The following is a 72,089-nucleotide window of genomic DNA, read 5'->3' on the forward strand; positions in this document are numbered from 1 at the left end:
ATTGAAGAAAAATGCATTTTAATTTTAATTGTGAGGTAAATATTGATGCATAAATGGAAAATCAGATTACATTGTTTATATTGCATTTTAATTTTCAAATTTGAACAACATTTGAATATTGTCCACAGTCCAGCAAGTACGACTTTGAAAAATTAAATGTCAAACAACTTTTCCATTTTAGTACAGTTTCAGAGGGAAATATTGTACTTTCTACTCCACTCCATTTATTTGACAGCTTTAGTTACTTTTCAGATGAAGATTTGACACAATGGATAATATAACAAGCTTTTAAAATACAACACATTGTTAAAGATGAAACCAATGGTTTCCAACCTTTTTGGCTTTTGACGTCTTACAAAAAGCAGTGTGTAGTCGGGGTCACATTTCACATGTCTGAGTTGTTAATAGCTCCACCAAATAGTGATTTTTCCCTCTAAACTTCTCACATGCTTTCATTTCAATAAATGTTCAAATGATCCAATATTTCAGCAAAAATCAAAGATTAGAGAAAAAGTCCAAAAACTGAAAACAGATTTGTGTATCAGAACTTTGTTTTTTCTTCTTTCCTCTCCCATTAATCATCTCACCACCCCTCAGATTTATCTGCTGACCCTTTGGAGGGGCCCCACCCCTAGGTTGGGAACCACTGGACAGATTTACACATGTGTGTGTGTGTGTGTGTGTGTGAGAGTGTGTGTGTGTGGGAGTGTGTGTGTGGGAGTGTGTGTGTGTGGGAGTGTGTGTGTGTGGGAGTGTGTGTGTGTGGATGGAAGCAGATCTCAGCTATCGTGAGGAAAAGTGCTGCTTGCTTTTATTTCCAGAGAGACGTGGGGTGCATCTTTATTCGCATAAATACAACCCACTGTCTCACACGTGACGTTGAGCGAACACAAAGTGCTCCAAGCAGCTGGATGAACACTGATGAGTTTAGCGTGGTAAACACAACCAAACAAAGCAGTAAACAACAGTAACTACAACAACAACTCATCTCTGCGCAGCCTCTCGTGTGGCTTTAGGAAGCCAGCAGGGTGTGTTTCAGTCTGTCTTTCGGGTCCGGCTCGGTCCCTCTGGTCCCTCTGGTCCCTCTGGTTCCTCTCACTCTGTCGGCGGGTTCATGGCAGCTGATCCTCGGTGGAGTTGCAGGAAAACAGTGGAGTCGATTCACTTAAGGGCAAGTGAGGCATATAGGTTATCCTTCATCCTTCTTCTGCGTTGGGTTGCACAGCGGTTTTCTTCAGATCTGGTAATGTGCTCTACTCGTCCAGCAAGGTTGAGATTGTGCCGCCTGGTTGCAGTTAAGTACGTACGGGAGTTACTTCCTTTCATTAGCTGTGCGAACAACTGGAAGCACAGTTTGGGAGTGTCGCCAGTGTTTATACTCTGTGACATCACGGCTGAGAGGGAAATCCCCATGTGTTTCCCGCTGGTCTCGTCCAACTGGAGCCGAGAATTTGACTCTGCCTGGTTTCACACTTATGTGTGAGTTGAGCAAAGAATGATGGGAGTTGGAGTCCATTTGGACTCCTTTTATTTGACTTGGTGCCTTTCTTTGTTATCAGACTTTGTGACTGTGTGCAGGCCTCCTTTGTCTTGCACATGAAGTATGAGGCCCAACATTTACCTTCATTTCCTGGAGAATTAACTTAACCCCCTAACCCTAATCCCCTTAACCCCCTAACTCCCTAACCCCCAACCCCAACCCCAACCCTCCTGTCAACTTCCAGTCAAAACTGGTTTGCTACTGAAAGAAATCTGACATAATATCTACATTCAATATATTTCAATGATGAAATGGTCATGTAGTGTAATGATGATAGTGAGGTTTTAAAACTTACCTGGTTAATGTTGTCTGAGCAATATTCAAGCATCACAAGTGTCTTGTCTGGACAGGACATGACAGGAGATTCTCTCTCACCCAAAAGCTATATGAACACATACAATAGTGAAATTAAAATAGATTTTTACACACATAAGTGTTAAGTTAATTGTTCAGTTATACTTTGTACTATGGCTAAAATTTGTGGAAAGAGATCATTTCAGTGTCTCTACAGCAAAATCCATGTCCTTACTCTTGTAATTTTATTTTCATGGCATTCCATATGAATTGCTATTTTGTTGGTGGCACTGTCAATTAAATACAATAAACCACTTCCATAGCAATGATGAAAAACTGCTATGCATCTAATGTTACATAGAAATACTGACTCTACTAAATACTTAACAGTGCACATAGAGACCTCAGAGTGTCTATACCTGAACAGAACATACACACTGAGGACTGTGTATCTGTAACACTTAGCTCTTAAAATACATTTCTCAATAATGTCACTGACAGTGTCCAAATACACGGTCCTCAGAGTGTCTATACCTGACCATTGTAGACACACTGAGGACTGTGTATCTGTAACACTTAGACCTTAAAACATATCTCTCAATCATCAATACCCTCCTGTCAACTTCCAGTCAAAACTGTTTTGCTACTGAAAAAAAAAAATCTGATGTCATTATCAACATTCAATGGAAATGACGTCACCTGTTTAACATCTTTGGTGCAGTCAGATGCCCAGGCTGCATGGTGAGGATGTGCTTCAGTTGAAACCTTGTGTACAGGAAGGGAAAAATATCAATAAATAACCAGTAAGACACAATAAGACTGTACCTGTTGATACGTAGTGAGTTAACACCACAATTATCTATACAGGAGAATGATAGGAGTAAACTATTCTGGTTTCACACTTATGTGTGAGTTGAGCAAAGAATGATGGGAGTTGGAGTCCATTTGGACTCCTTTTATTCGACTCGGTGCCTTTCTTTGTTATCAGACTTTGTGACTGTGTGCAGGCCTGCTTTGTCTCATGCACATGAAGTATGAGGCCCAACATTTACCTTCATTTCCTGGAGAATTAACTTAACCCCCTAACTCTCTAACCCTAACCCACTAAGTCCCCAATTACTAGGGAAATTCAAGTTCATGTAAAAATACTTGGTGACTGACCAAAGCTCTATTCATTATTACTCTACACGGTGCACCTGTTTTGTTTAGTTTGTGAAAATACTGTGAAATTACAGTAGACTCAAACAGCAACTTGTTAGCTCTTTGTAAAAATGAAGTTCTGTCTGTACCTTTAATCTCCATGGCCAGTCCGAATTCTCCATAGTTGTAGGTTATCTCTTCCCCTGGCCTGATGTCCTTGATTGCAAATAAACAGAGATGAGGCTTTCTATCCACAGTGATGATCCTCATTCTGCTGTTTGGGCTTACATGATCATCGTTGACGAGTCTCCCTAGGGAGTCGTCCTCTCTGGCTGCATCAATACTGAAATTACAAAAAATTCTGATTACAAAATGTAAAAGTATAATGACAGAAGCACACTATACTGAATGAATAAATAAATCAGCACCACCTCTACTACTACTACTACTATTACTACTGCTGCTACTACTACTGCCACTACTAACATCAAGTTAGTACAAAATGGCAGAGTTTGTTTTTCTGGGTGAAATTAAACTTACAAAAAATACTGTAAATTAAGTATGACAACACATGTACCATAGTTTTCTCCCCATTGTAGAGAAATTCAAACATGAAAACCTTCAGGGCATCGTGGTACAGTCTTAGCCTGTTTTCATGTTCCTGTTTGATTTCCAATCGATATTCAATAAGAAAGTCTCCCTTCTGAAAGTGGCGGCAACTGAACACTCAACCTAACGAAGAACAGAAGATGTGTCAGAAATATGCAGAGATTAAAGCAATAATTAAAAGTATACCTGTGCTAAAGATTTTTTAACAAATGGCAACTCACCTTTAAATGAATTAATATATTTTATATTGAATCCATCCTCGTCCTTGCCCAAGGATGAAAAATATGCTGCCTCTTCTTTAGGTTTAATCTTCACTCTCTGTGGCCTTATTGCTGACATCTCATGCTAAAGATGATGATGACTTCAGTAAAGATATAGAAAAAAAATCTGATCAGTTTACCTATCATAGTTTGTTAACAACTTACTGCAGACCTATTTTACAGTTGACTTTCAGTCTTAAGTGTCTGTGTAGGAAATGTGCCAAACAAATAGATATGCTATACAAATAAATTTGCCTTGCCTTACTAGTAAGCCATATGTCAGACTCGGGGAAGCAGGAGTGGACCCAAACACAGAGGCCGGAATGCAGATCAGAACAGAACTAGCAGATGCAACAACACAAAACGATCCAACAAGGACTGAACAGAAAACCAGAACTTAAAAAGAAACTGAACTAACAAGGAGATGAGGTGCAGGTGGGGAGATGGGTGGAGAACTCAAGAGAGGGGAGTGAACATACAGGGAGCTGATTGGCTGAGGACACACAGGGAGCAGGGCAGGGCTGACGAGGCTAACACAGGGCAGGTGTGGGGAAAACAGAGCAGGGCAGGACTAACGAGTCCAAATGCAGGGCAGGTGTGGAGGAGCACATGAACACACAAGGGAAACAGAACAAAAACCCAGAAAACAAACTCAACGCCATCTACACTAACCCATCCAAAACCAACCACAAACACAAACCCAAGCACACAACCCAACAAACCAATGAGGCAGTCCTCCAAAACCCACCACCCAAACCATACAAGAAAACCCCCATGAACCGAAGGACCAAACAGAAGTGCAAAACCAGGAGACCCCAAAGAACACAACACAAGACCAAAAAAACACCCAAAGTCCAGGCAAGATGTGACACCATACTGGTGAACAAGCACATAGTTTTGAACCTAGACTAAATTAAGTCAAGGGTCAAAGTGTAAATGCCCTGAAAAGGCAGTATATGTGTCAAAGATGTGTGGACACAAACTTTCCTCTGGTCATGTATTATAATGACTGAGCACTACACAACTACATAACATTACAATCAATACTGTACATACATAGTATACTTGTTCTGTACATACTAGTACAGGTGTCACAAGACAGCTCTCCTAAATGTTTGCAGTATTGTGTAACATACACTAATAAACTTTACTGAAATGCTTATATTAAACAGGATAATATATATATACATATATATTTGTGTGTGTGTGTATTCATGGATTATTGTTATGGATTATTATTACCATAGATTCATAGTTCACAAACTAAAGTGTGATAACTTCGCTCATGTCTAGTACTGATAGCACTACCTCATAATGTACAATCTACAACACTACCAGTACACTGAATTAATAACAAAGACATTTCAGCAAACATACAACATACATTAATTTACAGGATAGTCTGCAAACTACATCGCCAGTCGAGTGATTTTCCCCACATCACTTACTTAGTCCAAAGACGACACTGCGATTAGCATAACATGACGTTAGCATTGTTAGCTTATTCGCCGTCAGTTAGCATAACATTAGGTTAGCATGGTTTGCTTATTGGTTGTCTTGTAATTAACGTCATTACTCCACAATGCACTGACATACCGTAATACCAATACTTTCCCGAGAACATATACGCATTCATCTAACACACTACTGAACATGAACTGTTCATATATATGGAATCATACCTGAAAAGGGAGTTTCTCACAAAAGCAGAAGCATCACATTTTCACTTATAATTTCTCTCACTCTATCAACCACATCCAAGCAAAGCCAACATTAGCTAAACTAAGCTAAACTAAACTGTCCTCAAACTAAGCTAGCGTTGGCATTAATTTCCCAGAAATTTATATGATCAATTGCTGGATGAAATGGCACTTTCAACTAGCTACCGATATCAAAAAAGTTGCTTTGACTAGTTTCTGGATGCGAAATGTAGTGCTGGGTTTTGAGTCTTACCTCTTCTCCACAGGTGCAGGTGAAAATGTGCTGGTTCAGCTGGATATAACGTAATGTTAACCAGGAAATGATTTGGTGGCTGGCTGAAGAGAGGTCACCTCGTTTAGGGTAACACAGCAGTTTTGACAAAAACCATAATTATGAGGACAGGCGACTGTCAGCCAATCAAAAGCTGTGAACTTTACACGTGTGAATGATTCATTAGTGGGTGCAGTTACATCGACCCACCTACAGAGGCCGCTGTGTCATACACAGATTTTACACAAATTCACGTAAATCTGAATTGTGGAGACATTTGCTGAAACTTTGGATTCTGGGTCTCTACACCTATAGAAACATGTCTACGCTGTCCGAATTATGAGGACCCTGTCCCTGTCCTCACAATTCAAAATGTCCTCACAGTGTGGCGTGTATCCATGCAAAATGTCTCCATAAACCACAAATGCGCACACACACTCACACACACACACTCACACACACTCACACACACACACACACACACACGCACACACACACAAACACACATTGACACACACACACAAAAACACACACACACATACACACACTCACACACAAACACACACACACACACACATTCACACACACTCACGCACACACACTCACACACACACAAACACACACTCACACACAAACACACACTCACACACACTCACGCACACACACACTCACACACACACTCACACACACACAAACACACACTCACACAAACACACACACAAACACACACTCACACACACAGACACACACACACAAACACAAGCCAGACCAAAGAGTCCACAACTTACCTTTAAAATACTTACCTACCTCTTACACCTTAATACCTAAATCATCTCTCATGGGTGTCAAGATTTTTCGAAAAGTCACTCCATGGGTGGTACGAATAGACTCCAAATGACCTGAAACGTGCTCCTAAATACTTTCTGTGTGGTCGATTTTGGCCTCCACACAGTAAAATTTTCATCCCATTCATTTCCAATGGGGAGGACATTTTGCTCTATAACTCGGGAACCAAAAGTCGTAGAGACTCGGGAGTGGGTGGCATCAAACCTAATTTGGGGGCTCTGAACGCGCCAGTCTTGGACCCATGTCTCTACGACCTTCCATTGCTGAGATACAGCCATTTCAAAAACCGGAAGTGACGTATCTCAGGACCGGAAGCTCGCACATGCTCATGGGTGGTACTGTTGGAAAGGCCGTTCCTGAATTAGTGGGGATGGAGCTTGGTTCTCAGCTTCTGCTGTGAGCAGCTGGACTCCATCTGGTTGGCCTCGGCACGGCCATGTTTGGACCCAGGAAAAGACTTGTTGGCCATGTCTCCTTCCTCTGAGACTTGACAGAGGCCTTCCTGAAAAACACACTCAGTGGTCAGCCTGAGGTGCAGATCTGGTCTGATAGAGACTCTGTGACTGTATGGAGATAGACAGACTAGATTATTTAAAAGGCATTAATGAGAAAACAAACATGCAACTCAGGGGAAACCATTGACTGTGTATAAATATGGCCGTCATGACAGCCCCCCAAAAGTGAAGCCAATACATCTTGATCACCCCCTGGTGGTTGGCTGCAGTACAGGTCATAATGATACTGTTTCTGGGAATATGGGGGTTTACACTCTATAATTACACCAGTTACATATTATGATGGTCTTTTTAAAGATGGATTCTGATATTTTTAATGACTCGAGAAATGTAACAAATCAGGTTTTATCTAACATTTTTGTCAAAAATGAGTTGTTTACATGAAACTGTTCTTTGAGTTATTGACATTTTGTGTAGGTTTATGTTTTGATTTCTGCATCATTGGCCCAAAAATTTGAGAAAAGGTTCGATTTCAAAACTCAAGCTCTAATTTTGTGCTATAAGGTTCCATTTGCAAAGCACCAATCAGTGCTCAGAATGCAGCCACGATGACCAATCAGGTTCCGCCTCTTCACCATGTGATCTCACTGCTCTTAAGTTTTGAAACCTCCAAATTGATTATTTTATCAGAATCAACATGAATGATTCTGATGCAAACAACTTCTGAGTGAAAGTCAAAGTTTTATCTTGTTTGGACTCAGTGAGAAGCAGATTTTAAGCTTTAGCTACCATGCTAATCAGATAGCATTCTAAGTTTAATTACACAGTTAGCACAGTTGTTAGCAATAATTATGGTTTTTATTAGTGACATAACTTACTCTGAATACTTAAAAAATGACAACAAAGAAAACAAAAATATTAATAACTGTGTTCACACGCCAGTAGCTGCCTAGTACCCACCGTCTGTTTAATTTGTGACGACTTGTTGGGGTCAAGGTTGGGTGCAGTTTAAGGTAAAGGGAAACACATATCTATGGGGGAACAGACTGACAAATTTGTTTGAAGAGATTCATTTCATAAAAATAAGTGACTTCTTTGTGCAACATGTATTAAAATGTTGACACATTAATGCAGTTTGAAGTTTTACAAAGTGTATGGACAGTAACGTAACGACCTGCAACATTAAACATTAAAGTTTAAAGTGTTACTGCCGGTTAACTTCTACAGAAATAGTGTCGAATTCCTCATAAGACACTAACGTTAGCTGCTCTGCTAATCTGTGTTTCCCCACTGACTGTACACACATATTTATATAATTATAAATAAATCTTTTATACATTCAATGGTTTTCCCACACAAGGAGTAACTTTAAGAAAGGTGAACGCTTCTTGTTGGCGACACCATTTAATTTACATAATGCAAAATAAGGAGCACCAGATGAATATATACTGAACATTCAATTTAAGAGAATTCAAGGCTTTTACAGGACAGCTAATGTTATGTGTTCTGTTCCTGTTTTCAACAGCTGCAACCACAGACTCATTCGGCTGAAAGTCTCCAGTTAAAAACGTCACTCTTTAAACCGAAACACCGGTTAAACCAATCCTTTTTCTGGAATATTCCCCTGCTTGGATAACAGTCTGTCTCTCTCATAAATGGGACAACACGGCTGTTTCACTGATAACGTTATAGGTGTTGTAAGGAGGCCATGTTTCCCCGTATCTAAATGTTAATGAGGTTACTTCAGAGTGTCCCTGCTAACTGGTTTATGAGCCAAGAGTGGAATAAAATAAAACTCTGAATATTAGAAATAATGGCCGTTGACACCAACGGTCAGACCGTTAGCTAATTTACATAGGTTAACGTTACTCTCTCTGTTATCCGAAACATTAAATTAATCATTTTTACATTTCAGACTATTGCACCAGGGATTGTTATTCAATATAAGCCAAGATTTCATCGAACAGACAGCCAACAGACCATTTAATGAACTAACGTCATGCTGCTGCGTTTTTTAACCTAATGCCAGTTATCTTAATTCTGTGCATTCTCTGTGCCGTTAGCATTAGCGGAGGAGAAATCTGTCTTCTGTTAAAATATACTCAGCACTGGGGGAAATAAGTTACTTTTCCTCGGCCTAATATCGACGTAACTAGTAATTTAAGTTTGGTGACATTTATGACTGTCATTTAACTTCTCTGCTCGGCAACAGTTATAAATGGTAGCTAACATTACATGAACGTTAGCCTGCTAGCTCTCACTGACGGCGGGTAGCGCCGTTGAATGAACAGGCTGTTTGACTCAAAACTACACTAATTATTTATTAAATTCATCTGATTAACCTATATTTATTTGATGCTATGTTTTTATTTAATCAAAATAAGCATACTCCTTTCACGGCAGATTAGAAAGACATGCTGGTGCTCATCGATTGAAAATGTAAAAAAAAAAAACGTCAGAGCCATTAGCCCTCCAAGCCAGGCCCACACAGACCAGTAACGGTTGGTGACGCTTTGATGATGTAATCAAGCAAAAGGGCGCCACTTTCTTTCTTTTTAAAAAATGTTTTCTTTTTAAAAAGTATGCTTTATCGAATAATATATTTACAGACCGTAAGGCAAGTCAAACACACACACATACAAAAAGACAAAACAAAACCATTCAATTATACTATTAAAAGTAAGAAAATAAAATCTATAAATTCTCAATAATACAACATAAATAATACAATAAATAAAGTTAAAAAGAGTCTGTTAATTTGTGAAATTGTGCACATATCAGCAGTTCTTGCAGACTTTAAATTCATACACTTCACGTATTGGAATCATACAATACAGTCAAAACTCATTATAAAAAGCATTGGAAATTGGTGGGGTTTTCATAAATTTGGCTTTGTGTATATAATATTTTGCCATTATGAGAATTTTGTTAATCAGCAGATTTTCTCGCTTCTCTTTCGTAATCAGCATAGACAGCATAAAACCAACAGCAAACTGGCCAAAAGTAGTTACAAATATGACCAGCAGGTGTCGCACTGTGTGAACCTCCTCTTCAATAGGTTTGTACACTCATTGTCTCAAAAATAAGTAGAAATGTGGATATGTTGACAGCTAGACAAAAAAGGCATCTATAGATAGGTTTATGCAGTGAATGATCTACAGAGAGAGTGAGCATCATATTAAGCCTAAATTATTGTGCAATAAATCTGTTTCTCATCCAGGTAGTATCAGTTAGACTCAAACTCTCACTGGACTGTCGCCTCCATCAGCTGTGATCACATGGAGGCAAAAACACACTCAGTGTATTTCTGCAGACTGGTTAGAGATCCATCCTACCTGATATGGTAAAGTAAAAAGAACCACCTAGTTTTCATGTCTACTCAAACGGACTGATCACATTTGTACTTGACAGATTTACATATTTGAGACCATAATGACTCATTGAAAAATGTAATGACTTTCATAACAGAAGTTGTCACTTTTTGAATGGGAGTCTATTGGAACCAGAGATTTTTTGTCAGTGGTACGGCACTTTAAGGGACTTCTGCACTGGCTTTAATTTTTTCTTTAATATAATATTTGAGAGGCAGAAAATGATTTAAAGTTATATGTTATATTACAAATCTATACAAATAAAAAGAGGCAATGTACAAGTATATTTTATTAATGTCTATAAATATTTACATTTTCAAAAATGCAGATAGCTATTGAGACAGGTCATTATTTGATCGTTTACTTACATGTTTGTAAGTACAGAAAATTTTGAGAGACAGTATACACAAATTTAAAATTGGCAAGATTTGGGATTCTACCTGATTCAGAGTGGGAACACAATGATATTCAAAGTTAATTTTGGAAAACCTTTAAAGAGATCCAGGTGTGCATCTATGTTTCATTGTAATAAAACAAAATATGGTTTTGGCCCACAAACTGTAGGATTTGCAAAACATGATGAAAACACGTTGAAACATCTTTTCATGTTTACTTGTTTCGACATGATAACAACAAACCCACATTCTGTTTATTGCAGTCACATGGCAGGCTGTAAAGTCTGCATGTCAAACACAGGCACACCTTATCTCCATAGTAACTGCAAACTGTTTTGTGACTATCATACAACACATTTAAACTTGTCTGGCTGTGCTGATTGATTGCTTAAATAGAAACGGTTATACAGCACCTCCATATAGTATATGGATTTTTATGTCATTTTCCACTCCTCACTTTAAATATTAATCAAAATCCCTATTAAATTTCATATATGATGAATTATATATGATTACATGTAGACTGCACTGTCTTAATGGGTTTAAATGATCTGAAGGGAAGCAGGATCACTGGTAAACATATAATAATCTCAAGAGACCACCTGCACCTCTTTCTGTAAACATGCCCTATTAAAGGACAGGTTCACAATTTTTCAAGTCTGTCTTAAAACTACAGTCAGGTGTTCATATGAACAGTGAACAAGGTTTTTCTCACTGTTATCATTCCTCCTGTTCATACTAACTATTAAAAGATCCCCTTCAGCAGTCTGAGTTAGTCATATCAAGTGGATAAAAAGACTGTAACGTTGAAAGATATGTAATTGATTTGACTCATTTGGACGCTGAAGCTTCATATTAGCTTCAGATAAACTTTAAATACATTTTTTCACAAAAGGAGGACTGTGGATTTTGTCCCCCATCGCTTACATTGTACGTACATTATGAAGAGATATTTTAATGGTCAGTATGAACAGGAGGAATAATTACTGCAAGAAAAATTATGAACCCATCCTTTAAGTATCCCTGCTTGATATAGAAGACATGCATATTCTACAGGAAACTCTAGAGGAAAGTTTGCATTACAGATTCAGATTAATTTCATCAGGTCATTTAGACCATGGACAATAAACATAATGTTTGGTTCATTATAGTTCATATTTTACTCAAGTATAACCATCAGCCACCAGGAGTCACTATCAGTCATACTGACAGTCCTCACTGAAACAGTACATGGTCTCTGCTTGCAATTAAAAAGAAATGTAATACTGTTTCAAGACAAACTCTTAAACTATGCCTCTTCAGGATGATTTCAGATGTTTACACCCAAAGTACTGATTCCATGTGTATTACATAGAACAGTTAAACCCGAAGTTTGTGCAATATGTTCCCTGTGCAGTGTGATTTGTAATTTGACAAAAACAACACAAAATATGAGCCGTTCTATGCACATCTTATACTTATGTACACTACACCCCAAAACAAGCTCTGCAATCAGGAAATTGATTTTTGAAATATAGTCTGTGTTTTGGGAGTAATATGAACCACACACACACAAAAACAACAACAACGTCAGTAAAACTAATATGACAACTCAAAAATAAACTGATTAGTCTTTTGCATCTTTAAAAACACATATTTTAATGATACAGACAACATTGGTGACATTTAATTTTTGATAGCTGAAATTTTATGTTACAATACATCGGTTCATTCTCTCCAATTTATCTTTTTACCACATTTGGTATCTGTACAGTTTTCTCTCCTGTCTTCTTGCACTGATGCTTGACTCTCCCCAAATTGAGGTTGACCCCAGAATGTGAAGGACTATGTACAAGCAAATTGTGCAACAGTTGCAGCCAAATAAATTCATGGTTAATTATATTAGTAATTCATAGCTTTTCTAAAAGTGGTGAGGTGGTGCTTGAGCACTTTTTATTTAGATCCAGATTGAAAAAGTCTCAACATAGTATTGTGTTTCAGCAGGGAGGACAGTGCACTGGTTTTACTCTGTGGATGTCCATCAAGGACTTTTAAGACTTTGAACCATTGTTTCCATCAGTTCAACATTATGTGGCTCTATGAACTGGTGTGTCGAGCAGAGACATGACCTTTGAGAAATGATAGAAAAAGACAAGAAGCAGCTGAGCTATCAATGGTACCATATCAACTGAAGACTTACACTAATGAAGATAGGGAGTGACACTCCCATAAATATCTCTAACACAGAACACCACAGACTGAGCAGTTCAGGCGAGTCCAACAGTTTACACGCCTCCTTTCCTGGACTTTTTATCTTTGTACACTTCATGTCTTTCAGTCCAAAAATTTTACTTAACTTTCATCAGTGAAGGAGCACACTATCCAACACTGAGATAGATCGAAACTATGAGAATGATGAGTATCACAACCGCTACAAAGATGGCAATAAACACTTTCATCCTCTTGTTCTCCCATCTTTTCTTTTGCTTCACTTGGTTGGCTGTCTTTTCAAAGGCTTTACTCTGGGGAAACACACAAACACAAATAGAAGATGTTACATTATGTCATTTCATTATATCATTTCATATTAAGTACTTCATGCTCACGCCAACAACTTTGCCTCTTTCACAATGAGTGCACTCGCAGCTGAATTTGAAAACCCAGCATTAACTGAGCCAGTTGATAACCAGCTACTTGCTACCGGTTATCCAGCATCACCAATGAGATAGAGCCAGACTAAGTTGGACCTGCTTTGTGATACAGGACTCTGGCCAAAGTAAGTATGCCTGTCTTTCGTTTGGTGCTGGGCAGGTGGCAAACAGAAGGTTGATCAGAGCTTGACTGAACAAAAACAGCAAAGTTGCTGAAGTCCTGAAACCAAGACAATGATCTTAAAGAAGCTAAAATGCTCCACAGCGTTGAGTGGAACTGCAGAGTCGGGTAATAATTCTACGTGGGTTTGTCACTTTCCAATCACACAAAGTCATTTGATCCATTATTATAAAAATAAAAATATTGAAAAATATTGATTAGTGCAGCTTTAACCGTGGTGTTATCCCTGAGAGCTGCTTTCCTAGTTTGGCTGTTTCTAATCTATGATATCCCAGAGTGTCTCCCTAAGGGGCCCTTAAACTAAAATCTCAGTTGTCTGCTTGTTTGCTTCTTTGAGAATTGCTCAACAGTGTGATGTAACTCGAGCCAACGGGGCAATGTGGGAATGATGTGACCCACTTGTCGACCCCCGGACGGACATTCGCCTCGTGGCATGTCCTGGACTCACTCTGTCATACCCAGGGAGACCAGCTCACTTCATTCATCTTAGGAAACAATAGGAAATACCTTTCTAAAAATAGCACCATAAAACACAATCAGGATGTAAATTGTACATTTGTTTTCCTCTCCAGCTCCACCTAAGGTGTATTTATAAACATCAATATGACATTTCCTAGTTTTAATCCCTGGACGCCCGTGGAAAGGGAGTGTGTTATTCAATCAACCCAAAGACTTCCACAGACCACAGTAAGTAAAAATAGCTAAGTAATGATGTCTTCTTTCCAACATCTTATCTGAACTCCTCCTGCTTACCTTTGCCAGCAGCTCATCAGCCCTGTCCTCCAGTTCACCCAGTTTAGTAGATCTCTCATCAGCCTTGTTCAGGTTGTCCAGCATAATGACCTTCACCTCCTCCACATCCTCCTGGGCCTGCTGCAGGCGGCTCTTCCCATTCTCCTGTCCATTCAACACACACAACGCGGTTACAGGGTGAGACATGATGCAGATTAGTCCGCTCACTTGGAACTGTTTTGCAGGAATTAATGTGCTTAAATTGTTTGGACTTTCCAATTGAGAAAGAAAGATGGATAAAAGTAATTTTGCAAACACCCAGCACCAGCTATGTCCTTCCTCAGATGAGAAGTGATGGATTTTATGTTTTGGGATAAACAGAGGGCAGTTGACATGAGCACATATTGCTGAGGAAGACAACAAAACTCAGCCTTCATCTTCTGAAAACCCAAGGAAAAGACATCACAGTAGTGAACACGCTTATTGATTCACAAGTGATCTCTGTGAAGTGCAGTTCAGAAACACCTAGGAATGTCGATCCAGCTATTGAAATGGAGACTAGATTTAAAGTATGAGGAACTTGTGGATGGCCACACATCATCAGGGGTTTTTTTTCTCAGACTTGACAAAAGTTTCTCAAGAGCCACAGAAGACATTACATAACTGTTGTCACAGGCTGAGTAGCACTCCCAGTGACTGCTAAACAGACCTTCATGCTTAAAATTCCCCTTTAAGCACCAAAAGATGTGATTCAAGAATCAACAACAGTTGGACTCACAGTCATTATTAGATGAACCTTGACCTTTTGACCTTTTTTGTTTAATGACAATTCTTTTCTGTTTTTTTTTTACACTTAAATATTTTATGAGAGCTGCTCCTTTGGGGAAAATATTAATTGCCTCAGCACAAAAAGAGTTGATGCATATAAAAGCTGAGGAGGACTAGCATTCACCACATCCTTTTATTTTGGGTTTTGTACGCAGGTGTCAGGAGCCAAACTTTTGCATTTTGCTACTGAGAACATGTGTTCAGTATTTTTTTGTGCTAATTATTGCATAATCATTCACTTCCTGTAAGCAGTGTTTATTATTAGCTACTTTCTAAAATCATCTAATTTTATGATGATCACACCTGCATTTTCTTCATGTTTGTTTTGTCAGCACACGTTTTCAAAATAGGGAGTAAAATGAAAATCGTACAGCTTTTTGTACAAACATCAGCCCACCAACTGAAAAAAATCAACCTGTATCTGTGTGATATAAATCAAACTGGCTTACTGTTTAGTAAACAGAGCAACAGTCTTGCAGTGAGCAAGTCATCCTGCAGCATCTATTTCAAATGGATTAAAGCAAGAGCACATTCATTTGTAGCTTTATACCTAAAAAAAAAAGGTTTTTTTTTTAAAGCAAACAAAGGGACAAATGTATTATTAAAAGTAATATTCCCTAGTGCTGAGAGAAACCTGAAACTTAAATGAAAAGAGGAACAAGACATGAAACTAATAAAAATGAGGTAGGATGGATTTTTTTCAGAGCATGAAGGTTACTGTATGTCTGCTCTGAGGACAAGGCAGCACCCGAAGGCCCGGACAGTAAATGAACAGAACAACAGCAGCCTGGGTGACTACAGGTTCATAAAACCCTGGAGCAGGATATTTAGAGAGTAGCTTCACCTCACAGCAATTAGTATCCTGACAGTTTTCCTTTGACCTTTGCCTCTTGTGAGCCCTGAGAGGAAGCCAGCATCTCAGAAGTTGACAGGGACAGGAAACAGACAGATAGAACAAAACAAGTACGCACTCAGCATCTTGATTCAGCTCACAATTCACTGTCATTTCCTGTTAAAGCACAGTAGGATAAGAGGAGTAAACCTGCTACTTATAGACGACTGGTAGAGCTGATTAATGGATGCCCAGTCATCTCATTTTTGGCCAACCAAATAGTAGTGATAGAAGAACAATAGTCTGTGTTTAAAATTCAGCTGGCGACGTCTTAACACAGGAACTGCTGCCCATTCCAGTTTCCCTCCTTGCTTCCTTCCTTCCCTCACTCCCTCCCTCCTGCCTGCATTAACGTACCTGGCATAATATCCAGGGAAACCACACCCACATCATGTAATAGCATGTTCATTGTAGTGTAGTATGGCATTCCATCCTAAAACACGTGCTCTGCTGTTACCTAATAATAATCTAATCATTTTTTTTGTGAAATAGAGTTCATTCAGTTTATGAGGTCTTATTATTTTAATGAGAACATCCGGGATCAAATGATGTGACCCATGCTGTTGTTGACTGCCCATACTGCAAAAAATGCTTTCTTAATTCATGACTTTATGAACTGGCTTCATTTTAGAAAAACAAGAGAGGACATGGCAGAGAAATTGAATATGTTTATTTTATTAATTCTAATTTTCACTTCTCTCCCAATGCTGCTCTTAAATCTAGACCTCCGTCTAGTTAGAGTCATCATAACACTAAATTTCTCCATATTAAAGGACAGGTTCACAATTTGTCATGTCTGTCTTAAGACAACAGTCAGAAACCCAAATATACATTGAAACATGTGTTTCTTGCTGTAATCATTCCTCCTGTTCATACTGACCATTAGAAGATCCTTCATAATGACCTTACAATGGAAGTGATGGGGGACAAAATCCACAGTCCTCCTTCTGTGCTGAAATGTATTTTAAAGTTTATCTGAAGCTAATATGAAGCTTCAGCGTCCAAATGAGTCAAATCAAGTAGATATCTTTCAACGTTACAGTCTTTTTAGTGCCAAAGTTCCTCTTTTTGTTACTTTACTTCCACCTGCAGCTCAACAGGGAAACACTGTCCGAGGAAACACAAAGAGGGAATTTGATGCTAAAAAGACTGTAAATGTGTCAGATATCCACTTGATATGACTAACACAGACTGATGAAGACTCATATCAGCTTCAGATAAAATGACTGTGTGGACACACTGTGGATTTTGGCCTCCATCACTCACATTGAAAGCACATTTGAAGGGGATCTTTTATTAGTCAGTATGAACAGGAGGAATGATTACAGCAAGAAAAACCTCTTTCACTGTTACTATGAACACCTGACTGTTGTTTTAAGACACACTTGAAAAATTGTGAACTTATCCTTTAACACTGTACTGACATCGTCCTGATTTGTTTCTATTGAATTTTTTTTTTTGTTTTTGTATGAATTGAAGTTTATTCATGTAAAGATTCTCTCGTGTATCTAGGTATTAGATATGTCTCGTGTGTATCTCCTGAATAAACATTTAAAATGGAAGACGCTGCAGGTCACAGCAGTACTACAACTTCCCTGTTGCCCACTTGTGGGACTTTGCCCACAGATAATGATTAGAACAAACCCTTCTCATTTCGCTCTCTTTCCCCAGCCTGTTAACTATTAATACACACCGATTTACCCTGTCAGAGACTGATATTCACTCACCATTGCTGTCCCGTGTCTTGCTGTGCTTGCGCCGAGGCTGTCACCGGATCCAGTGCATTTAAAGTGCGACTGAAGTTAACTTCAGAAACAGGAAGCACAGCTCACCAGCTCTACGGTTTGAACCTGCTTGAATGTTCCCCTCTGTGCCCCAAAACAAGCTCTGCAACGTTTTTGCGGCTTTCTTTGTTCTCTAGAAGTGACTGTGCCTCTATCACTTTCACTTCTCCCCGGCAGACTCGTCCCTCTGCGGCTGTTGCTGCACTTCGTCCTCTGACTGTGAGACGTTCACGGTATTCCCGGAAAGGTTACAATTCCCGAAAAGTGATCACGTGACTAATACTGAGTCGATAAAGTCCGGATTTCCCGTTGTCTGGACTTGTTGGTAAAGGGGTTTTTTGTTGGCTGCAAGTGGAGAAGATGCTGCTTTATCATGCATAGAAAGGCTCATTCACTGTGATGCAAAGTACTTTATTATTTTCAATTTTGCTATTTTATATTTCCACTCAACGACATTTTAGAGGTAAACACTGACTATTTTTACTAACTACATTTATTTCATAATTATAGTCACTGGTTACAAGTATGATGCATAGTTGAAGTATTGAACTAACATTAAAGTGCAGCTTACCATGTTAATGCATCAATAATAATAATAACAATAATACAATCATATATAAAGATATGTAACACTGGAAATTCTGTACAATGGTTACTTTTACCTCTAATATTGTAAATATATTTTACTGATAATACTCTTGTGCTTTTATAAAATTCTGCTGCAGGACTTAAAGTATTTATAGTTTTATTTTGCTGCTTTTACTTAAGTAGCTATTGGAGCTCAGTACATCTTCCACCTCTGCTTATTTAACAATGCAGAACAAATTCAGCAACAAAAATGTATACAAAACAAAATGGGAAGTTATAATTTTCTATGCTTTAGAAAATTATGACTTCCCCATTATGACTTTCGTTTACAAAGCTTTTTTTTCTCCATTATTAAAATATTTTATTGTTACAAGAAGTGACACCAGCCGTCAAGTGTTGTCTATGTTTTCTGGTTGTGGTGCAGTCATTACAAAATTATGTAAAATAATCCATGGTTCATTCCACACACTACAAAACCTATATATTTTTTTATTGTTTACTGTTTACTTTTGATAGGCTATATTACTGTAATTGTCTTCACCACCTGAGATGATTTCATTTACTACTGGGGACTAAAACATGATATCTTACTTTATATTAAATATGGGTTGAAAATATTTTGTCAAAGGCAAAGTCACCCGGAGAACATGAAAGCTGTTTGAGCATCTGAGGTTAATTATTATATCATGTGATGTTCTTCTTTTCTCTGAGATGATCTTTAAATTACCAGGGGCACCTGAATGCAGCAGTACAGGGACTCCACACTGACTTCTCCTTATCTGCTTCATGCAGCAGGGAAACTAACGAAAGCTCCACAAAAAAAATGCATCATAAACACACTCATTTGCCTTTATGCTGAGCAAGTATGGGCATACAAGCATATCACATTTTCAGTATCCAGCTTCCACTCTTTACCTCTCAAACATGTCATGAATGTTCTACTACTGTCCATTTCCAGCAGGCCTTTGCAGATTTACTGTAGAACATTGTGTGCTGTGTGGCCACTGATGGGTGTTGCCTACTTAAAGGTCGTGCAAGACTTTAAGAAAATGACTGCTGGTCCACCCTTGTGAGAAGTATTTATAATATTCATATAATATTCCCACAGGGACTTACCGTGTGTCCATGGTACTCAAACTGCCATTACAAAAGAAGTCTGGCATGTAACTTTTGTGCTATAGTTCTGATATCTGTATCCTTTGTTATAACTGTGGTTCTTTTTCCTGTGAAATAAAAACAATGGTGTTCTTGTCAGACATAAGTCTCTGCTATGACGTGTGTTGGGTGGCACTGAGACCACAGCGTCTCTGTGTGTCCTCTGACGAGGGACTGATATACAGAACAACTGTGCTCCCCACCACACATATGATAAGGAGCTGACAGGTAGACAACACAACTCCATTGTAGCTCAACTGCGTCACTCATGCGGGCAATTAAAATTCTTTCCGACAGTCTTCGATTCATTCAGTATGAGTTATATGCCAAACAAAACACACCAAAAGAGAGACCCTATTACCGCCTCTGTTTATGGAAAAGGTCCAAACATAATTGACAGATCCAAAAAAAAAAGAAAAAAAAAACTTAGATCATCAAAAGTTGCGGCACAATTAATTTATAACAACAGTTGGCACACTGCTGTATTTCCCGTCATCTGTGTCAAAGGGTGCAAAGAGGAATAGAGGATCTGAAGCTAAAAGAGGTCACTGAAATATCAAAAACAGGAAGAAGGGTAATTCATAGACCTCTAACTGAAACCTAAAAGGGCTAAATCACCTGTCTCATGAGAGCTTTTCAAAAGATAAAAATCCCCTAAGTTCATTTACAGTAATTGGCTGAATGAAAACATAAACCTACACCTACTGCTGTGAGTGTGAATTATTGAGTTGAATATCAAAAGCCTCAGCTTATGTACATCAACTACAGCCCACGATCAGCTCTGAAAGATTTTGTATAATTTTATTTGTGCCCACTTCCTATTTTATAGATTGCTTCATCACATGGTTTAGTCAAGGTATCTGGCATTAATGAAAAAACATGACTTTGCCCTCAAAAGTTTTCTAGTCACAAAGACTTATAGTGATCGTCTCATTTACACAGTTGTCACTGAACTACGCAAGGCTAAGAACAATTACTTCTCAAAATTTATATAAGAGGCTAAGGGTAGTAGCTCCAAACTGTGGAAACACATCAAATGTTTAACCAACTCAACACCCATAAACAACAGAGAATAAAGGAGCTAAGAATAAACAACAAACATCTGTCTGATAATGCAAAAATTGCAAATGAATTCAAGGCCTTTTTTTGTAGAGTCAGTTCAAGAACTTGCAAATGATTTTAAAACAGTAGAGCTTCAAGCCAACACGCTGGACCAGAACACTCAAAATCTATTTTATATCAAAGAGGTCAATCTTGAAAAAGTCAACACAATCATGAGTCACTTTATTAGCTCAAAGGCCAAGGACATCCATTATCTTGATCCTGCACTGATAAAGAAATACAGAGCCCAACTACTTAAGTCAATAACACACCTTGTGAACTTATCAATTAAAACAAGAACTTTCCTTGAGACCTGGAAACAGCTGTTATTAGTACAATCTTTAAATCTGGAGAGCAAGACTTCACATGTAATTACAGACCCTTTGCCATTCTCCCAGCTGTCTCTGACATACTGGAAAAACTTGTAGCAGAACAACTCATATTGCATCTAGAGAGAAATCGGTTTCTGCATCAACATCAATTTGGATTCAGACCCAAACATTCTACTGAGACTGCTAACTGCTATTTAATTGAAAAAATAAAAGGTCTTTTGGATAAAGGTCATGAGGTCGAGCAGTCTTCTTAGACTTGAAAAGGGCCTTCGACACTGTTAAATACAATGTGTTGATATCCCAATTTCCCAAATTCCAATTCTCTGACCATGCCTCACAATGGTTTGACTCGTACCTCAGGGAAAGAACACAATGTGTAACAGTGAATAAATAACATAGGGAAACCCCAGGGGTCAATTCTAGGTCCATTCTGGGGTTGACTGCCAAATGTATGCAGACGATACAGTCATTTATACATCAGGAACATCTAGCAAGGCCGCTGTCCTGCTTACTGAATCCCTACATTCTGTATCACAATGGCTGGAGTCATCTCACTTTACTCTGAATGTAAAAAAATTGTTTCAATCTGTCTTTCTATTCATAAACACAACAATGAAAGATTCATGGTAAGAATAAAGAATGAGGTCATCACTGAGGTTGACAAAGTCAAGTACTTAGGATTCATCTTAGACTCACATCTAAAATTTGATAAACAAGTGAATGATATCTGTAAAAATATTAAATCTCAACTGTTTCAGACTCATCAGAAAGTATCTCCCTTTCAGCACAGCCTAGCTCTACATGCATGCCATGATATTCTCAAACCCATCATATTGCGTCACTACCTGATCACAAGCCTCACAATCAACAATAAAACCTGTCACATCATTATATAATAAGACAATAAAAATCATGGATAAAAAACACAATGAGGTAGCACTATTGTCACATCTTGGAGAAACACAATATGTTCAGTTTCGGAAGCTTTATAAGCTATTGCACCCTAAAGCTTGTTTTTAAATGCTTACATGGTCATGCTCCTTCTTTGAATTTGTTATCAAGACAAGACCAGCACTCCAGTAGAGTCAGCACACGGGCCTCAACAAACAGTAACTGTCGCATTGCAATGTGCAAAACCTCATTTGGACAATCAGTCTTCTCTGTTAAATGAGAAAAACTATGGAACTGTCTACCCACTGAGTTGAAAATGCAACACAATTTCAACGTTTTTAACATAGGTATTAAATTATGGCTAAAAGAGAAACAGCACTGTTCTCACAACTAATACCCCTGTATAGACACCTGTATTTTTTATTTATGTATTTGTGCATGTATTCTTGTTTTTCCTCTCATCTTTCTGTTTTCCTTTTCTTCCTTACATTTAATTTTATATTCTAAATTTTTTTTTTTTAAGCCTCCTGTGGACAGGTGTTGTATTTTAGCATTTCGCCACAAACACTGAAGACAGTGCATCTGGTGCCTGTGCATAATTGTATGTTGCAGTTCTGATGCTATTTTGATGTCCATGTCCAATGAATAAATTTAACTAACTTAACTAACTAACATATTGTTTAAAGGTTAAAGTTGGAAGCACTGGGATGCTGAGCAGCAAATGGTATGAGACTGCAGCCCAGTAGGGATATGAAAGTAAATACACAACTAGAACAGATTATAGATACGTCCTGTGGGAGGGAAAAGTATGTGATTGTAATATGTAATGGATTTTTCCAGGGGCCTTTGTTTATTTGAAGCAGTGTAGTAGTGTAGTGTTTTTTAGTAGAATGCTTTACCTTGTCATACCACACTATAATATATAATTTTATAGCCATATTCCTCATTGAAGGGTTTGAACTGCTCTTTTCATTTCCATTATGAAATTATCCAGCATTGTTTGCATTTCTGGGAAGTATTAGTGATATGCCTCTTCAATAGTAAACAGTAAAGAGAAAGACCCGGTCCATGTGAATCAACACAGACCTAATGATAACCATGAATAAATGCAACCAAACCAATAATCTGCTTTTATCAGAGGGGAAACAAGAAACAGCCTGTTCCTGCAACTGCTTCCTTTTAACAAGTTTTATTACCTGATCCAAGCTAAAACTGTGAAACAAATGATATCATATCAAGTCAGTGGTTTAAAGCTGTGGCATGCCATCATATTGACACTTGCCATAGTATGATATAGTAGTAGTAGTATAGTATAGTAGTGTAGTTTTATACTATACCTTATTATATCCTACCATAGTATTGTATAGGATAGTATAGCATAGCATATCATATCATAGTATAGCATAGCATAGTATAGTATAGTATAGTAGTGTAGTTTTATACTATACCTTATTATATCCTACCATAGTATAGAATAGGATAGTATAGCATAGCATATCATAGCAGTGCATAGCATAGCATAGCATAGCATAGCATAGCATAGCATAGCATAGCATAGCATAGCATAGCATAGTATAGTATAGTATTTAATCGAATAGTATGGTAAATAACAGTATTGTCTAGTCTAGCCTATTCTGGTCCTACTACAGTATAGTATTATCTAGTCTAGTCTACTATCGTATAGTATAGTATAGTATAGTATAGTATAGTATAGTATAGTATAGTATAGTATAGTGTAGTACTACTACACTAGTATAGTGTAGTGTAGTGTAGTGTAGTTTCATATAGTATGGTCTATACCAGAGCCTAGTCTAGTCTAGTGTATATTATACTATACTGTACTATATCATATTATACCATAATATAATATAGTACAGTATAGACATGAAGTGTAGTGTGGTGTAGTATAGTACTTCTGTAGTATACCATACAATAATAGAGTATGGAATAGTATAGTGCTGTATAATATAGTGTTGTGCAGTGTTTACTGTACCTTTCTATACCATATTATAGTACTGTATAGTATTTGAAGTATAGTATGGTATAGTTTAATATAGTATAGTGAAGTGCAGTATGGTATAGTATAGTCTTATATCATGGTATTGTATAGTCTACACTAGTCTAGTATACTACTACTACCATACAATGGTATACAGGTATATTAGGGCATAGTTAGTATATTAGTATTGTATAGTATTGTATTATAGTCCCCATATAGTATACTACATTATACCATATACCATACCATATTATACTGTACCATAGCATGTATAGTAGAGTGTTGTGTAGTATCACATGATATGGTCTATAGCATTGTCTAGTCAGTCTACTTTAGTACTGAATATCACTGACCTTGATAAACCTGCATTTGCTCCTAACCACTTTTGTTTTACTATCACCTCATCAAAATGACCATATAACGATCATAATACATGTGGGATAGAGTATTGAACATTTTTCTAACTGAGGCAGCACATGAGATTTTGTCAGGTCAGAGCTGCCGGGGTCAAAGACCCAGCCAACAAAAGGCTTCTTCTGGGAAAAAACTGGACAAATACAAAGGCCATATTCAGCATACTGAACACCCTCCCTCTGCATCATTGTATAATAGTCGTCAATGGATGGTAGACTCACATCCGCATGACTACAACAGTCTGAGTCTGAGCTGATTTCCCATCAGTAACAAAAGGGCTTTCAGTGCTGTTTGTGTTTGTCTCAGAGACTGTTGTTCCAAAAACTCATCAGGACTTTTGTCACGGGGATAAAACCTTAATATTTCAGTCACTGCTTGTTGACAAAACAGCACATTCACACCGATGGGATGCAGAGGTTCACTGTTGTTGAGTCAACAGGGGAGGTGAGCCTGTTACAACCTGTCTAACAGTCTGCCTGAGTTTTGGCTTGCTTGGTACTCCTTCTATAGGTTGTTTGGTTTGAATGCGTTCTGTTACATTTGATGTTTGGTGAGCATATCTCAAGATTTGGAAATATCTGTTGCCTTTCATTTAGGGCACTGAATTCAGGAGAGCTTTAAAATCAGAAATTAAAATAAGAATTATTTCATAACTGACTAACAGCAGAAACAATTATGAGAATTTCTAAATCATCAGTAATAATAAACCTTAAAGTTCTACTGATCTCTCCTCACTTGAAAACAGATGTGTGCACACTTAAGCGTGCTGGCAACTAACCTCACCAGCTGGGCCTGATTTGTAGTATACCCCTTCTTTTTCTTACTGCATTCTTCCAGTACTCAACCAAATGTGACCCACTTTCTGTGAGGTGGAATGTCTTTTGTATACACCAAAATGATTTTCAGCTTTTTCCTATTGCTCATTGCTTGTTTGTAATTCCAAAGAATGAACAGAAACCAAAAGTGTGAGCAAAAGTGTCATGTTGCCCAACTTGCCCTACATAGTTTCATCACCAGAGAAGCTGCGGGGGGAATTCCTACTGATCCACGACAAGTCTCAGATTGGTCAGACTCTCTGTCTCCATCTTGTGGAAATTTACCAAAAAGCAAATGGGTAAGAAACAAAAGTATTTATTATACAGACGGGTGACAAATTAAAGGAAAAACCGGTACAGGTCTGAATGCTTGACCCCTACAGTGAGGGGATCCAGTGGCTCTGTTACGCTGTGGGGGGAATTTTGCTGGCATGGTTTGGGTCCACTTGTTCCCTTAGAGGGAAGGGTCACTGCTAATCAATACTGAGTCACTGAGTGATTACCTTTATCTAATGATGAAACATTTCTATCCTGATGGGAGTGGTCTCTTCCAGGATGACAATGCCTTGATTCACAGGGCACGAGACTGTGGTGCCTTCACAGTCACCAGATCTTAACCCAAGTGAACACCTATGGGAGATTTTGGACAGCGCTCTCCACCACCATCATCAAAACACCGAATGAGGGACAATCTTTCTGAAAAATGGTGTTCATCCCTCCAGAAGAATTCAGAGATCTGTAGAATCAATGCCGAGGCACACTGAAGCTGTTCTGGTGGCACATGGTGGCCCAACACCTTACGAAGACACTTTATGTTGTTTTTTCCTTTGTCTTTGGCTTTTCCTTTTCCATTTGTCACCTGTCTGTATATACAGACCATCGAAACCCATGTGAATTCTGCTAATCAAACAGATAAAGACATTGGAAAAAAATCTTTAAACACAGCAACAGATCTGCTGCAGCTGAAGTCTGTATGAACAGACAATGATCTTGGCCTCACTCAGCATGGATCAGCTCATTATTCATGTGTGAAAAGGCAATAAGACTGAAACTACCGAAGCATGTGAAAAACATTGGAGAATTTCTTTCTAATATATTTTGCCTACTTTTTATTCCTAGTTCTTTATGATTAACTTTATTCATTTTGTGAAGATTTTTTTATTTACATACAGATTTTACAGGTCAATTTATGATTTGAAAAAGTACATGAATAAAGCATAAGTAAATAGCATCTAAAGAACAAATACTTTCATTAACACATGAAAGGCTGTTGCAAATATATATATAAATGTGAATGTTTTGACAAAATACAGTTCATGATAGGAATTATTTTGACCTCTTTGAAGCTAAACTGGTTCCAGTAACAGCAGTGAGAGGTGGGAGATGATGTTGTCACAGGTACAGATACACAAGATCATTGCTCAAGACTATTATAAAAATGTTTTGGAATAAATTTTTGGTTTTTGTTAGAAGCTGTTTATTATTGGTTGACATGGGTCCAGCAGGGGAGCCATGCAGGGGCTGTAAACGATCTCTCTCATCTGGATGGCTGAGAGAGATCCTCCAACACTAGACATGTGGGAACAGACATGGGCCTGAAAACTGACCTTTAACAGCTGTCCCTGCTGGTCTGTTTATTAAATCAAAGTACTGAATCCTGTGTTTAAGTGTGGAGCTCCTGTGCCTCTAAAATCTGGGCCTGTTTTCTGTCATTCAATTCCTCTGTGATCTCTGTTGCTTCACTTCAGTGTAAACACAAAGAAAGAGTGAAACAGGAGCACTGTGTCAGGCTGAGCCAGGGAACTCACAAACTGCATTTTGCAGTGGCTCATTTTTTGACTGTGCATGTATGCAATAGTTGATAATTAAGGCCCCCGTGAAAAAAAGGGATTCATGCAATGCTTTGTATAATGTGCAATAGAAATATGTTGTTTAAATATGTCTGTATGTACATTATGTGTGTGTTTATGGCTTGGAGTTGGGATTGACTGTAGGAGGCACAGGGGCGCTGGTGGGGATGACTCCGGTGGCCAACAGGATGATGATGAGGACGATGATGAGGACGACCACCACGATGATCACGATCGATCACGAGTGCAGAGCCTGAGCAGGGAGGGAGATGAGACAATCCATTGAAGATGGACAGACATCAAAACAGTCAAAACCATCAATGTCATCAAAACCTACAAGCATACGCTAGCAGAGTTTTTTTATATTTGGGCTTTTTAAATAATGGTGTAACTAGTAACCTTAATAATGTCTGCAATCCATTCACCGTGCACCCTGGTTCACTGCTGCATTTACATGCGCACTAGTATCCTGGTTATGATCAGGTTTTTGGAGTATCCTGGTTATGCTTTGCACACCTTGTCCCGGTTTTGAGAAACCTGAACATGCTACCTGGAGTACTCAAATAGAAACCAGGTTTCTCATGTTCTATGGAAACAACATATCACGAATACGATCAAACCAGGATAAGACTCAAAACCGTGCGAGTGCTACTAGCTACTAGTGTGCATGTAAACGCACTCATAATGTAATTATATACAGCGGTGCGTTTTCTGTTAGGAGAAGTCCAAACGTCACCTCGAGAATGACATGTTTGATGAGATAGCAGGAGGTTCTAAGTTTCTAACAGGTGCTTGGCATGATGTTGTCACTGTCATAATACTGTGATGTGAATTGGTGAAGATACCTTGATTGGACTGACAAGCGATGAAGTAATGAGTGTCAGCTGTGACTGATTGCGCAGCTGTTGGACTCTGGAAAAGGGGGAAGGGTGTGGAGAGCGAGCTTCTCTGCGGTGTGCCTGCGCTCATTCATTTCTTAAAGTAGATGTGTGACTCCACTGTGAGCAGTGTGGTGAGCTCCCAGGCGCTTCCTGAAGTTGCTGTGATGTGTGTTGCACATCACACATCACAGCAACTTTTTTATTGGTGTTAACTTAATAAAGATTTCCATTTTGCCTGATACTTTTGTGGTCTGGTGTCGGTTATTCTGAGGTCTCTGTCATTTATACCACATAAATTCTGGTCTCTGTTTGAACTCAGATTTATTAAACTAGCAAGCGCTTACTGAAAGAGGAAAACACAACATTTCCTGGAATGAGAAAACTAGAATGACAGGTTGTATACTTTAGAGAAAGTATGATGAGCAACACAACCTATGCAGTGAAGCATTTGAACCACAGACAAAAGGTTGTTGGGTTAACAAGCTTAATTCAAAGTTGAGGTTAAAGCAGGAGAAAGCTTCATGTGTTTTCTGTAGTGTCTTGAATGTGGGATGGCCTCTGCTGTTATATTGGTTTATGATTACAGTGAATGCTAAGGTCATAGTTTAACAACACATTTATTTGACCTCATGTAAAAGACACATGACAAAGTAAAAGGGATAAATTCTGGCAGTGAGACTGACCGCTTCTTCCATTTCCTGACTTTTTGACGGCGTTGTCCAGCTTGTCCACTTGCTCCAGGATTTGTTTCATGTTCTCTTTCATCTTGTCTTCTACCTCACCTATCTGATAATGTATGGCTTGTATCTTGTTTTGTGGCACTGGCTCTGCTGCCACTCCTCCCTGCTCCTGCTATGGGACACAAGTAGTGGTAAGTGGCACTAAATGCAAGAATTTAATCATATCTTAGGTATCTACTACTTTGACCTTACTGGAGCATTTCTATTTGACATCTTATACTTTATGGGCAAATATTCACTTTATAATAGTGCATTGTTTTGTTACAGATAAATTATCCAATATATTTTAAAGTAGTTAAAACTAGAATACATTTCCTGAAAAACATGTAGGTGTGCTCACTGCTGAAAACTGTAGGTGCAAACACTTAAAATAAGTTCAAATGTCTTGAAATGTTAAATGTATGCATGTGAGATGTTGTATGGGAGTTTAAGTGGTTAAAGCAGTTGAAGTGTTAGTAGACGAAGCAGTGAAAGGGTTTGAAGTCTCTGTTGTTAATGCAACAGCTGAAAGACACTGAAATTTTTTGTTCAAGTTTAAACCCTGCAGGCAGATGAATTGTCAGTTTGTATGTAAACACTGAAAGTAGTTAAACTAACCACTGAAGAGTAAGAGCTCAAAGCAGGTGAACTGTCAATTGAAGAGTGGGTACTAAAAACTGTTAAAATGTCAGTTGAACTGCAAACACTGAAAGCAAAATAAATCTCAGTTGAAGCTCAAGCACCAGATATAGTTGAATAGTTGATATGTCGGTTGTTTTATAAGCAGTGACAGTGAAGTGTTTTAAGTATCAGTTGAAGAGGAAGAATTAAATGAAGTGTCAGTTGATAGATGCTGAAAGCAGTTGAACTGTCAGTTGATCACAAATATGATCAAAACCAGGATACTAGTGCGCATGTAATTGTATGTGATTACATACAGCGGTGCCTTTTCTGTTATGACAAGTCCAAATGTCACCTCGAGAATGACGTGTTTGATGAGACAGCAGGAGGTTCTAAGTTTCTAACAGGTGCTTGGCATGATGTTGTCACTGTCATAATACCAAGCATGTCCTTGAAGAGGAAAACAACATTTCCTGGAATGAGAAAACTAGAATTACAGGTTGTATACTTGAGAGAAAGTATGATGAGCAACACAACCTGTGCAGTGAGGCATTTGAACCACAGACAAAAGGTTGTTGGGTTAACAAGCTTTAATCAAAGTTTAGTTAAAGCAGGAGAAAGCTTCATGTGTTTTCTGTAGTGTCTTGAATGTGGGATGGCCTCTGCTGTTATATTGGTTTATGATTACGATTAATGCTAAGGTCATAGTTTAACAACATCTTTATTTGAGAATGAATTGACAGTTTGTATATAAACACTGAAAGTAGTTAAACTAACCATTGAAGAGTAAGAGCTCAAAGCAGGTGAACTGTCAATTGAAGAGTCGGCGCTGAAATGTCAGTTGAACTGTAAACACTGGAAGCAGTTTAAATCTAAGGTGAAGCTCAAGCGCCACATATAGGTGAATAGTTGATGTGTCAGTTGTTCTATAAGCAGTGACAGTGAAGTGTTTAAAGTGTCATTGAAGAGGAAGAATTAAATGAAGTGTCAGCTGATAGATGCTGAAAGCAGTTGAACTGTCAGTTGAGGAAACAAGATGAAAGCAGTTGAAATGTTTGAAGATGAAGTGCCAGAGATAGTTGAAGTGTCAGTTATATAAGCATTGACGGGTGATGTGTACAGGCTGAAAGCTAATGAATGAGGCAGCTTATATGTTAACGTATCAGTAATACACCAATTACATAATAATTCATATTATTTTATTTCTATTATTTTTATTCACTATATAGTTTTACATAGTTATAGTATACATATATATATATATATATATATATATATATATATATACACAGTACTGTGCAAAAGTCTTAGGCACTAAAAGTAAAGTGAGAATGCTTACAAAAATATTGCTATAAATTGTTATCAATTCACTTCTTACAAAGTTGAGTAAACAGCAGAAACCTAAATGAATCAATATTTGCTGTGAGCAGCTTTGCCTTTAAAACAGCAGCAGTTCTCCTCGGTACACCTGCAAACAGTTTTTCAGGTACTTGGCAGGTCGGTTGTTCCTGTATCTTTCTGAGGATTTAGGCGTCCCACCTGCGTCTGTCTCTTCATGTGATCCCAGACTGACTCCATGATGTTGAGATGAGATCGGATCTGATAAGGGCCAAACCATCTGTTGCAGGACTCATTTTTCTTGTTGTCTTAAAATAGTTCTCTGGCTGTATATTTGGGGTCATTGTCATGTCGCAGAATAAGTTTGGGACCGATCAGATGCCTCCCTGATGGTATTACATTATGAATAAGAATCTAAACATCTAAAGTGCCTAAAACTTTTGCACAGAACTGTATATATATATATATATATATATATATATATATATATATAGACAGAGAGAGAGAGATATATATATACTTTTGGGTCACGACCCACCAGTTGAGAATCACATATTTATAGTACTTTATTGTATACTTTTATAAAATCCTCTATGATGTATTTTTTATTTACTATGACGGGGCCATTTTGAATAATGAGTACTTTTACTTTAAGTACTTTTTTCTGATGGTACTTCTGCACTTTAGAATACAGAACTTTTGCTTTTGTGAAAAGTACAAGTGAGTAATTATATAGTATGGTATTGCTACTGGTACTTAAAGTTATAATGTGCAAATTCTGTAAATCGAGCTAGCTTCACATGAGAATTGACAGCCGTGACCTCCTTTAACTTTAGCCTCATCTGATTGGTCAGAAGAGCAAAGCTCGCTTAAGAACTTGAGAAGGGAATATCTCTGTACTGCTGCTAGGCTGTTCAGTGAGCCAGGTCACAGAGGCCTTTGACAGCACCTCTGCACATTAAAGGATGCTTTAGAGCATATTTCAGTGATTGGCCTGTGCACGTTCAAACTTGTATCTAGCCTGCTCCTTTCCCTCTAATTCAACACACTTCAAAGAATGTAGGATAAGCAAGATTAATTAACATGGCACCAGGATCTGAGGAAGATATCAAATTATTTACTATCAGGATTAATTAGTGTGCATGACAGCTGGTATTGGCTATGAGAGTCTTTTCAACTTTAATGTCCCAGGATCCACCTCCTAATGACTAACAAAACCCTCTCTTGGATAAAATCAGGATTACATTCATTTGTAGCTTTATAGCTGAGCTAGTTATTTTTTAAAGTGTGTAATGAAACAAAGGCTTGGATGAAGCTTAAGTGACAAGAAGAACAAGTTATGAGACATGAAACAAACGTTATCAAGTCAGGCAGGTTTTCCCAGATCATGAACAATGTTTACAGTAACCTCTATCTGAGGAAACAGCGTCACCCAAGGGCCTGGGCAGTAAATGATCAAAACAACAGCAGCCTGGGTGACCACATACTTGTTTGACCTCAGCGCAATTGATATCCTGAGAGATTTCTCCTTGACCCTCTGAGCCATGAGAGGACAGCAGCATCTTAGAAGTTGACAGGGTTAGGGTTAGTAATTATTGTAAGACAATGCATGTGTTGTTGATGACTGCCCATACTGCCAAAATGCATTTTGTATCACTTAATATGTTCAAAATCTTGAAATGAAATTTATCTTTCAAATAATTTTTGTTTCAACCTGACCCAAATTTCCAAATAAGTGCAGTCACTGGCAAAGCTTTTTAATCTTTTTTTCCTGGAATAAATATTTGTAATTTAAATAGAAGATTTTGAAGTTCACAGCAGCTAGTGTCCCATCATTACATTAGATTATGGAGGATCAATGTATATTAAAAAAACATCTGCCAAAACAAAAATGCCTTTCTACTTCTCTCTCTCTTTAAGTTGTGTTAACATTTATTGTAAAGCAAATTAGCCTATAAAATGAAGCTGCTGTTCACTTACCATCTCTGTCTCTCTGCCCTGTCTCTAGCTGTGTATGTGCAAAAGCTGTCACATCTTCAGTGCTTTTATAGATCCATGACATGAACTCTTGAACTTCCTGAAAAACAGGGCATCTTCAGTGGTGATGTCATCCTGCATTAGTGGGAGAACCAGAAGTGTCCAACCAGTAACATCGTCAGTCCCATAAAATCAAACTGCCTTTCTCTTTATAATTGACAGTTTACACTCAAGATTAACAAACCATCTCTCACCCATTTCATCATTTCTAAAGACTTAACTATGATGTGTGACTGACTGATGGTTCTGATGGTCTACTGGTCAGTCCACCACTTTGGTTGTGATCTTCAGAGAATGAATCCTAATGACTCAAATGATCCCATGACCTTTCCTCTAGTGCCACCATGAACACATTTATGGCTCCACATATGGATGGATTACCATGAAACACATTCATGTCCTCCTCAGGATGAATTGTAACAACTTTGGTGATACCCTGACTTTTCATGCCATCATCAGGTCAATATTTAAACTGTTCCAACACTTTGGTTTATGACCAAACACCTGCAAAAATAATAAAATCCCATCAGCCTCAGCTGTGCTTTGTGTTTAGTCTTTGTAAGAATTCAGGACTCACTGGATAGCTGCGATTGTTTGACTTCGTGCTCTCTGATTAGGATTCGTTTAATGTATTCTCAGACAGTTTTCAATTACTACAGTTGATCATGTGACTGTCCTAACCAATGTCGGCTATGACCTGGATTTGCTGACTTGTGGAATTGTTGGTAAGGCATTCAGAGATTCTTTCAAGGTGATTGACTCTCAGCCTCTGCTCTCATTCTGATCATTCTTTTTCAAATGTGTTTTGCAACTCCTTCTAACTTTATGTAAGTTCTACTTAAAAGTGATACTTATATTCCGTTGCAGTGTTTGCAATACTAATTTAATTTCTTTAAAGTTACATGTCCTTTACTGTGACGTGTTCAGTGTTTTGTTTTTTACATCTGAAACAATTAGTTGATTAATTTGCAACTATTTTTGCTGCTTACAGCCCGACAAATGTGACCATTTCCTGGATTTATTCATCTTCTACAATAATAAACTGAATATCTGAATTAATTATAAGTGAATATTTGGATTTGGACTGGTGGTTGGACAAAAGATATCTGAAGATTGAAGATCAATTTGGGCTTTGGGAAATTACAATAAATTGAGAAATAACGGGAGGATTAATGAATAATAGCTTGAAACTGTTAGCTGCAGCCTTGGAACAGCGGTGGAAGTTTGAGCAAAGTTTTGGAGAGGAACTGACCGAGTCTGTATGTGGCTCAAGAGGTTCAAATCCATTTGAGACTCCTCTGATCTGCTTCTTCAAACCTTATCAACTCTCTGTCTCCATCTTGTGGCAATTCAACAAACAGCAAAGGAAGGCACACCATCACAACTTTAGCAGAAGTAAATACTTTTTATTTGATATCAGACCATTAAAACTGTTAAAGACAATAAATCATAAGAATAAGACACTTGTGAATTCTGGTAAGCAGACATTACAGCTACATCACAGGTCTGCTGACCAGGATTAATCTGTTTTCAGAATGTGGATTCAACTTAAGAAGAGTTAAAGGTGGGAAAAACCTCTAACACAGTGACAGATCTGCAGATGAACAGAAATATGATTGTGGCCTCACACAGCACGGATCAGGTCAGCATGAGTGTGTGAAGAAGGCAATGAGACGAGCACTACTGCCCCCCAGAAGCATGTACAAAAGGAGAATATGTTCCAACACAGCCTACTCTTCATACCTACTTCTAGAAACTGATTGACAACATAGTAATTGAATTGTACCATTTCTGATGAATCATTTTGGATAATCTGTTTATACACAAACAGCTTTCAGTGGATCATTTCTGATTAAAAAAAGAAGGCACACCAATAACATAACGCATTAAATAAATAGCCTCTAAAGAATGGATACTCTAACATATTAGTTAAAGGCTGTTGCTAATATATATATATTATATATAGATATAGATATGAATGTGTTACTATATACAGTTCATAATGGGAATTATTTTGACCTCTTTGAAGCTAAACCAGTTACTGTAACAGCAGAGCGAGGTGGGAGATGCTTATGATACAGTTACAGACACACAACATCTTTGCTCCAGATTAAACACTACATGTTTTGGAATATGTGTTTTTTGTGATTACGAGGGCCTATTGGTTGACATGAACCCGGCAGGGGGAGCCATGGAGGGGCTGTAAGTGATCTCTCTCAGCTTGGATCCTCCAACACTAGACTTGTGGGAATTGACCTTTAACAGCTGTCCCTGCTGGTCTGTTTCTTAAATCAAAGTAAAGCTCTGTGTTAAAAATGTGGAGCTCCAAAAACTTTCTGTCAATCGACTAATCAGTGACCTCTGCTGTGAAGAAAAAGAGTGAAACAAGAAAACTGTGTCTGAGCTCACAAGCTGCAATATTTCTAGAGTTAGAGGAAGAGAATTAACATGATCAGTTAAAAAGACCAATTATACTGCACAACACAAATGTACAAATCTACAAACTCTTCGATATCTTCCCTTCTCAACACTACACATTTCTGTTTAGTCAAAAAACCACACAATTCATCAATTAAGTTCTTGGTTTCCTAATTTCACTATTATGTGATTTTTGTCCAACAACAGATGTTTTTAGAGCATAAAAATTGTTTCTTTAACGCTGACGGTATATACTATTGACAGAATACAAACCTCTCTACAATCACAAGCCTTCAATACAAATTAAGGAGCTTATTACAACATATTAGAAACAGCTAAAGTAGTCTTATGTTTATAATAATAAACTATCTGACAAATATGAAAAGAACTTCTAGGAATGATTACTCGATTGTTGGACTACAAAGAAAGTGGAAGCACTTTGAAAGGAATCAGCCCACAAATGGTAACATATGTATCCAACACACGATTCAGACTTTCATTAAATATATTGTGACCTAAAATAGTTACAGGTAGGTGTTTGCTGCATTTTTCCATCTTTTAAACCATACAAACTGTCTTTTATAAAGGTGCAAGTAAGTGATAACATTTAAGACAAACATAACGTCTGGTAAGAGAGTAGAGGAATCTACATTCATTATTTCCATCTACACACATTAAAGTGGGCTTGCTGACTTCCTGTTTGCCAGGATGAAATAACCGTTGGTGCTTAAACAAAGAGCTGCCAGCGGTGGAATAAGCCGTCCTTTAAGAACAGTGATTATGCTGCCGTCAGATGAAGACCTCCGACCTTCCAGAGACTTTTGTTTAAAAAGCAAAGTTGATTTCTTCCTTACTCAAAAATGGCTGCTGGAATTGTGTTTTGAAAGGATTCGTTGTGTCATTAAAGTTCCTGGAACCAAAGCAGGAAATACTTAAATTCCAATATAAGCATGAAAGTTACCAGAAGTGATAAAGGTTTCACCAGACAGCAGTGACTTGCAAAACTTTTGTATAATGTGCAATAGGAATGCATTTGTTTATGATTTAAATATGTCTGTATGTACATTATGTGTGTGTGTTTATGGGTTGTGGGTGGGAGTGACTATAGGAGGCACAGGGGCGCTGGTGGGGATGACTCCGGTGGCCAACAGGATGATGATGAGGACGATGATGAGGACGACCACCACGATGATCACGATCAGCTTGACATTCTTCCACCAGTAGGAGCGAGCCACTTTCTGAGACGTCTGCTTAAAGTGCTGAGCCTGAGACGAGACAATCCATACATGTTTAAGCCGGTCCTGGATGCTAATATATCAGATTATAGTTTAATATTACAATCTGGGGAAGTTTACACTCCAGCAACAACTACCAAACTTGTCATCCAAGATAGAAGTATACTCCGGTTAGTCCTCATCCTGAACACTTTTTCTCTTATAAAGTGTGAAAGTGTGAAAAGTTTGAAAATACGAACATTAAAGCATAAATCTAACCTCTGTCTTGCTTATCCAAGAATGTAAGCTCAGAGCCAAACAGTGTTATGTTATAATAAAACACCAGTCTGATCTCACATGTTTCCTTCTTACATTACTAGGACCAACTAGCTCTGCAGTACGAACTGTTAGCCTGGGACATGTTGATATGATATCATGTATGTAGCCACCAAGTGCATCTTCCTGACCACTGTGGAGGGTTCTTGGTTTTAAAAAAAGTCAACTAGAAGCGTTGAAACATCGAGTGGAGACAGTTTTCAACTAACTAATAGAGCTAACATTAGCTTAATTAGCTATCTAGCTACAGCTGATATAACCTGCTAGCAACTGTCATTTCAGCTGGAAAATCCAGTCACTGACTAATAAAAGAGATGCCTGCATTTGTCTTCCTCTGTCTGAAATCAAGAACGCATTGCTTTAATAGTTACTTCAATTTTTAAGTAGTTCATCTGCCACAATTATCATTGCAAACTGAGTGAGATGGAAAGCTTGACAGGTGTAGTGACATGAACTAAGGGATGCAGGCTTAGCGAAGGTCCTGGTTTGGTCTATGATGGCTGATTAGTGCGGCTTCCTGACGTTAATGTTATTAGTTCCACCTGTACTTTTCCTGCAATGACAGAATCTAAATTCCTACCATGAAGCAGATTTATACTGACTGTGCAGTGAGGCATTTCAACCTCAGACAAAAGGTTGTGGCGTTAACGAGCTTAATCACCTAACAAGGTGCAGCTGGAACAATGCCTCACTAAAGAAACTTCATTCAAAGTTTAGGTCAGAGCGAGAAAAAGGCCACATTCAGCCAAGGTTCATCTGTGTTCTGTACCGTCTTGAATACTAACTTGTTATGCTGGTTCATCTGATGATAATCACTGAGGTCACAGCTTGACAGCCTCTTTATTTACCACAACACAGTCCACAACTCAACCCTCTCTGACATAAAAAAATAAAAGGATAAACTCCTGACCCCTGCTTGCAGGTCCTCTGACTTGCCCATGAGGTCGTCCAGCCTCTCTCCCCGGGCCAGGATCCGGTCCACGTTCTGCGTCATGATGTTTTTGACTCCATCTACCTGATCCCTCAAGGTCTGAACCTTGTCTTGTGGCTCAGGCGCTACTCCCACTCCTCCCACTCCTCCCCGCTCCTGTGATGGGGCAGAGAAAAGTAATGTAGGAAGTTAAATTGAGGAAAAAAGTTTCACAGATTTAAGCTTTGCTCCAAACTTCACACTTGTAGTTTATTAATTACACTGAATAAAAAAAAAAGGGCTGATAACTAATGTTTATTTGGATGTGGTTCTGGGTACTAATGTAAAGATACACTGTGGTTTCTGTCAGAGTCTGGCTGTTAGCGTAGCTTCTGATACTATAGCTTCCTCACTGAGGCAGCGCATAAGAGACTCGCATCTGTGGATTAGACGTCATGTGGTGGTGAACCTCAAGTCACTGGATCCTTTTTCTTAGTACGACCTCTACGTCACACACTCATAACATATGAATTAATGACTCATAAAACTGCAATCCAAGTGATTATCCTGTACATGTCTGCAGTTGTATCCAGACTGCTCTGATCCCTCTAATTCAACACATGTTACACTTAACCCTTAACACATCTACACTTCAACTCTTTGATTTAAGCAACAAGCTTGTCCCGGCATGCTTTTTCCATTTAAGACATGTTGCAAAATTACATCAATTCAACTCTACTATTAAGTGTATCTGAGAAAAGTCAGTGTGTCCTGTAGTCTCAGGTTCAGGATCAGTCTGTTCAGAATGTGGTGGGAAGGTTTTTAACAAGAACTGAGAGACGGGATCATGTGAAGCTTGTTTAAGAAACTGTGTCTGTTTTCCTGTTTGAACATTTTTCAGATCACTGGTCATGGTCTGGCCTCTGAAAAGTCCTCTTTGGAACTTTTTATTCTTTGGGTCACCAAGGTTTTGCTGTCTTGACTCTCGAATGTGGTTCTTGTGGAACTGAATCAGTATCATCTGTTTTTCCCATAAAGGCTTTAAAATGTGTTTAATTCCTCGTATTTATTATCTCGTTGACTGGATTCATCAATCTGACAATAGTGTGAGTCAATGTCCTTTCAGTCCGTCGGGCTGCTGCACCGCCGGCTGTCAGACCAGTGTTGGTTTATTGTTTCTTTTTAAAGTGCATTCAACAGGAAGAGAAGCTGAGATCTCTACACAGTTATAGGTGTGATTTCAAAGTAGAAATGTTATAGATATGTGGTGTGAGTGTGAGTGTACACAGAGTAACTTCAGAATCCCATTGGCCACCACAAGACTGTAAACAAAACAGTTTCTAGGTAACAGAGCAGGTTTTGCTGCGTCATCTGTTGTTCTGTCCTGTTTCCTCCCCTCCCGTCTTTATTCCTTCCTCCTTTCTTTCTTTCCTTCACTCCCTTCTTCTCCTTTCGAGCTGTTTTTTTGATTCATGCAGCATCATTAATTCACCTCAGAAAACAAAGCTGCTTTTGATCATGTACAACATTGTGTTGTTACTTTTATGTTTAATTTGACATGTTTTTTTCTGCTCCTCATCACATGATACGTTTCTGCATTCTTATCAGATGCCACGCTGTACGTCTTGTGTAACTCTGCCTTTATTTAACTGTCATAAGTTCATTCCTCCTCCTCCTGCTGTCTGTACCACTGCTGGGTGGTTCACTGAGGCCCACTGAATGGCTGACAGCTATCCAGTGTCAGGTTTTACAAAAAGAGAAGAGACAGAAACAGCCCAGAACAAGACGTTCATACACTGACAGCTACATGAAGTATGCTATTCAAACATTTGAACTGTTGTAAGCCGAATTCCTCCGCTGAGCAAAGAAAGTGACTTCAAGCTTCCAGTTAAACTCAACAACTGACCAAACAAGCTGCAGACAGATAAGACGCCTTCAGCTGATACCTGCAGAATTATGAAGACACACGAGGAAGTGCTCTCCAACATGTGAACGAGATCAATCAAATCTTTCCTGTTAAAATGTTTGACTGCGCTTGTAAATGCAAAGGAAGGATTTTATTTGCCTCGATAGGCCACATGAAATCCTGACTGCTCACCTCCTTATCTAGTCAAATGCAAAAATCACCTCTATGAAACGACCACATACAGATACAGACGCCATGTTTCTGTTCATCAAAGCCTGATGTAAAGATGTCGTTAATAAACGCTGGTTCAACTCTCAGCTCAGTCTGAATCAGTAAAGCTCAAAGGTTTTTTCGGAGGGGAATGTTTGAAAACCACAAAGGTCACAGTTTCAAACAGTTTAGCAGATGAAGCAACGTTTGTGAGTCGAGTCTCCAGCAGAGTCTGTCATGGAGCCTCATTGGTCGATACTTTGAGTCTGAGATCTGTTAGTGATACGAGCAGAAACACAGCAGGCCGAGAACACGGAAGGAAAGACAAAATGAATAAACACTTTCTACCAATAAATGATGCTTTTGTGTTTTGTTCATTTTGCTCCTTGGAAACCTTGAGACTTCCTGGGAAACGTTCAAGGACCTTGAGCCCCGATAGGTGCAGTTTAATCAAAACATGTCAGCCAAATTTATCAATATTGGCAATTTCAAACTACTTTGATATGATTGAGGATTAATATTTAGGTACAAATCATTTTAAGAGCCTGTGTAATTTATAGGTATGTATGAGCAAATCAAGACTTCATCCAATAACATGAGAACTTTACCTGCATTTGGAGGCAGTGACCTCCAGCTGTAGTTTGTTTTATTGGGATAAAAGAGTGATGCAAGGTGGATCACTTCTTCAAAAACAGCCTTTACAAACGGCATAAATCATGGCCTGCCAGGGTTTTATCTAGGAATATGTTAATAGGGAATAAATTCTTCTTAAATTGTCACATTTTTAGTGGAGTTTGTTGTTTTTCCTTCAGGCGAGTCTGGACTGTTTACCAGACAACCAGTAAGGGAAGCAGAGAGAAATATGTTGAATTAACATTTTAACAGTAAGTAAACTGAACAAAGATGGTGGTGAAGATTTTTTCCAGTAGTTTGAAATGTCAAACTTTGTGTTAGCTTAAATAAACCGAGTAGCTCGGCAGCTCCAGAGACGATGAACAGTTTCAGCTGCGGGTGTACTTAGGCCATTTTGTTAAACTTCCTCTCGCAATAAAAAGTTAATGCGTTGACTTATCAAATCAATTTTCAGACTTAATACAAAGTTTTAAATCCAGTGTGACTGATTGTGTCCGCAGATACACCTGTTGCATGTCGTGTGAAGCGGCGGAGAGGATTTTATCACCTACCGGATCAGCGTCCATCGTGTCGGAAACAAGGCCTGAACCCGGTGGATCCACTGGATGTGAAGCTGATGCAGTTATTTAAGACCCTTAAAAACCTTTTTAAAGACTTGAGAGTTTGATGTTCCTCCAAAGCGAATACGTTTCCTCCTCTGTTTCACTTCCTGGTTGGTTTTTTTCAAACGGGATTCCTTCGCTTCAGGCGTCAAGTCTACCGCGACACATCCGCCCTGCACGGACCCGGTTTCACAATAAAGGTTCACAGGCTGCTGCTTTAGTGGTCATCCAAAACCTCACAGACAAAACTAAACACTGTAAACCAATGGTTCTCAACGTGAGGTCCGGGGACCACCAGGTCTTATCAGATGGGGGTCCGTGGTCTCATTGAGTCAGTTTAGGTTTAAGGACCTTTATGTTGTTTATATGACAATACAAGCTTGAATCAAAGTGTTTCTCAATTCTGGACATCAAGATAATAATTAACAAAATGTTGTGGCCCATGTTTATGTTTATATGAGAGCTCTACAGTTGATTAAAAACAAAGTTTGTATTTTCATATTTTTCATACGATTGTATTGTAATTATAGTCTACATGCGCTGTGACAAATACTTTTACTGTGAAGAAACTTCCCCTCATTTCCTTTATTGTTGTAAATTCCTGCAGCTTGATGTGCTGTCCCTGTTTTATCCTCAGGATGGCGTCATAGCGACGTGTTCCCATCAGATGTTCAATCATGGAGACAAACTTATCAAACTACTTCAACAGCACTTTGTGTTCTGTGAGGTTTTATATCATCTTTTTATGTTTATTCACTGACAGCTGAGCAAAGTATTTACCAAGCAGCAAAATTAATGCAGTAATTCAACTGGTAACAGGAAGGAGTTTTTTGTTTGTTTTATTTTTCTGGTATAGAAAAATGTTTTTTTCACAGTTGGGTTTAATATTTATTGTACTTTAATAGTTCAGCAATTCATAAAAGCATTTTTCTGTCCTGATTGAGGGACAGTACGTCCCTTCATAGACTGTACAGGCCCCCAGATAGATACACATCAGGCCGTATTAATAAGATATATTATATCACTTGTGAATTATCTGAAATCATCTACAACCAGTGAGTACATTCTCCCAATGATCATTTTATCTCATGCTGCAATTTTATCTGTTAACTCCCAATTAGCAGCGTTATTTTTCCACTTGGATCACCACTTGTAGGCCCCATCAGCTCATTCCTGAACACAATAACTATCTGTAGATCAGCAGCAGTGTCTCATGTTACACATCCCATAAGAACTGGTGGTGAGAGAGTCTGATATAATCAGTTATTCCTATTAATTTCCTAAATCAGTAACATACTGAGTTTTAATTTGTCCTCTGCAGAAGACCATCGGACTGTTCAGACTTCAGTATGTTTCTCAGCTGAGTGACTGATGTCATACTGAGTCCTGCCCTGCTGGCAGCAGCAGCCCTGACCAACCGGTTTCTCCTCTATGTGGGAGGGCAGCGGCGAGGCGTCAATACTGTTCATTACCTGCTGTCATGTCAGACGTCTGCAGGCTGCTCTGAATCACAAGCAGCTAAAAATAACCGAAGCCATTATGTCCATGTTGGAAAACAATCGGCCTAACAGGCATCTGCAAGAGTGCTAAATATAAGGTCTGTTGCATTCTGGGAAAAAATGTTTTAGAATGAATCACCACAAAGTATTTTTAAAAAAGCCTTTTATTTCTTTTAACAATATACATTTTTTATGTGATGGTTGAGCAGTGACGTTATCTACACACAGGACAGCATCAATAGTTCAGAATAAAAGAGAAATGTTTAAAACATTATTCCTGCAAGAAAGGTCAGAAAACGATAGAAACATAAATCTAAATAAGAAACATCAGACATAGAAGGAGATGAAGGACAGAATAGCTTAAAATAATAGCAGTGATTCTCCTCAGTGTCCTTGTTTGATGATGATGTCTGACATGTCATCAACCCTCACCAGCTCCAAATTCTGTTAAACAAACAAAAACAAAAAGATATTCTACATATTTAATAGGTTGTAACATCAACACAAGAACATTCCAGTCACTTCAATGTCTGTAAGTAACATATTTAACTAATAAAACATTTAGTTTACATTTTCCTCTTCAAAGTGCTTCTAGCTTTCTGTATCTTAGTTCTGTGTTTTTATGTGAACTACAGCAGATGTAGTCTCATGTGTTATGATTAATGTTAGTTACTGTTAGTCGTATTTCAAACGGCAGTTTTACGCAGCGTATTCTTGACAAACCGCTAGTAACTGATTTAACACACAGGATGTTGTCGAGTTATATACGGTCCAAAACATTGATCAGTTGGAGGGAAAAGAGCTCCAATGTGAATCAGAATATATTATGGTAATAAAATAATCATGTTCAGGATTTACTGAACTTCAAGCAATTAAACAAGAGAAAACTGTTTCTCTTTTTCATTTGCCATCCATTTTTAAAAGTATATGTAGTCATTTCACCTTTCATCGTGTTTGCATTGATTATTATTTGGCCTCCAGTGGAACAAGCTGACATATTATCACCTTATTAAAGTGAACATGTTGGTAAACAACGGCTTATTATTGGTGTTTCTGGCCTGACAAATGTACGTTAAAGCCTTGCATTCGACTCTTTAGCTGCTAAAAGCTTCACTATGTTCATCAGCTAGTTGCTAACTCTGTCATTTGGTGCTGGTTATGTCAGGTTCAGCAGGTTTATCAGAGCTTTTTTTGCTGCCTGCTGCTAGAAGTCAGGATGATGAAAGTGGTGGTTATTGTAATTGTGTGGGTCGGGGAAGCAACTAGCTGAGGGGAACTGCAGAGTTAATGATAACTCTCTATGGGTTCGTCCTCTTTCACTCGGCACATATTCATTTGATCCATTGTTGATATAAAAATATTTCAGTGCAGCTTTAACTTTGAAAGGGTGACACAGCCGATCTGTTGCTTTGGTTACGGGCAGTTTCATGTAATTTGTAGTTATTTAGAACAGTATTGACGTTAAAAGGACGACTGCCAGCCAATCAGAGATAAACGTTAGCTGGACCGAGGACTCCCAGCCGTAGTGTTGATAAATATCACTCACCTTCTCATTGGCAAGATGAAGCAGAGCAACAAACGCCAGCGGCACCGACAGGTTCTGAGCCATTGTGTTGGGTAGTCTGGACCAGCAGAGAGAAACAGAGACAGACAACAAAGTTTACATTTCATCAGTCATGCAGTTCAGTTTTAGTGCCTTTGAGCAAGTTGCAGTTTGAGTTCTGCTGGCAGGTTCCCAGCAGGTTCCCAGCAGGGTTCAGATGAATCTGCCAGGCTGAAACACATCCACCCACACAAGTGTTTCACTTCAACATATTGTGGTAAAACATCACATGCGCAGAAGCATACAGTACATTTGCATGCAGTGAGTGAGTGAGTGCTATTCAGTCATCATTATTCCTCATCAGTGTTGTGGCGTAGTAGCAGGAGGTCTGTTGATACCTTTGAAGAAGCGTCTTTGTCGTCTGACTGAAGACTTTCTCCCCGCTCACCTCTGGTGTCTCCACAGTCTCCACCTCCTGCAGGGAACATGAAGACATAACTAATAAAGTAGACTTGTACAAATAGAAGCAAACACAGATACACACAGTTAAATCTGACAGGCTGCATCTCATGTGTTTAATGAGTTTCAAAACCTAAAACATTTCAATTTACCATCTTCTATAACCGGCAGATAAAAAGCTGATACGTGGTTATTATGTGTAATTTACCTTCGGTGGTTTTTCTGGGCTTTCAGTCAGAAGAGTCCACATGCTGGTCTTCAGTCTCTTCATGTCCATTTTCTTGGCTGTCTTGGCATAGTTGATCTCAATCTTGTTGACCTAATGGACAAATAAAAATGTAAAACTATGCAGCAAAAATGACCATACTCATAGAGATCAGGCTTCATGAGTTATTTTGTAATTGACGTCAGGTGCAAGAATTCTGTTGCTGGGAATAACTTTTTATGTTTGCGGAGGTCATAACGCAGCCGCTAGTCTACAGCGCTGCCTTGTGTGGCTTTAAATATCATTACTGTAGCTTTGAGTATAAAGACAGCAGCTCTAAAACAACAGACACCCGCATACATTCTTATATCCACTAAGATCTTGTGTGACTCACCCTGTGTGGTTCAGGTACCAGATCTTCCTCCCCATAGGTGGAGATGCCCTCTGAGTCTTGTGAGGGCGGAGCTATACTGTCACCTGAAGGCTGTGTGTCGTCTGAACCGGCAAACCCTTCAACATCATCATCACTGTCACCTCCCTGAAGAGGAAGACAGATAAACACATTCAGAGATGGAGTTTGTTATACATTTTTACTTATTATGAAAACTATTAAATTTCAACATGATAATTTATTTTGGTCTATTTGACACTAAAAAATTAATGTAAGAAGTATTATAGAGCTGCTCGCTCATTCTAATTCTCTCTGGTGAAGGAAAAACAGTCAAAGCAATATAAAATACGTGTTTCAGACCTCAAGACCTGGACAGAAGTTGGCCGTGTCGTTGGCGTTGTTGTAGTCGTAGTCTCCGATGCCTTCCCCGAGCTCTCCGGACAGACGCTTCTGCCCTTCTTGACATAACTGGAAACAAAACCAGAAATATCCCTCAACACAAAAATTACCTTTATTTTGTTACTGATAATTAAAATTAATTATTAGCTGACTGTAACAATTGTAACAACTGATGACTGTGAGAGTTACGCTGCAGCAGCGATGACAGCTGTACATTTCTCTGATGTTTGTGTGGTGATTAAAACACAATGATGTCATGTATCTAATGGGACGTCAGTGCCAGAGAAGATCTGAGATATCTGCACTCGAAGCACAACGCCAGACATCTTTAAATGTAATGAACTACACCGATACTCTGCATCCACAAGCTGAGCACAGACGAGATGCCGGGTGAAGTTAGTCTGAGTTATCAGCTGACGCAGGCGGCGAGGCCTCACCGAGCTGGAGGGTTTAAGGCTGAGCTGTGACAGCGTCTCTGGAGGAAACTGGAAATCTGCTGGTAAAGTTGTTTTCTTGTTGCTGGCACTGAGGGCAGACTTGGTGTTGGTGGTGGCAGCCTGTGGAGGGAAAGCAGATCATGTTAGATCTCCAGGTGATGTCACTGCTGAGCTGCGTGTCATGTGATCATACATGTAGACATGGAAGAAAAAGTGCAATTGCTCTTGGAACTTTTTAAGAGTAGGTAGCATTAATCAGTACAAATCCAGCTTCACATGGTCTGAAGTTGTTTTTGTATTTATTCTGGTCCACCATGTCTGTCAGGCTGAGGTATAAAAGACTCCCAGTGCTGGTTACCGTGACACCAGCTGCATCAAAAACATTTCCCAAAGTGCTGAACTGAACTGAACTGCGTTGCTATGGCTACTGAACCAAAAAGTGCCATGTTACAGCCTTAATGCCTTCACATTTCGATAGATGAGACATGTTGAGACGGCTCTGTTAACTGTAGGTGTCACTGAAGCAGAGAACATAAACCCAAACTGTAAATGATGAACAAGTTCTTCAGTCTAAAATGAAACAAACGTCAGGCACTAATGACAATTAGCAGTTAGTTGTTAATATGATCATTATTCTTTAAAAACCTTTTTTAAAATCATCATTAGTTTAACTGAATACTTGAGATTTTAGATCATTGGAATGAACATGGAGACATTTAAAGGATTTTTATTCTCAGCCTACAACATGAGCTATGGTCAAACTATAGTTCCTGGTCGTCACATACTGTATATTAATTAGCCAGTTAATTACTCAGCAGTGAACACAAGGTAACGTTTACACCCGTTGACTCTCCCACAGTGGATATGTTGTGTTTGGACTGGAGTGAAAAAGCAGAAAAAGGTTTTTTACTCTTGTGGTGCGGAAGTAGGTGTCAAAGTTGACGTCGTCATTGAAGTCTATTTCAAAGGTCTTCTTGGGCTTCCTCTTACGTGTCTCCTTGTCAGGCAAATGATCCACTAAAAGACATAAAGTACATGAAAACAAACAGATAAGACTAAATGTGAAAGTGTAATTTATCCTCACACATCCCTTAAAACATGAAAATGATAAACCTAATGTGTATTCATTATGTCATCAGTATTATACAACATCCAAACACATTCCTGATACGTTTATGTAAAGCTACTGCACATAGTAAAGACACGCTGTAGATAAAGCTACATGAACTGTCATCACAATAGTAAAAACAGCAATACATTCAATATTGACTTCATTCATTTTAGAAACAAGGAAGTGCTCCGACTTTTTGTCTTTTAACTCCGTATCGTGTTTCACTTTGTGTACATTTACGTACATCATAATATAACGTACAGCATGAAGGATGTACATGAACATGTGACTTCCTCCTACAGCAGTCTGACTAACATCCACTGCTATTCCAAATTATATTATCAATAAAATACTATATTACTATATTATAAAGCTGGGTGAACAGATGTGTTTTAATGTACGTTGATAAACCAGATCCCAGACCAATAAAGTAAAAACATCTGGTTCAAATAATGGTGATAACTAAATAATCTTCATCATTGAACTGATTCGTTAGCATCACAGTTCTTTAACGTTTTCACCACAGAAACACAAAGTGAGCTAGCTTACAGAAAGTAAGCTAGCTTAGCCAGTTGCAAGCTAGCTTAGCCAGTTGCAAGCTAGCTTAGCCAGTTGCAAGCTAGCTTAGCCAGTTGCAAGCTAGTGAAAGCTCAACGTAACTTTGCACCAAAGGCAGCTCAAAGTTACTGGAAATGGAACAAATGAAATGTGAAGGACGCACAAAATGAAAAGCGTTAGTCTGCCTACATTAATTATTAAGTACATTTACATCAGCGAGCTGCCTGTGAATCCCACTGCTGGTTACTGAGCAGCTCTACTGAAGCATTTGGGTCTAAAATACTGCGTCTTCCTTAAGGACACTTGTCTCTAATCACTGATGTCACCAAATGTGTGTTAAATCATGAATTTCACTCACACTTGTGCTTTGGCTTGAACTGCCAGTATCCAGGTCCGGCCCATGTGGCCATCGTCCGGGGGCTGAAGTAGGAATATTCTCTGGGCTGAGAGGACAGCTGCAGACACATAGTGGTGATATCTCCCCCTCCGATGGGAATGACGTCCCTAAACCGCCATCACACCGACACACAAGCAGACGCAAATCAGCTTTTATTAATAGAGGCTTTGACAAAGAACATATACACACATACCATTAAATGCCTACTGGTGATAATGTATAGACTCCTCTCAATCATCACTTGAGACCCACTAGAAGTGTGTGCTGTTGTATTTATCGATTTATCTCTCACTCTGGTGTCAAAACAAATCCTGCATAGTAAACCTTTAAGTAGGCCTTCAGGAGAAGAGGCTATTTATCTGTATAGAACATAATAGAGTCCATTCTTTCATCCTAACACGAGGTTCAAACAGGATTAAAATGTACTAGGAGAGAAAGAAAAGAGAACCACTACCAGAAACCTATACCCAATGCTTCTGAAAGTATAAACGGCTTGAACAAAAACAGAAAAATCTATTAATCAGAGGGTCTGTTGTGAAAGTTCTTAGTCATCTTTTCTGCTGTTGGCCCCTAAGTAACTCTACAAATTCTTCAAGTGTCATTACCATACATTTATTATTGTTCTACTGTCCTGTAATCCGGATTCTCACCTTCCTTTTCCAGAGCCAGAGGCCTCACAACCGTCCTTGTGCTCCTTGTTTCCCTCGTCACAGTCACCTAGTCCCTCCTCGTAGTCGGCGTCAAAGTCAGGGCAGTCGTCTTCCTCGGGTTCAGGCTCCGGCTCAGCATTAACGTCAAACACGTGTTCGCCATGCTTCATCTTCTCCAACAGTTGATTCATGGTCTGAAAGAAAATTCAGCGTTGTGGAGGAGATCATATGACTTATAAACTGTGGTTCCTAAACTGCTGTCTTTCAGTAGATTCACAAAAGTTTCTGGAAAAGTGTGGAATATAATTTTAGTATAATTCAAAAGATGCACATGACTACTATCTATGGTCTCATTCTCACCATACAGAGAGACCAGACTGTAATTGAATTCTAAATCCATTACAAATATCTTCTTAGAGCGTTATTACATCAAGCTGCTGGTCCATGTGGGCCGCTGCTGGTCCACTGTTGGCCATGTGGGCCGCTGCTGGGCCGCTGCGGGCCGCTGCTGGTCCACTGTGGGCCATGTGGTCCGCTGCTGGGCCGCTGCGGGCCGCTGCTGGTCCATGTGTTCCTGACCAGCCCTGGCCGGCCTTTTGGCTCTAGACTGACTCAACTATGTCCAGGCAGTCAGGCTAAAAATACCAGTGCCTTTGCCTTGTGATCAGATTCACAGTGGCATGAAAGTGGTTGGCCAATTTGTTTTACTTATATCTCTGCAATGCTCCTTGAAAAACAGACTACTGACAAGTTCCTGTCAGCTAGTCTCATTCCTTCCTGTCAGTTCAACATTGTGGAGATTCTTGTCGAGAGTTAGATGAGAAGATTTATAACACTCTCATGTCTGTACAGTAAATATGAAGCTACAGACACCAGGTGGAAGTATAAAGACTGGAAACAGCTAGCCTGTAGTAACACCTACGAGCACGTTTAAAGATCACTAATTAAGACTGCATCTGGTTCGTTGGAGTCTCCGACGGCTGCCTGGAAAAGGCTCTTTACAAGCAAGCTGCAGCTGCTGGACGTTTGTCTCCAGGGAGCAGAGATGATGACTCCTGCATCATACTACCAGTTAAATCTAAATATTCAGTGACACAGTCACAGTGGTGATGAGGTTGGTGGTTATATAGTTTCTCTGACCTGCTCAGGGTTCCAGCTAGTGAAGGAGAAGTCCTCCAGTGAGGGACAGATGGAGCTTTTCTCCTGGGAACGCTGCAGTCCGGCTGGCAGGAACACAGAAATATTAGGTTCAGCATCAGATCAAAAAAGACACACAGGTGCACGGCGCTCAGGCTGCAACGATCAGTCGATTAATCCATCAACAGAACAATTATCTGGAAATATTCAGGTAAACTGATGAAGCTCTAAAAACGTAATACAGTAGGAATCAGATCATTTTTTCTTTTGCTAAAACATGTTACGCAGGATAAACAGGATAAACTTCTCATGTCTCAGACAATAATTCAAATTATTTGAGGCTACGTTCCTGTCAAATGTGCTGAATTTCTATTTGAGTAAACTTGGTACCATCCATGTATTTCTGAATGAATGCATTAATGAAAATGCTGCATTTAGAGTTTAAATCACCTCACTCCCCATTAACTCACTGAAGAATTTATATAAAATTAGATTTTCTGGAGAACAGTGTGGTTGTTACCCATGAACGGGGACGCAGGGACTCCCTGTGGAGGTGGAGGAGAGTAGGAGGGTGTGGACTGCAGGAGGGTCATGCAGGAGGGAAACAGCAGCTCGCAGCGACTGTTCTCACTGAACAGAACCGACAGGAAAACGCCGGCTGTGCTGCTCTCATCAAAGGACGAGGCCATCCGCTGGAACATCGGGTCCACCTGGACGGGACACACAAGTCAAGTCAATAATCTCTACATGCTGCACTGAGCATGGTGATCTGTTTGATATGTGATGTGTCATAATGGAGCACAAAGATAAAAGCTCCATCTGAGATGACAGCTTAGTGACACGTGTCCAATAATTGATCTTAATCACCCAACATGAACTTATCAATCATCAGTTGGAGGTTCTGTGGATATAAACTGATTATACAATACACTATCTACCAGGAAGTTGAAGAAATTAAAAATGCTGACACACTTGATCACTATCAGGTCTGATAATAACTTTTCTTAGTCATTTTAGAAAAATATACTTTATATTTGCAGAAGTGTATTTTTACCTGCTGGCAGGTAAGAAGTGATGTGTAGTTACAGCATCATCTCACCTTCCAATACTCTGAATGTATGATGTGTTTAGCAGCGCGTTTATTTCACTAACAAACACAATACATGGATGGAGCATCTCTCCAGCCTATGATTGTTTTTAATTATGTGACCAACACACAAAAAAGACAAAAAGCATCAAGTTAAACTTCCTACTTTCATTCTCATGATTCTCACTTGTAATAACAACCATGATCCATTTTGGAGTCGGAGTGTCATTCTGCGTACCTCACACTTCCTCTCAGACTCGGCGCTGTTGATGTTACTCAGGTTCTGCTCCACCGTCCTCTTCGGAGGCCTCTTCTTCTTTGGCTGTTTGGCAGTCACCTCACCTCCTTCATCATCTCGCTCCTCTGCGTTCGGACCATGGTCTGCACAAAAAAACATGGAGGAAAAAAGCTGAAAACTTTAGAATTTGTGAGATTTCTGGATGAATAAGAGTTCAAATCAAAGAAACATGTAGGCAGACTAAGTCTCACATTCTCAAAGAAAAACCCTGAAAACCATCTGGGCTCCAGCGTACAGGAATGAAAATCCGTTCTGACATTTTGCAACAATAAAATCTCACCCTCTCCAGGCTTGGTCTCAGCTCCCAGACCACCCAGCACCCTGTAGGCATCAGCATGGACAGCATCCACCCTCACAGCATAGATCTTTGTACTGGCATCCAAAGTGCCAGCCGCTACCTTCAGGAGGGAACACGCACACATACACATGAAGGATAGACGAGCCGTAATTAACATTAACATATCTGACCATGACTGACTCATGCAATGTGCAAACAAATTACATTTATTTTGTTGAATAGCCACAGACGTCCCTTCAGACTTCTGTAACAGTGAGTCTTTCATTAGGTTAACTCAGGATGCTGCAGACCTTATCAGAGTCAGTGGGACTATTTCATCAGGTTTTCAGAAACTGTATCTAAGAAGGGTAATTATTTGGATCACAGCTGTCTTTAAAAAGGAAATTAGCCTGATACTCATCATCGATCTAATTACGGAAACATATTCAAAGATACATTTTTCACACACTTTTTTGATGAAAGCCTGTGTTTCTGTGTTTTCATAATTACAAGTTTAAAACCAGGAAATAGTAAAACAGATATGAAACATTTGATTCAACAACAATAAATTAATAAAAAGTTCAAAAAATGGGATTTCTGGCAAATCAAAGAACTCAAAGATTCATTAAGAGGATATAAAAACCTCACATACCTTGAAGTTTGTGAGCTCAGAATCCTTCTGTTTGAGAATATCAGCCATGTAATCAATCAGATGCAGACCAAAGGCGTTTTTTGTGGTAATTTTCTACCAAAAAAGAAAAAGAAATGTGTTAGTGTTTGATTTTCAGTTCAAATAAGCACATCTTTAAAACACATGGGAAATGTGATAAACAAAGAAAGAGGATAAAAACCTCAAATGTACGCTGTGAGGATGATTTCTCTGTAACACAGACTCTTAATATTCATGGACATCATGCATGTATACTCACATTCTCAGTGGAGAGCTTGATGCAGGTGGAGTAATGCTCTGAGATCTGTGCATTTGACAACTTGGGCACAGCAGCGGGAGTCCCCACAGCGCTGTGTACAGACATGAGATTACCTTTAAGCTCTCAAGATACACAGTTCACAGATATTGACTGTTTAAGTTGTGATTGAACATGTTTTTAGAAATCAGTGTTTGCACAACAACCTTTACATGACTGTCACCAACTGTCAAAAACATGGTTTGCTGAACAGTTCCTCTATCTTTACTGCATACCTATGAGATGCAGAGTCATTGAAAGAGGAGTCCGTGGCAGCTTGAAGGTCAATGACTCTTGACCGCCGGCGCTGACGCCGCTCCTGCTCGTCATCGTTGCCAGGGAAGGCTGCTAGCAGCGGGGTGCTGCAGGCTGCGGGGGACAGACCCTTGTTCTTCAAGGAAGACGACGTCCATCCTTGACGCACCCGGGAGACCGGTGTGGAGGCTGCACTCATCTTAGCTGAAAACAGGGAAAAATATTATTACAGAGGCTGCATGTAGGATACTGATTCAAGAAAAAAGCTGGGATTGTGTTTCAGTGTTTAGAAAAATAAAATAAGGTTGTTGTAGAAGATTACACTTAATGAGAGTTACATGCATTTTATATAAGTTCCATAGAATGAAAAATGCTGACTTTGCAGTAGTAGTACATGACTTTCATTTTAACAGTCTACACTGGGCAATATTCTTAATATACTGCAACTGTTAAGAATTGAGCATAGGACTGGAAGGAAAGGATACTTCAAGAGAAACATATTTTATTTTGTATGTACATTATGTGTATCATGGTTTACAGAGAGAATACCAAGAAATATGGAAACAGTTTTATCAGCTCTATTAGTTGAGCTTTAAAAGCTCAGGTTTAACAGTCTTCACTCTGCAGGAAAGCTGGTATACAGTTGATCATATGTAGACTAAAGGGTTAAAGCCAAAACTATGAAATGGAAACAATAAAAACTGATAAAAGATCAAAGAAACACATTCGGTTTTTTTCCCTGTGCGGCGAATTCGGTTTGTACAACTATTCACACGTAATCTCCTTTATTGCAAATGTGCTAAATTTAATAATTTAAACTCTGATTTTTCTGACATTGAATTGAGTCGCATTTTATTTTAACGCTTGTGTTAACGTTAAGTGAGCGATAACGTTGCGAAAGACTCACATATAAACAAAAGGACTTCAGCTGAAATGTGACGTTAACACTTTCTAAATGTGATTTCTCATCGTTAATGATAATTTTACGAAAGCAAGCGTTATTTTATCACAGCACACTTGACAAACTAGCTTTTCTCGCTGAAACATGTTCTACCCTGACAATAAAACGAAAATAAACTCGTTTTCCAGCTCCATGATCTGCTAACGACACCAACTTAGAATACATGCAATTTAGCATAACAACGCTAGCTTCGGCTAACATTGCTAACATGAACGTGTTGTCCCAAATATCGTCAGTTAATTGGTTTACTGATACACAAGGATCTTAAAACAAGGCCTTCTTGTTCCAGACAGCGTACCTCAAAATGTCTGAAATCCGTTGTGGCTTCAGTGCGGCTCGTTATAGTTTGTAACAAGGCACAGAAGATCAGAGCAAGATGAGCTTTTTCTTCCTGTTCAGCGTTTGAATTTTTGCGCCGAACGGTTTACGTAACACCATGAAACGTCATGACGTTAAACCACGCCCCCTGTGTTTTTTTTCTTAATGACTCACAAACGAAGGGGAAAAAAAATGAACAAACTACATACTATAATACGGAAGCTCTACAACCCCTTTTTGACTATATTTTTTATGGTAAAACTATACATATATACATATATATATACATATATACATATATATATACATATATATATATATATATATATATATATATATATATATATATATATATATATATATATATATATATATATATATATATATATATATATATATATATATATACATATACATATATATACATATATACATATGTGTGTGTGTGTCTGTGTGTAAAACAATATACATAAAACAATATATATACATATATAAAACAACATGTATGTATGTATGTATGTATGTATAATTCTGTATTGTATCTGTATTTTGTATTTGTTGTATCTGTATTTGTTCATATTGTATTATTCTATTGCATGACTCACACTTTATAACCTTAGATTGAAGCAGCCATCCTTGCACAAAGTTGTTGATACCCACTTGATACACACATTAAATTGCCATGGCACAACTGGTTCATGATCAGTATGTTCCTTCACCAGCAAAAATATTGGATAGTGATCGGAGTCAAGAGTGCCTTTCTTATGGGCAGACTTATACTGAAATACTGTTTTTGTAATCCTAGTATTCAACTGGGAATCGTAGCATGACAGGTTGGGATGGGCAGGAGGCACTCAACTGTGACTCAGTAAAACAAATCAAATATTGTAGTAATATCATAGTAGAATAAACCCACATGCATCAAGTCAGAACGGACAAATAAACAAAAATTGGAGTACCTCATGGACCATCAATGTAATTCAGAAATGACATGTTGCAGCTACATTGTTTCCTTACATTTAAGCAGCATTCAGCATACTGTGCATGGACACACAGACAGATTTGCTTTTTACTTAAGTTTAGTGAGGGTGGAATTAGTTTTCTTTCATCAGAATCACGGTTGTTTTTTAACAAGACACATGCACTCTGGGTCATCCACTGTCTCCTGGGGGCTTCCTGCACCTCTAACAACATACATTCACATTTCATTAAGTGGAGAGTGGAAATCTGCAGATCTTAATTTCATAAGTGGGCAGTGTGATTACATCTCTCTCAGGCCTGTGAAAGTAGTATGCAAATTGGTAAAGATATATGAATTTCCTAACAAAGCCACAATAATCACAGACTGAAATGATGAATGAAGCCTTCATTTGCATATTAGTGTTAAAGTATTATCAAAGGGTAGTCTGTGACCCAAGGGCTCCATATTTGTTAAATTTTATGTTTCTACTGACAAATACATTTCCCAGGCAGCTTACATATGGGTTGAAGATTAAGTAGAAAGAAGTTGACGACAATGAAAATACAATAGCTGCTCACTAGATGGCAGTAAAAAATAAGGTTCCTACCACTGACTGCAGGTTGCAGTAAATGCTAAAGCACTGGTTTGGCATTTGGGTAAAACACTGTCTGTTGTATTTTCCCCACTTGCATTGAATTAAAACTCAGTCCCCAGGACAAACGTTTTGGAGTTTGCATTCTACAGGCTGTCTGGCTCATCACTGTCTCTGAGGTGTGATCATGTCAGCCTTGTGTCCACATCTTGTTTCCAGCGTCCGAGCTGATACAGTTTGATGTACAAATCTTTCTGTCGTAGAACAATAATGTCATTTATGCAGGTGTCAAAGTCTCAAGTTACTCAAATATTGTCTCCGTTCCCGGTCATGTGGCCTGAATCTTCAGTTAAATGCTGTACCCACTACAGCCCAAATATTAATCTGACTTAACACAAAGCACAGCTCGACATTTTAGCTCTCTGACTCCTCCAGCCGTGAGGTTGAGAACGGACTTCAGTATGTGCGTGACGGAGAACAAACCCAAACATCATGTGTCCTCTGACACTAGTCTGAGCTATACAGCTATGTATACTGTGTTTACATCCTGAGAAGCAAGAGCAGAGGCACATGCCTGTGTGTGTGTGTGAGTGCTGTGTTTATGCCTCCAAAGAGAAGCACTTCAGTGTGATAGATGGTTGTGGCATTACAACTGAAATGAACTCATGGTGTGTGTGTGTGTGTGTGTGTATTATGTGTATGCACTATATTTAAACCACACACACATAAATATAAGAAGCCACACTCACATACATACAGCAGTGCCTAACAAATGAAAAGCATTAATCTTCTCAACAGGAGCCTCAACTTGTTTTTAAACCAACAACACTTGATAGATTTTTCCTGTCTGGTCATTGATGCAAGATGATGAAGATTTTTAACTGACTCACTGTTTCTGTTCTGCATTTCTGTAGTTTTTATTCTGTGCTTATTAACACTGAACATTTCTGGCCTGAAGTTATTTTTAACAGTGAACCTTAGTCAGGTTTTGACCGTCTTAGTTAAACCCTGCTTTTACTCAAACACAGACTCACTCTGATTTGGACACTGAAGTTACACAATCATGTTAGCTCAGCATTAATGGAGCATTTAACTTCTAGCATACTCAAACAATACGCAGTGCACGGCGAGCCTATTAGGTTGTGCTGTTAACTTGATGGGATAAGGTCCAAGTCAATGAGGAAGATAGATGTACTGTAACGGTCCAATGCTTTTAATGAAATTACTGAGCAGCAGAGTGCTGCGAACGTGTAGGCAGGGTTGTTAAAACAAGGGCAGACTGAAGCAGTAGAGCAGAGTGGTGGCCATTTGTTTGAACATGCAGGGAATGTCAGATGGGCCAGGGTCAGGAAGACAGTGTGTCATTGGGAATAAGATAATAAAAGTCAAAAGGAAATGCAGAATATATTGTCATTTCACTGATGGAACAAACCCCCCGGCAGCAGCTTTAGAGGTCTGACCAAAACTACAATAACTTAAATATATAAAGCTGTAATTATTTGTATTTTTGGCCACTTGGGGGCAGTGAAACAAGTTGTAAATACCAAACTGACATATTGTCATCTTATACAGTTGATGATGGCTGACATGTTAGCAAACAGTAGCCTATTTACACGTCCTGATACACCTGGTCACCTGATGAATATAAATCCTCCTTTTAGCTCTGTGCTGCTCTCCTGAGAAAAAAATATCTGCTCTTTAGCTGCTAAATGTTCACCAGCTAGCTGCTAACTTTGCTCTGGGAGTTTTTCTTTAGGGATCAGCAATTTTTAAAAACATTTGTTTGGGCATTTTGCCTTTATTTTATAGTGACAGTAGAGATATAGACAGGAAGTGGTGAGACATGCAACAAAGACATACAACTCACATGAGCATGCAAATGATTTGATACACATTCCTGTCAGTGCTAATCATCTGATTGACAGCTGGTGGAAGTGACACACCAAGAAATGTGGAAATGCACCAGCAAAAGGTGGAGAACTAGTAGCTCGCTACTAACATTGATGTGAACAATACAGGTTTAAAACACAACTGAAAATGTCTTATGAGGAAGGAAATGTATTCAACATGTTTGTTGGGCCTTGAGGACACAAATGATGTCTTTTAGTGAGAAAAACAGAATGAAAAGAAGCTGAACCATCCAGAAATGCATGCAAGCGTACAGTCTTTGTAGATTACCTCGTTTACCTTGACACAACAGATACAATCATTGCCACTGTGATAACTTTACAGAGCAGTAAAATTCTTCCTCACAAAATTATAAACTGTTGTGCAGTGCTTCTAACTCTAACTGGACTTCCTGGATCCTATTTCATTGTCTTACCAGTAGCCGAGGCAACAAGCCCCCACCAGTGCTGCCACTTGCATTTTTTTGATGCACAGCTGTTTTTGGTCTGAACAGCCACTATACATGTTTCAAAAATCTTAATTTCAAACCTTGCATAAATATTTGTAAAATAAAGCTAACATGAAGAGGATGATCAGATTTTCAGAAGCATGGGCCATTCTTGCTACTTCCCATTTTGAGTTGTACTGGGAGCTACATAAGCTTTCCCAGGAGGAAGCTGCAGCCTCTCTGGGAGGGAGGCTGATTCCCTGACATCCACTGAGGCCTGGGATTGTCAAATAACCACCTGAGGAAGGCTGGTTGACCTGGAGAGACAGCATGTCTGTGCCTCTTTCTGTCTGTCAGTCTCCCACGCACACATGCACGCACACATGCACGCACACATGCACTAACAGATGTGTATTGACACATGCACACACACACACACACACACATAAGGACTCAGATGAGCAAACACTCGCAGACATGTGTGCACACTGTATGTGCAATATATTTTCACATTAGTATTTATACACTATTTACTTCAGAAGCAGCCTTAATCCATAAAAATTAAATGACCAAATTCATAACATCCTTTCAAATATTTTTTTGTATATTGAGGGGAAGTCGAGTATAAACTCTGTAATGGTCCCATTGGTTCCATCACCAACATCTGAATATCCTCAAAGTGACTCCATGAATACTGATGGCTCATATCAGGAAAGCAGGTGGCAGGATTCCAAATATTGATTTGATTTCTCGATCTACTGATCACAGGTAAAAAACTGATTAGCGAGACTGACGTGAGCTAATTTACTGTCCAACCTGGGATTCTGCTTTATGGACTCGCCAGCGGCTGATCACATGGAACCTCCGACTGTCAGACTGATCAATTTTTATGACATGCCATACAGCTAGAATCAATGGTGCATCTGTGTGCCTCGTAAAGCTCTTTAAATCGAACCGATGCCGCCTGAGACTTATTGATGATGTCATTTGTCATTTCCTCTGAGATATTTGACAGAAAACACCGTGCAGCACCACATCGGCACCTCCGCCACCCGAAATGTATCCGCTCTTATCCAGAGAATCAGGCTTGTTCTAAACTTTATGGTCGCATTAAAAAGGAGATCTGATGGAAAATAAAACACAAATTAAGGTACATTACATCTCCTATGGAGGTCTTCCCTCAATGCAAAGACTAACGGGAATTTTCAGTTCCCATGCAACACAGCAAGATGAATATCCATGAGTGTGAGGGATAGGCCAGTGATGGAGCACCTACATGAATTAATGATGCGCACACACACACAGAGAGAGAGAGAGAGAGAGAGAGAGAGAGAGAGAGAGAGAGAGAGAGAGAAGTACAACAGGTCTGTGTGCAGCCTCTCACCACAGGAAGCTGTTAAAAGCCTGTTCAGGACCTTCTACTATTCATCTTCTACTACATGATTTGTCCCTGAGGAGTGAAGCAACCCTGTGGTGTAGTCCCTCTAATTAAACGATGAGACTTAGCACATCACACACAAAAAACAAACGAACAAACAAACAAAAAGCTCCATCTGCTGATTAAGACAAGCACGCGTTAAATTGTCCAGGTGTGTCTGCATCTCCCAGCGTGCTCTTACACACCAGGATGTGTGTGGTGTAGCCTGACCGGAGTGGCTGGTCACTTGGTAGGAGGCAGACACAGGAAACCTTATCCAGGTATCACAAGGTGGTTTATTTACAAGAAAAAGTGGCACCATGCTACACATGTAACAAAACAACAAAAAACAAAAAAATTATGTACAAAACAAAAAAACAACTAAATAGTTAACTTGGCCTAAGTGATCAAAACTCAACTCATATCAACTGAACTTATATTAACTTATCATCATGTGCACACAGCTACACACTGATGTACTAACCCCCCGACAGCCAAAAAGCAACTGCTTAAATAGACCCTTCCATCAGCAGTCCATCAGAGTCAATCTGGGCTGTACCATTGCTGCAGGTGCATCCCATGTCTCTGCTAAAACAGGTCAGAGATAAAGTTATTCACTCTTACCAATCTCCATGGTGAAACACTTCATCATAGCTCACCACACAACACACTTCCAACCATACATACACTGATCAAAGTCACAGTAAATAACTCACTTAACATAATTAACTACCACCCCCGCCACATTATCCAACCCAGTGACATCACCAATGATGTCACCCAGTGTATAAATACAGGCCATTGTTGGGTGCCTCCTCCTTTTGTCTGTGGAGCACATGGTGAGTATGGTAAGTAACACAGAAAGAATAGAATTGAATTATGAAATGCAGACTTAACCCAATAAACAATAACTAAACTTAATACTTGTCGGTGTTTTACTTTAACCAAAAATGTTGCTGGTATGTGAACTGTAACCAGACATAATGCAAACCACAAACAAACCCGGGATAGTATGTGTCTGCAAGTTACAGATTGATCATAAACATGTGGCTAAACAAACAATTACCAAGCATGGTTAAATTTGTGAGCATGTGGTGATTGATGGTGAAAGTAGGGACAAATGGTGTATTCTCACCCACTTTGTCACAATGTGGTGTGCTAATCTTCTGGCCTCTGCGGGGAGCAGACTGCTGGGTGGTTTGACTTTTAGGGCAGACAGGACTGTGGGGAAGGAAAGCGAACACAAGAAGGAGACAGAAGGGGGAACGACAGTACGATAGCATCTTTGAGAGAAACAATAATCAGCAGAGCGAAGATGCCGATCAGGAGCAGTGCACACTTGTTATCATCATGACCTCAGTGGCCATGGTCTGCCTTTATGATGGCCTTATTGGCTAGGAGTTGTACTCGTGTTATTCATGCTCGGCTTCCTCAAGGGAAAAGGTGAAGTTTGTATCCACATGGGTGAAAATGAAACTACACAGGGCCTCAGTTGGTTTAAAAAAAGGCAATGCATTTATATTCATGCTAGTATCGAGTATTTATACTTCAACAAATGCACAGCTACCAAGAAGCAGATAAGGGCCACGCAAAGCAAAACCACCTTTTTGTGCAAAATGCAAACAGAATCCTAAAATAGGATTATCATAAAATAAGAAGTCTACTATATATTAACAGTTTGTGTGTGTGTGTGTGTGTGTTTCATTTCTAGGCAGAGATTGCATTAGGCACTGAAAGGCAGTCATGATTTATGACATCACAAGGTCGTATGGTTGTATTTTGTGTCCAGTGGTTAAACTTTTGAAAGGAAACACATTTGGATATTCATAGATTCTGGATTCTTCAATTAGGGCGAAGTAGATGTCATTTTAAGAATATTTAATGAGGTAATTTCACCTTTCTGTTGGAAACATTTATCAGGACAGAAATTAATATTCAAAGCAGGGTGTTTTAATATGTCTTGAAATACTGTATGTAACATTATATATATATATATATATATATATAACATTCAGATCATAATTTAAAAAGATCATAGCTGAATGCTGAAGGCCTGCAGTGTGAACGTAGCCATGATATCTTCTGCTCGTTGCGTTGCTGGGACATCTCTCTCTCTGGCTCAGTATGTTCATCATGTTTAGTCTGCAGACAGACCAGGTTCTAAATGCATTTACAATTCTCAGCTCTTTATGTTTAAAACTACTCGGGCTACTGAAGAAGCAGAAGGACAGTCCATGAAATGACATTTTTCAGTTGAGACGGATGTTTTTGTACATATCTCAAAACCATTATGCTGTTCTGTGTTCTTATCCACTATTGAATCTGAACACTTCTAATCAATGTCCAGCTGTGTTAGTTTGAAATGCAGGTTTAAGATTAGTGTGTAGTTGTATAATGTGTTATTTAGCTTTGTTTAATTGTCCACAAGGCTTCTTTATCATGGGAAACCCAGTGTATTCTAGCTGATGTGATGAACGGCTCTCTTAACTCCTGCCGTTATCACGTGTCACACTATGAATGTGCTCAGTGTTTAAACTGGTGAAATGTTGATAATTAATGCTACGCTACATGCAGGATTAATTGAAGCATTAGGGGGTTGTATGGTGGGAGGGAAGAAATATTATGCATCTCTGGTTCTCTCTACTAGAATCAGGGTGCAATTTGTGTCAATCATTCATTCCTCATTGATTATGAGGCTCAGGAGTAGAAGAAGACAGTTGTAGGACTGCACCGTGCTCGCTGAAATATACACCTTCTCCTCCCCCTGCAGCTGCCTCCTTCTCCATCACATCAGTGTGTTCACTTATCTTTCCAGTGATAGCTGCAGATTTGATTCCAGAGGGTGAAGAGCTGACCTGTATTTCCCCAGCATATCATCAAGACTATGTTGACATGTAGCTGTCTAATATTTCAATTCTGCTCTTTGTGATCACTTTTACTGTGTTTTTCATTCACAGTGTAGTTTTCATTCACATATTTTCTGTTTCTGTTGTCAGACAACAGTTATTTCATTGTGACAAAATCAAATAAATACAGGAGGATGACTACAGCTCTGCTCGAAGTTCCTGACACTTAAAATGATCTATCACACAGAAAGTCCTTCATCACTTTACTGCCATACAACCCCTGATCCTCACTGGGAAGCTTATGTCATGATGATTGTGAGGTAAACAGTAGAAATACAGTATTCACATTACAAAATAATCCACAAGGAATGAACTCTTCCATGTATGTGATTGGCCAATACAGGCGATGAGCAAAAGTTTAGCCTGGTTCAACTTTTTGCTGGACCCCCCCCCCCCCCATTCAAATGAATGAGGGCTGCATTTTTTCATGTCTAATGTTGGTCTGATCGTGGCCTCAGTGTGGATTTACTCTCAGACAAATGTGATTCAGCAGCAATGATGTGTCTTAGAAATCAGGTGAGGACAATTATTATGTGCCTGTCAAGCTGAGCTTCACACTGCTGAGCCACAAAGTTGCCTAACAAGCTCTCAGAAAGCAGTGGAAGTGCTTGACCTTCTTTATATTTCAATATTAAGTCATGACTCTTTGTATCACGTTGTTCAGTGAATAACCAGGAAACTGAATGAAGGTGATTTTAACAGTACTTTACACAAACCAGCACATTTACTATCTAGTCTTTACTATCTAGACTATCCAGTCTGCTTACATACACCTAAATATTTAGAGCATTTGCAGAATTGAGGTTAAAGGCTGAGGCTTAATATTGTCTCGTTGGTTTTTCAAAGTCTGGTATGCAGCGAACATTCAGGGCCAGGTGGGTACATAAGGTCCAAACTGGCCTTCTTAAATGGTCACTTCATCCAAATCACACACGCTCAAATATTTCTGCTGCCACTGGGATTTTGTTAATGTGAATTTTGGCAAGAAAATTGTCACTGCTGATGAATAACAAGCTGTCTTCACTTTTATTTAACCTCCTCTGTCAAAGTATAAACCAATCAACAGAAGAGAAACGGTTTGCAAACAGTTATGAGAGTCGATGGTACAAATAAATAAACTGTAGGTGCATTTCCACCTGTTTTTATTTGCATTTTCAACTGTTGTTGTTGGCAAAAGTTGAAATGCTGGAAATTTGAAAAGATCCTGAAATATATCAAAAGGATTCCATGTTGGCTGAGGTGGAAAAGTTGGTGTATTGATAAAAGCAAAATGTAACGAAATGCAGCGGAAACAGACCCAGCGAATAAATCATGACATGGAGCATGTCCACTCATGCTTCCACTCCGGTAGGTGAAAACATGACTTATATTTCCATCATGTTTTTTCTACATACATGTTTTTTAACTGTTTCAGGTTTGACTGGCGCTCTTGTAATTAACATTATCTTGATGCGCCCCCTTCTTCTGCAATGCTTTACTGGCCTGCGACTGGAAAATTAGGACCACTGGCTGTTTATCTCGACAACCTAACTCAAAATATTTGCATAACAGCAATGGATGGAAATGCGCATTAAATAAATTTTTCTTTGTTCAGATTTTCTGGAAATATGGTTAAAATTTGTGCTACATTTGTGAGACACAAGCTAGGTGACTGCTCTGAGAACTTTTTTCCCTTCTTCAATAACTGTTTATTAAATGAAATGATGTATAATATTGAGAACAAAATGCCACGGGGAAGTAAATGTAAATGGCAGGTTAGCAGTTAGCTTAACAGCTACACAGTTGTTCAGCAACCAGCCCACTGAGTGGTCATGATAGTTTGTTACCAAACTTGTAGAACCGCATATTTTGCAACCATGTGTGGATGAGTTTCACTGTGTCACGCTCTGGTGTGACCAGGCCATAATTCTGTCTGTGTCAAAACTGCAGACAAAACTGATAACAATGGTATTTGTAATCATTTACCTTATTATGTACCAGTGTACTGATTTTGTACAGTTATCAATATTTAGGGAAAAGTTCCAGAGAAATTATCAGCATGTCCATCTTACTTGCATTCAGGTGCATGAAGTTAGTTGATAGTCAGCACTTCATCTCAGAAAGGCAGTTTTCTATTATAAATGTATGTATAAATGTGACCTGTCACGCTTGATAGACATGTCATGTATGTATGTCATCATAGGTTTGTTGTTGTTTGCAGAGGAACCCTCTGTTGTAAGTAAAGATATCCTTTCCTCTCTCCTTGTCACTAAACCTAGCCTCAACGCTTTTACTGTCTTATTTCAGCCCATATCACGCCAAAGCATGTAATACACCTGACAATCCACTAGAGGATCACCTGGGTGTGAACTTAGTACATGCGTGTGCGACTTTCAAAGAGCCTATCAAGTGGCGCAGTTCAGATGACGTCTATATAAGGCGACAAATTTCCATATTCTAAGGGGTTGGGTGGATGGATAGATCCTAACTTGCAAAAAGTGGAAGGTTCCCACTTCCAACTGCAAGTGTCATGTTTCCAACCATGAGTTTTGACAGTTTTTTAAACTTTAACCCCCGGCTGTGGCTCAGGAGGTAGGTCGGCGGTTCCATTCCCAGCTCCCCCAGTCCACATGTCCACATGTCGATATGTCCTTGGGCAAGACACCGACCCTGAATTGCTCCTGATGGCTGAACCATCAGTGTGTGAATGTGTATGAATGATTAGATTTCCTCTGATAGGCAGGTTGGGACCTTGCATGGTAGCCCCTGTACCATTCAGCGTATGAATGTGTGTGAACGGGTGAATGTGATTCATAGTGTAAAGAGCACTTTGAGTGGTCGGAAGACTAGAAAGATGCTATACAAGTACAGTCCATTTACCACGTTTCAACCCAAACAATGATCTTTCCCTAACCCTAATTGTGGTAGAAAACACTTTGATGATGAATAAAGAAATAACTCCACTATATATATATATATATATATATATATATATATATATATATATATAGAATATATGAGTTTTAATACGACACACCTATGCCTGATGTCAGAGAAGCTCTATCTCTACATCCATGTAGACATGGACACAGTCAGATACCAAAAACATAACACAGTTCAGTATAACAGCACTTGACATGGCAGCTTAGCTCACTTGGGAGGGAAAAAACAGGAGCATCTCTAGATCCAAGTGAACGATCATTCAAAAACAATCAGAGCAGTCTGGTACTCTTCCAAGGTTCTCCCTTATCTTACCTCTGGGCACCTTGGACAATAAAACATGCAGTGGGTGAGGGACCATGAAGAATACAGGCCCTCTGATCAACTATCATGTCTTTGTGTTAATTAAAACATTCTTTTCCCACACTAACCAAGTGGTTCCTACATGAAGGTCTGGGAACCGGGCTAAATAAGCCCACCCGATGTCGAATCACTCCGAGCGGGAGTTTCATGTAGTCAATGCAGTGGAAGGGGTCTGACAGTGCCACTTCAGCCTTTCCCTGCCTCAAGGACACTGCTTAAACATTTCCATGACTAGCAGAAATCTTCATGACAACACTGAAGCTAATGTTAGCGAGCTAAGTTGATGTTGGTAGAGGCATGCCTCTCAGCGGTGAGCTGAACAAGTAAGGGGACGTTATACAGTCTGTGATAGTAAATATACTGCTAGACAGGTGCAGTGACATAGACTGGGGGGCCCAATCACAGCCAATCACTGCCATGGCCAAGTGCAGAGACGTGGTTGGGTGGAAAAGGTTATCGCTTTATTCAGTGGGTGCTGCCTGGAGACAGCAAAAGGCAGTAGTACGAACTTGAGTTCAAAATGAAGTAAAACATTGCCCCCTGCTGGTACTGTACTTCATACACGTGGGTGCTTTTCACGCACAACAAAACGCGACACCAACACAGTGGATCGGCTGGTGTATTACACATTTTGGCATGATACCGCGTTGCTTCATTTGTCTGGGACTCCTCTTATTTTACTGGAGGACTCTTTAAGACTTGGCATATAGCCCCATTGTGTCTGCTGACTGAGTTATAGCCAAGATATTGGCCTCACACCATGAAATGAGGAAACTAATTTTTAGGTGGATGGAGGAAGAATGATGAGGAGGCGATGTTACCATTTGATAGCGCAACGGAGCCCAGATTTATTCCTTTGCTGCAGCAACAGCTAAACTGAGGTTGAAGTGGTAAAACAACAAAACAGGGTGGCTAACCCGCTGGGTCTCTGAACTTGTATTTCTTGTCAGCTAGCTCTCCATTAACATGTCCTGCATCTCTTCTCTCCAGTCTCAGTCGCTCTGGTGCATAATGTATAAATAACACACATAGCCCCTTATTCTCTCCCCGGAACTACTTTGTAGCCAATTACCTACTACAGTGGACACCTTCATCAATAAAACCACTGCAAAGCAACACACATAAACAGCAACTTATGCTGAGCGTTACAATATTAAACTTTTTGTTTTATTTTAGATACAAAACTACACACAGTAGACCAAAATCACTGTCACCTTATTTATGTGTATGTGTTTGTCTATATTGGAGGATAAAATTACTGCATTTTCCAAGGAAGCTGAATGTCACAGAGATCAATCTCTGCTCTGATGAGATGGACGAGTGCTGGGCTGAAGATGCAAGCGAAACTAATAATGATAGATGTCAACGCTGGTTGTCAAGCTCATTCTTACAAAACTCATCTCTGGGCCTCTGTTGGACTCCAATTATCGCCAAACTGCTCCTCACAGCCGAGCCGGTGAAATTATAGCTAAGAGCCTGAGCTCTTAGAAACAATGCACAATCGAAAGACAATCAACAGGTCTGCATTGCGACATACTGTATATTCACTTTTGTAAGAAATACTGTAGACAATGTAGTCAAAGAAATCGTCTACTTCATTTTCAGTAGCAAGGAGCTATTTTTAGTGAAAAAGCTCTGATAAGCCCACTGTCCTCTGCAATGACAATACACCTTTTTCAACAGATATTTTGACTAACAAACACAGGTGTAACATTAATACGGGCTCATTTCCAGTTGTATATAATAATATATAATAAACTTTATTTATATAGCACAGTTAAGTGTTCCACTTCACAGGCCCCTGTTATGTGCATGTTGGCCTCATTAGAAGACTTAGTGGTACACTTAATGGAATGGAGCCATCGCTCGTGTTATTAGTACTATGAGAAAATGTCCGCAGTGAAAAAAGTCAATACATGAAGTTTAATTGAACTGTCCTTGACAGCAGTACAGCCTTGTGCTGCTCCTCCTAAGGCGATGCGGTTTGAGAAAGGGAGCGTTCAATAAAGTCGGTCCAGCTCACTTTTTTAGCTTTGTATGACGTGTGCTGATGTGTGAGATAATTTCTCTTCCAATGTGTTTTCACCTGCTTTGCATCGACAACAAGAGAAATTCATTACAACACAGTAAAGAGCAGACTAAATGAAATGATTTTATTTAAAGTGAACAAGGCGTTATGTCCTTGTCTTATGTCTTGTGTCTTTACATTTTACTCTGTTCTGAAATGTGTCATTCAGCTATGCAAGAGTTTTTCAATAACTGAAGATCCTAACTTGTGCTTAAAGACTGTCTTGGAACAAACACTAGGCTTGAGAACACTCCACACACCCAATTTGAAACACTCAATCCCATTTCCCTTTGAACTGCGCTAAATGACTTGCAGGGATGAATAGTGCATCATGTCAACCCACAGACTCAGCAACCAAATCCATCCCCAGTCACGCAGGCGCCGAGCGATGTTAGGCTTTATGCTGCTGCGTTTCTGTGGGGTTTGGATTTGGATAAGCTCTGAGTCTCCATCACTCAGCTCATGTTAGCCTCTGAACCTCAAGTCAATTGCATCGACATTTCCTTGCCTTGGGTGAGAGCAGATGTAATTAACAGTCACCTCATTTCAAGGCCTATGTGACCTTCTCATGAGAAGAAAGTGCCAAATACACATCAATTTTCAGAAAGACATTGGGAAGTGCTTATAGATGAGCTTTAGTGATTTTTACAAAAATGCCCATAAAGGTCAAATTTACGCTGAAATAGGGTTGAAGGTGACATATTTTACCCCTTTTTAATAAGTTAATACAGTCTGAACAAAAACTGTTTCATGGGGAATGTGGAAAAACCAAAATCCAAGGTACTATAATCAATAACTGAAGTTTCCTTAGTAAACTAAATGCAGATAACATAATTTTATTAAGTATGCTAGCTCTGCACAATGTGTGAAAATGTATTTGTATGATAATAGTTTATTTTATTTTAAGAGAATGTTAAGGCTTAACATAATATTAACTAAAAAACAACCAAACCAAACAAACCAAAAAGTTGTAAACCAGAGGAGACAGACTGGCCGACAGCCACAAGCTTATATTGTATGGAATCATTAATCTCTACAGTCTTATAAGAAGAGATTGTCCAGAACATTGTCACAACTGTACCAGCCTCATTCAGAGCCAAAGCAGGAGTGTGTGTATACTGCTTGAAATTGAAAACTGTGTGTGAAAATCATTCATCTAACACTTTTGGCAGTTTGACTTGAAGGGACTCATACCTCTCGCTGATCTGGATCAGCGGCTCTTTACTGTTTTCTGAGCTGTCGATGCAACCAGAGGAGCCTGTTGATTGCACAATGCAGTTTCCACTTTTGTGTGTGAAAAATAAATTGTGACTGGAAAATCTGCTACTAAGATAATCATTTGAAGAAAGATCAACACAGACCAAAAAATAGTAAAAGCATAAAACTATTCCAGAAAGGGTCCATCATGTGGAACTCTCCAGCTAATGGAAAGTATATTAATATATGCTCTACAGTGTCACATACAAAGAAATCACCACCAATGCAATGCACACATGCACACACATATACCATTCAGAATCAGTAAAATTCTGAATGGTATATGACATGTGCCCACTTTCAGATTCACCTCCCAATAAGTGGTATAAATAAAATGGCTAAACTGAGAATTTGTTTATAGCTTTGTCTTGGCCCTCATGCCCTCAGAGCACTTAACTGCAGTGAATAAAATGTCATATTAACTAATAGAAAATATATCCCTGGTTGAAAAAATATGGAATTTTCTTTTAAAACTGGACAGACAAGGCTAATTTGAACAAATGATTGTTGTTGTCTATGCAGCTCCTGTAGGATGTCCCTCCCACACACAAACACATGCAACACACAGCACAGCTATGTTCTGACAAATTTACATTGTGTCTGTAAAAAATGCATGAAGCTACACCCTGCCACCCCATCAGTGTTTAATAAGCCTTAACTCCACCTGGTCAGCTGACCTGGAGCTCCGTGTGGGTCTCTCATTAAGCAGAGGCCTGCAGAGCTGTGGCAATTAACTTCAGCAGGCGGACTGATAATGACTGGAAGCGCTTTGGTGACATCTCCAGTCGGGGGTGGTGTGCTTGCGTGCGTGGATGTTGTTCACTGTCCAGTGCTCTTTGTAATATGAAAACCAGCAGCCCCTTGTAGTGATAATCCATGGTGCAGTCAATGCCATGGAGAGTAAACCCCACCATGATAATATCACTGGAGGTGATAGTTATGTTGTGTGTCACAGCATGGTGCTTTTCATTCAGCACTGATGAGAAATAAAGAGGAAAGTGGTTGCTCTGCCCTCCAGATCTGTTTTAGGCTGAGTTTAAGTGAGTGTGACCGGTCCTGTAGTGACCTGGAACGCTTGGAGGGAAAGCTTCAGTTATTATAAAGTGGATGTACACAGATTCAGTTTTCATTTTTGGACTCCAGGGCTTCTGGGGCCATAATGCACCAGCTAAACTAAGAACAGGAGTTGGACATTTACACTAAGGGGGGCAGAATACCTCCCTCACATCTGGGTCAGTATCTTTTATTGACTTTTCGCTAACCCCAGCCCCCTCGTAGTCATGCATAGTCATTCCCACGCAATTTACATCCAGTTTACAATTGTAACACAGGCAGATTTACTGCTCATTGGTCCTTAATTTCATACAAAGGTAGACAAATGTAGGCTTCTCATTTCAAACTGGTGACTGGCATTATTTCATCCAGCTGTAGCTACTTAGCTAATTAACGTAACTAACATGTAAATATTAGCTCCATTAGATAATTGAAAACGCTGTTTTCGACGGACTTTTTACTGTTTCCAGCTTATTCGTTTTAAACTCTGCAAAAGCAGACTTAAATACACATTACATCACGGTCGCCAACTTTGGGTACCTGGCTGCAGTGAGATTTTGATGCCATGGGCTTAATCACGTGCACATAATTGGATTCAATTGACCATCAGGGTCTAAAACAGTATGCAGTTGAGATGTGGAGGAAGCGGGAGCTTATGGCTAACATTTAAGGATATAGCCTGACTACACTACTATAGTAGACAAACACTAATCCATTAAAGGGCACAAAGGTTTGTTCACTAATGAAAGTCAAATATGTGTTGTTTCAAATATCAAAACTACATTTGTTTGAATGTTCGCAAGTTAAAAGGCAATAACAAGGGTTTACACACACTCACACACACACACACTCACACACTCACAAAGCCAAATATATCCATCACTGTTCTTCACTATTTCTTTCATGGCAGGATGGACAGCCGCACTAACCATGAAGTAAATCTGCCCCTGTACCCATTCAGTGTATGAATGTGTGTGAACGGGTGAATGTGGCTCGTAGCGTAAAAGCGCTTTGAGTGGTCGGAGGACTAGAAAGGCACTGTATAAGTACAGTCCATTTACAGGCATACATTTCCTCATCTTTCTTGACATCATTTCTCCCAACTTGACCGATACTAAAGTCCAGTAACTGAGGTCAACAGATTAAGAAAACATCATGCTAATAGAGTTGTTGTGTAGTGTTAATACCTGTAATAAAAGCTCTGCAAGTCCTTTTATAGAAGGTTTCAATCTTGTTCTTTGACTTTTGTTAGCGGGGATGCCCTTTAGTTTACATTTGGAGAACAGATTGTGCTTTTAAAAATATTTACCAGAACAGTAATTCATCTAGATACAGCTGTAATTTCCTGTGTCCATGTCTCTCTATCAGATGATGCCTGGGCTGCCTCTAACGCTACTACATCCTGCAATTCTTCCTCACATCTGTCTCGTCTCTCCTGATTCCTTCACTCACTCTGGAGATGTAAAAAGCGTCCTTAAAAATCTGAGTGAGCATGAAAAAGAACTTTAACTTGTATGGTGTTAATTACAGTAACTGTGGACAAAACACACAGTGGGGATGCATCAGCAGTCAAGTTATCCAAATTATCAAGCTAACACTACATTAACATTACTGTAAAGTAGACTAAAGCAGCAACACCAGATAAACTGGACAGTTAAAAGACTAATGTCAATGTAAAAAGCTACTTACTTTATGGTCCTTTGTCTGGCAATATTATTTGATGCCGTAAATGTCAGTTAATGCTAGATATGATCCTTTGAACTCTGATTCATTCGTCTGCCTCATTAAAGCAGCTCCAGTCTGCCCGCTAGCTTCAGGAGGGTTTGTTTGATTTAAACACCCACATAGCAGGAGTGAGTGGTGGATTGTTACAGTAACAGCTGTCTCCGTGTCTCATACAGGGATAAAATGTTCAAACGGAAAACAAAACGAGAGCTCCTAAGACATAACAGAAACTGGGGTAAGAAGGTCTGAGCCTTTAACAGCTGTAAAGGGATGTCTGCGTAAACGCTAAATGACAGTTATGTGCATTTAGTCTCCAGTTTTCAAAATTTCGCTTAGTTTAACCATCACTCTATACCAAAAAGACTCTGACTGTTCATCTCAGTTGCTGTCACAGTGTTTTGTTGTGAGAGCATGAGACTGAAGGTGAAAGCATGTGTCACACGCCAGAAGTGTGAGAGTTGGCAACCCTGCTTTAGAGTTGCTGGTAAGTACCTTTGGATAGAGCCAGGCTAGCCGGTTCCCCCATTTCCCATCTTTGTGCTAAGCTAAGCTAACCGGCTGCTGGCTCTATTTAGCATACAGACATGAGAGAGGTATTGATCTTCTCATCTAGCTCTTGGCAAGAAAGAAAAAAAGCATATTTCCCAA

The 72,089-nt window shown here is 39.1% G+C and overlaps 3 protein-coding genes and 2 long non-coding RNA genes across 7 annotated transcripts; 1 reads left to right on the forward strand and 4 right to left on the reverse strand.

Annotated features, from left to right (window-relative positions):
• Positions 1-697: 697 nt before the first annotated feature.
• Positions 698-3,696, reverse strand: LOC122989036. Of its 2 annotated transcripts, none has more exons than XR_006404931.1 (6): positions 3,552-3,696; positions 3,263-3,317; positions 3,124-3,190; positions 2,534-2,599; positions 1,836-1,922; positions 698-1,285 (listed from the first exon to the last, which is right to left on the reverse strand). It is a non-coding gene; the product is annotated as an uncharacterized LOC122989036 (long non-coding RNA). The 2 variants fall into 2 exon arrangements; XR_006404930.1 differs by having other exon boundaries at positions 698-1,472.
• An 8,802-nt stretch (positions 3,697-12,498) lies between these two features.
• vamp5 (vesicle-associated membrane protein 5) lies at positions 12,499-18,199 on the reverse strand. The gene is made up of 3 exons (XM_044361726.1): positions 17,872-18,199; positions 14,446-14,589; positions 12,499-13,382 (listed from the first exon to the last, which is right to left on the reverse strand). Exons 1-3 carry the CDS (start codon positions 17,872-17,874, stop codon positions 13,239-13,241), a joined length of 291 nt encoding a protein of 96 aa, XP_044217661.1. The 5' UTR covers positions 17,875-18,199; the 3' UTR covers positions 12,499-13,238.
• Positions 18,200-26,370: 8,171 nt separating this feature from the next.
• vamp8 (vesicle-associated membrane protein 8 (endobrevin)) lies at positions 26,371-41,113 on the reverse strand. Of its 2 annotated transcripts, XM_044361746.1 has the most exons (4): positions 40,848-41,113; positions 37,548-37,724; positions 36,272-36,352; positions 26,371-27,293 (listed from the first exon to the last, which is right to left on the reverse strand). In XM_044361746.1, exons 1-4 carry the CDS (start codon positions 40,860-40,862, stop codon positions 27,189-27,191), a joined length of 378 nt encoding a protein of 125 aa, XP_044217681.1. In that variant the 5' UTR covers positions 40,863-41,113; the 3' UTR covers positions 26,371-27,188. The 2 variants fall into 2 exon arrangements, with proteins under 2 accessions (XP_044217681.1, XP_044217672.1); XM_044361737.1 differs by lacking the exon at positions 26,371-27,293 and having other exon boundaries at positions 34,055-36,352; positions 40,848-41,072.
• On the forward strand, positions 37,733-41,012 carry LOC122989071. Its single transcript, XR_006404933.1, has 2 exons — positions 37,733-40,547; positions 40,797-41,012. It is a non-coding gene; the product is annotated as an uncharacterized LOC122989071 (long non-coding RNA).
• A 1,437-nt stretch (positions 41,114-42,550) lies between the features above and the next one.
• On the reverse strand, positions 42,551-53,945 carry ncaph (non-SMC condensin I complex, subunit H). Its single transcript, XM_044361762.1, has 18 exons — positions 53,826-53,945; positions 52,548-52,770; positions 52,276-52,366; positions 51,999-52,091; positions 51,350-51,467; positions 51,010-51,152; positions 50,205-50,394; positions 49,688-49,770; positions 48,548-48,741; positions 47,859-48,004; positions 46,742-46,848; positions 45,832-45,951; positions 45,356-45,463; positions 44,999-45,142; positions 44,608-44,718; positions 44,339-44,415; positions 43,944-44,019; positions 42,551-42,841 (listed from the first exon to the last, which is right to left on the reverse strand). The coding sequence occupies exons 2-18, from the start codon at positions 52,763-52,765 to the stop codon at positions 42,782-42,784; spliced, it is 2,079 nt and encodes a 692-aa protein (XP_044217697.1). The 5' UTR covers positions 52,766-52,770; positions 53,826-53,945; the 3' UTR covers positions 42,551-42,781.
• Between the last annotated feature and the right edge of the window lie 18,144 nt (positions 53,946-72,089).

The sequence above is a fragment of the Thunnus albacares genome, chromosome 2 (genome assembly GCF_914725855.1).
Source record: "Thunnus albacares chromosome 2, fThuAlb1.1, whole genome shotgun sequence".
Classification (NCBI taxonomy): domain Eukaryota; kingdom Metazoa; phylum Chordata; class Actinopteri; order Scombriformes; family Scombridae; genus Thunnus; species Thunnus albacares.

Excerpts from the sequence above, each read along its gene's own strand:
- vamp5 (XM_044361726.1), bottom strand. Across the intron at positions 13,383-14,445 it reads CTGATGAGCTGCTGGCAAAG|AGTAAAGCCTTTGAAAAGAC; the intron begins GTAAGCAGGAGG and ends GTGTTTCCCCAG.
- vamp8 (XM_044361746.1), bottom strand. Across the intron at positions 36,353-37,547 it reads CAGAGGACCTGCAAGCAGGG|GCTCAGCACTTTAAGCAGAC; the intron begins GTCAGGAGTTTA and ends GTCTCGTCTCAG. Across the intron at positions 27,294-36,271 it reads AGCTGATCGTGATCATCGTG|GTGGTCGTCCTCATCATCGT; the intron begins GTGGTCGTCCTC and ends GTGATCATCGTG.
- ncaph (XM_044361762.1), bottom strand. The coding sequence starts at position 52,765 with ATGAGTGCAGCCTCCACACCGGTCTCCCGGGTGCGTCAAGGATGGACG. Across the intron at positions 52,092-52,275 it reads TCAAGCTCTCCACTGAGAAT|AAAATTACCACAAAAAACGC; the intron begins GTGAGTATACAT and ends CTTTTTTGGTAG. Across the intron at positions 45,464-45,831 it reads GCCTTAAACCCTCCAGCTCG|TTATGTCAAGAAGGGCAGAA; the intron begins GTGAGGCCTCGC and ends TTTTGTTTCCAG.